Genomic DNA, 64,001 nt, shown 5'->3' with positions numbered 1-64,001 from the left:
CGAAAAAAACGCATTCGGACGCTTTTCGGACGTTCGTGGATTAGTAAATGTGCTCCTAAGTGTATTCTTAACGAGGAGAGTGCAGAAATTCTTAATTCTACTTGTTTAAAGGTAAACTATACCCCCAAACAATGTAGGTCTCTATAGAAATGTACTGCATAAACCAGCTTATATGTAAAACCCTGCTTCATCTAAACAAACCATTTTCATAAAAATATATACTTTTTTAGTAGTATGTGCTATTGGGTAATCCTAAATAGAAAATTGCCATTTTAAAAATTAAAGGCCATCCACTGGGATCATATGATTCACAAGGCACACAAACAAACCAAGGGCACATATACATGTTAGGTCACATCAGCCAATAAATGGACAATGTTTGGTCTTTTGCTCCAACACTTCTTCCTGTTTCAGTTAGAGCTGCATTATTTCCTGTCAGGTGCTCTCTGAGGGAGCACACAGCCCATCACTAAATGGTGGCTCCAGGGAAAAGATGTACTATTTACTGATATGTATATTCCACATGAAGTATATAATATGATATGTTGGCTAAGTATTACCCAGCAGATTATCTGGGCATGTATGTTAGCCCTCTGATGCTGACTGATTGACTGACTGATAAGACAAAATGACAGTGTCTGTTTCTTTTTTGCCTGCAGATAAAGAAATAAACAAGTACGTTGTAACCAAACTAATAAGTAAGACGAGAAAGATTGGAAAATAATTTACCTATATGGTCACACCACTAACAAAGTATAAAGTCAATCAGAAACTAAAAGTCAGGAGGGCTCATTTATGTCCATACGTGCAGTGAGCAAGGTGCAATTTTGAGCACATGTGCCATGTTTTTTTCCCACAATGCATAATTTCCCCCCAGAATTCCAGTGTCTTGGTGGACACAAAGGGGCGTTAAATCAAATACGTCGCACTGCAACCAATTTGGCAAAATTAACACCATCGCACATAGAATGTAGTTCAACATCATACTTTCCAAAGTCTGCCTCTATCCCTATATGTGTAGAACATCCAGTTGTTGGTGGGGATCATGACAATAGCATGATGGAGGTCATGGAACGCTAGTACCATTTAAATCCAGATACCTTTAAATCCAGATAATAGCTATACAGAACACATGGCAGCATATAAATTGCAACATCAACATCCTGAGAGATGACATCTCCAAATATGTGGAGACCAAGCAAAAACCCAAGCGTTCAATAGATAAAATATAAAATGAAACTGTAGTGAAATCACAATTTAATATGTTGTCTACAAATGTGCTACTAAATGCTCTCAGTCAGTGACAAGTAATACTAACAATTCTACCACAAGTTTACAGTTACAGCTGTTAATTAATATGAAAAATAGCTGATGAAATTCAGCTACCATAAATCTCTGGTTGTGCCTGTTCTTAGATTAAAATGCTACTATAACCACCCAGGTCAGTGTCTCAGTCTCCTTGTTCTCCTTGTTACAGTTATGATCAGTAAGGAAAATATGCTGGAATTCAAACCAGTGCTATCCTATATTCTAAGGAACCGGGTTACTTTCCTGCTTTACCCTGACAAAGATGCGCATTTTGAAGTAGCAGCCCCAGCTAATGAGCTCTCTGTGAGTGGCAAGGTCTTGTCAAAATTGTCAGTCACCCACTGAACAAAATCTCCCTTTCAGATCACTGATCTGAGCTTCCAAGAAAGCTTCAAACTTGTATTTGCCCAAGAGGTATAAAATCTGGAAGCGTTTCAAGTACGGGGATATGTGACAAGCTGTACTGAGTCACGCGTTCAGTATTGCAGTAATTTAGTTTTGTTCTCTAGAGTCTGCCAAGGGAGAAAAGTGAGCATTAACTTATCTGACAGCATTTGGATAGATCAGCAGCTTATGTTTAACCTGTTGTATTTGTTTGTGACTTGCACAATTCTGATGCTTTAGAAAAAAAAAAAGACAATAAACACCTGGCTGTACTTACCAAAATAGCATCTTTTACAGATTTATTTAATAACTTAAGGACGTTTACTCTATGATTTTGAACAAAAAGCCTTGGTATAAAACAACTGAAACACATTCACAATGCAGTAAGAAAAGGGTTATTTAGCCAATTGCCTAAGGTATACGCCATGCACATGTTAATTTCCCAAGCATCATGGAACATAATATTCACTTTGAGTAGCCATTTGAAGGGTTTTTATTTGAAGGATTTTATATTAAATATTATTATTTCTATTATATTATAAACTATATATATAAGACTAAGCAGTATTTGTCCATGACGCAGAGCTCCATTTCATCTTTGCTGACCTTGTGATTAACTAATGACAATATCTAATTTGTCATGTTTTAATGCATTCTACACTATTAGCAATAACACCTGGATGGTGACTATTATGGTAAATTGTTCAGAATTTCTTTCTCAAATACTAACCATATGTGGTCAATGTGTCAATATTTGTGAAATCTAGCCACCCAAATGGATGGTCAGGAGGCCAGTCATTGGGCTTGACCCATATCATTTCTAAATTATGATACATTCATTTGTTTGATGAGGCTGATGAATATTAGTCAACTGCACTAGAGATCAATCATTTGGGTTGTGATGCATGCAGAAAACAATCACACAGTTTGACAAAAAATATCTGTGCATGTCCAGCTAAAACCAAAACAAACCCAATGCACAGGATCCTATGCAACTAGAATACTATTCTAGCATTAAATGGGTGGTTCACCTTTATGTTAAATTGTAGTATGTTCTAGAATTCCCTATTCCTAGCAACTTTGCAATTGGTTTTCTTTATTTATTTTTTATAGTTTTTAAATTATTTGCCTTTCTCTTCTGCCTCTTTCTAGCATTCAAATGGGGGTCACTGAGCTTTAAACCATGCTTTAAACCATGATGAAAAGCACTCACATGGTAGAAAACCCTGTGGACAGAAGCATATATAGCCACAGCTGCCATCACTTCCTTCTAACAGGAGGAACTAAACTGACCTAACAACCATTTGCCTATTTAATTTAGATTAAGGATAAATTATGTGTAAACTATGTGAATCTTTATTGGATATGAGAAAGGAATACAGACTAGGGTGTTCATGCTCCCATTCTTTCTAATCGAAGCAGATACAAATACAATTCTGAGAGTTCCTGCTTAAGCAGGTTTAAGGGTTTTTTAGCCTTCACAACATTATTATTATTATTATACTTTATTATTATGCAAATAACCATTTTATTACATTTCCGTTGTTATCCTTATTTCAAAGAGTTAAGCATTTCACATTTCATAAATACCATAAACAAACTGGTAAAAGAGTGTAAATAATATGAAAACTATAATGTTGTAAAAATCAAACCACACTGAAATCCCTAGAGATCCCTAAAAAGATGTAGAAATATATGGAATATGGAAAGCATTGATTAATGATCATGCAGGAAGGTAGGCTACTGTTTTTAGGAGATAAGACAGAATAGGATAGAACTTTAGATAGTTATAGGAATACACAATGAGTAAAAAGAAAAAGTAGCAATCACATGAGTCCCTGTATTAATTTGTACTATGAGCTATCCAACCCCTTCTTGAAGCTATCTAATGTATCTGCTAGTACGACTGGTTCAGGGAAAGAATTCTACAACTTCACAGCTCTCACTGTAAAAACCCTTTCTGAATATTCAGACAGAAGCTCCTTTCTTGCAATCGGAATGGATAGCTTTGTGTCCACTAGAAGAAGCCACTGGTAAATAAAGCATTAGAGAGAATATTATATAATCCCTTTATATATTTATGCATAGTTATCATATCACCCCTTAACCCAAACCTGGCCAGTCTTTCTTCATAACTGAGACTTCCCATAGCCTTTACCAGCTTAGTTGTCCTTCTCTGGACCCCCTCTAATTCAAAATTGTCCTGTTTGGGCCGGATTTGAGAATGGGGCACCCCGAGGCTGCCTGTCCACCTCATCCTGGTTTTGAAGAGCAAAACTGCATGGCACATTCTAGATGGGGCCTTAAAAGTGCTCTGTAAAGTGGAAGAATAATTCCCTCCACCTGCAAATCTATGCCCCTTTTAATACAGTTTAAAACCATGTTTGCCCTTGCAGCTGCTGTCTGGCATTGCTTGCTACTCCCAAGTTTATCTACAAGGACTCCAAGGTCCTTTTTTCATTATAGATTTGTCCAATGCAGTCCAATTAAGGGTGTAAGTGGCTTGCATATGTACACGTCCCAGGTGCATGACCTTACATTTATTGACATTAAATCCCATCTGCCACTTAGCTGCCTTTTTTAAACCACACCCATGTTATCACAAGAACTTTTAAGACCATACCCACATAAATGGTGGTAGCACAGCAAAAACCCAAATAGTTGGTGCTCACTGCAGGGATATCACCCATCATATTTAAAAGAATTCCATTATGCCATCCTTATGTCACCCTTAAATCCATATGCCTCCTCCACCCTGTGAATAGTGCAGCAACCCCCAACATGTAATTACACACTTAAGGGACCATTTAAATGACTATTTCTGAGTGTCTCAAAATAAACCCCTGCCAGGTTCACCTCCCACAGGCAGCATAGGGCAGGCACAGTATGGCTCACACAGGCAGGGTAGGGCAGGCACAGTATGGCACACACAGGCAGTACTCTGCCTGCCCTATGCTACCTGTGTGTGACATACTCTGCCTGCCCTACCCTGCCTGTGTGTGCCATACTCTGCCTGCCCTACCCTGCCTGTGTGTGCCATACTCTGCCTGCCCTATGCTGCCTGTGTGTGCCATACTCTGCCTGCCCTATGCTGTCTGTGTGTGCCATACTCTGCCTGCCCTATGCTGCCTGTGTGTGCCATACTCTGCCTGGCCTATGCTGCCTGTGTGTGCCATACTCTGCCTGCCCTATGCTGCTTGTGTATGCAATACTCTGCCAGCCCTACCCTTGCCTGTGTGTGCCATACTCAGCCTGCCCTATGCTGCCTGCGTGTGCCATACTCTGTCTGCCCTACCCTGCCCTACTCAATAGAACTGTGTACATAAAATCAAAAACCTGAAATTTGTGAGTTTGCAAAAAAAAAAACTAAAAAACTTGAAATATGTAAAAATCTCAAAAAGAAAAAAAATGGCATACATTTTGCCAAGGATAACTCCCATTGACTTCTACATGAACTCGCAAGCTTATAGATGCCGAAGTTTTACTTTCACATTTTTTGTACCTAATAAATATCACACATTTCAGTGTCTGAACCATAATTAGAATATTGTCACTTTTAGAGCTAAAAATTTTGAATCCTGAAAAAAATTCCAATTTGAATACAAAGTAATTTGATTTTCTCTTGCATTACCCTACAAGGCAACATAAAAAATTAGTTTTCTCTCAAACTAGTTGCATCTGGTTATTGGAACAGGTTTCTTTCATGTTGATATTCTCCCCATAATGTTTAGAACTGTGGTTATAAACAGACAGCCCTGTTAGTATTACAGACATTAAACAAACGACAGAGGCGAGTCAACATGTGACGGACAATACTCGGCTTACAATTCACTTAGTAAGCCAGAAAATGTATGTTAACCTGATGGATAATAAGCAATCATGACTTTCAGTTCTTTTACAAAATTACACAGGAGAAAGTAGTACAAAAATACTTTTTATTTTTATTAAACAATTTTGTTTGCTACAAAACAGTCACATAGCCTTATGTATTACATGTGCTCACAAATTACATAAAGCAGTGAGAAAAACAGTTGAAGGGAATTCTGCTTTGATTCAGATCCTGAAATCAAGGGACACAGCCGATAACATAGCAACAGCTATCTGTTTCACTCTACTGTCTAATAGATAAAGTACAGCATGGTAACCTAAGCCTAAAGTTCATGCTGAGTTACAGCAGCTCTCATTAGATTTGGTCAGTAAATAGTGGATACACATTTCTTTAAAAACCTAAACAAATATTATAAATATTAAGAATAGAGCTAATTATCTCTGTATTTTCTAACCACACAATAGAACTCACACTGTGGGTAAGGGCAACCTTAGGAGCTTATAGGAGCTTTATCCAGTGTGTTATATGAAAAATATACATTCTAAAATAATCATGTTTCTTTTATAGTACAGTGTTTGGTTTGGTGGAAGCCATTTATTTTCTATGAAATAAATATATCTTTAAATTTTTAGATACATTTCATAAGAAAATGACTGCCCTACTCTTGTACACATTATCAATAATAAAAGAATATGTTTACCACTGGCTTTTGTTTGTTACTACAATCCTTAACAAAGCACAGCTGTTTGTACATTATAATCTTTATTAAAAAGCACATTTTGCTTTCATTTATTCGAATCATTATCACTATTAGTATTATTAATTACTGTAGAAATTGTATTTTTTCCACTTGGTACAGAATCAGAATGATCTTCTATGTTATTATTTTGTATCTGATAAAACATATGTGGCTGTTTATGGAAAGGCGTTTAATACAAAAATAAATAAAAAGACTAAAGGAAAGTAAATAATGGCTGTTGTGACTGTAGTAATTCCCCCCCCCCATCTTCCCCTATAAATGAAATCTTCCACAATAGTAACCTAATCAAACCTCATTTGTGCTTAGTTGCAATAAACTCAAAATAAAGCTTAAATATTATTCATAATATTGCATAAAATGTACATGGTTATTTGCAAAAAGAGACACAGATGAGTGAAGGAAGCAATTGTTTCCTAACATTTTTTCTAGATGCAGTTCCTCTATTTAGTACTCAGACAAAATGGGTTGATTAGACTTTCCCATCATAGGGTAATGTATAAGTCGCTGCAACTAATCTCATGCTGTTTTCAGACTAATCGCTACTTGTGTCTTTGCCCTTAATGGTCTGAAGAAGAGCATTACACATTCTGTATTTATGTATAAAATTTAAGTAATCAAACAGGTAATAAGGTACTGCAATATACTCCATATGTATCCTCAATTGTAGATCTCCCAGTGAGTGGAACTGGAAGTGGCGTGAAGGTAAATATAAAAGTCTTTAGGGGACCTATTTACCATAGTTTGTAATATGAACATTTCCTTTGTTTGCCTAAAAACCTAAAAAGTCACCATGTTTCTCTAATGTACTAATAAACATATTTGTCCTGTGCTTGGTAAAGCTTTTTATAAAATAACATTTTGTGCTGAAAAGAATTTTGTCCTCTTTTGTAAAAAATATTTCAAAACCTCTCTGTGCGAATAAAATGCACTTTTCTACTTTGACATTGAGGGGAAGATGGCAAGAGTAACAATGTGTTTGCGATTTTGGTAAATAGGCCTTAAACATTTAACATCATGTTACATAGGAGTCAAATATAAATGGTAAATTAACACAACATAAACTCCACAAATACTATATTACACATTCAGACAGTTTATGTCAAAGTCAGAAATAACACAAAATATCACATTCACCTCAAACACTCAAACTTAAAGATTTTGGACAATGATGGAAATGGAATGGGATTCTCCCCAATTCTCCAGATTTTATGCAAAACCCAAGCAAATTGCTGCATGTGAAATTTCCCTAAGGATGAATGAAATCTGACAGTGATAATCTTAATCTGATGGTTATAGAATCCATGTGAAATGCATGTCACCAGTGCTCCGATGCTGACTATTATGTGTTATTATCAAGTATTTCTTATTGCACACCATAGTTCTGAACAAACGTGAATTTAGCATTGTGTTCTGTTGTAGATCTTCAATGAAAGCGTTGGTTTGGTCAATCATCCATCTTGGTGCCCCTGCCAGAAAAAAACATGTATCATGAGTGATTGTCAGAAGTCATTGAGTGCCTACTTAATGCATTTCATGAAACATTATTCATGCCTTTACCATATATAGTGTAAAATATCCTAAACTAAGATGCTACCAAGTTTTATCAACAAAGCTTTTTTTGGAAATACTTACTAATTACTTTTTAAATTACTTCTGGCTGAAAAAAAACTTTAAAAAGTAAAAGAAGATTAAAGAAGAAGTGTTGCGTCCTTTCAAGTAATTCATTCAGATACTGATGAACTACAGTCTTGCTGTAATCAAACATAAAGCAGTAGTACTTAAAGCATAATGCACTATGTGAACAAAAGTATAAGGACACCCGGCTGTCAAAGATCTCATTCCGAAATGGTAGTAACATGAAGCTGGGCCTCTCTTTGCTGCAAAAGCAGCCTTTACTATTTAGGGAAGGCTTTCTACTAGATGTTGGGACATTGTTGGTGGGAATTGCTACCACTCAAGTATAAAATCTTGAGCTGATAGGGATCAGGCCTGGCACATACTGTCATTCTAATTCATCCCTAGAGGGTCAGGGCTATGCCCTGAAAGTGTTTACTGAGGGTAAAAAATCATGGGGCAGCTTTACCAAAATGTGAGGTTAGAGATGAACACAGAAAAAATCACCCACTTCTGTTCATTCCTTTCGGATTTGTAAAAGCATATTTATCAAACGGTGAGCTCTAACTTTCACCCAATACACTTCTAAAAATACCATAGGAATGAATAGAAAGTGGGTGAATTTTATTTATCTCCCATTAATTTCTGTGAATAGAATATCCTCTCTCTCTATATTTGTATTTGTACTTATTAATGGGAGCTACCATATTGTTTATGTTTAGATTACATGATCATTTGAAAAATCAGGGAATTAAATGCAATCAGGGCAGTTCAGATTTTTTATCATGGGGCAACTTTATGTGATGCTGGGAAGTATGTTTTTTGCATAACTACAGAACTGCTGCATGTATTTAGGTATACATTGTAAGTACCGAGTTTATGCTTATAAATTCTTAAATCTGATTCATTGTATTCACAGTGCACTGAACATAGGTCTGAACAAAGAGCAGTCCACTGCAATAATAAGGATGAATTCTTCTGTGTAAGTGACCAAACAATTGAAATATCATTCTATTAATGTTAGTGACATACTGGTGCAGTTTTACTAAGGGGGTGGTTCACCTTTAAGATAACTTTTAGTATGTTTTAGAAGGGTCCATTTTTAGCAACTTTTTCATTGGTCTTTATTTTTTATTTCTCATTTTTTTTAATTATTTGCTTTCTTCTTCCAAATTCAAGCAATCAAATTGGAGTCACTAACCGCTGCAGCCGAACAGTCAAAAAACGATTGCTTTGTAAGGTTATGATTTTATTGTTATTGTTACTTTTTGTTAATAATCTTTCTATTTATATTCCAGTGTCTCATTCAAACCACTGCCTGGTTGCTAGGATAATTGGACCCTAGCAACTAGATATATGCTGAAATTCAACACTAGAGAACTGCTGAACAAAAAGCTAAATAATTCAAAAACCACAAAAAATAAAAAAAAGTGTTCTCTACCTCATACAGGTATGGGACCTGTTACCCAGAATGCTCAAGACCAGGGGCTTCCCATAGATCTCTAATAAGGACTCATTATATCTTAGTTGGGATCCAGTAGAAGGTACTGCTTTATTATTACAGGGAAAAAGGAAATCATTTTTAAAAATTTGAATTATTTGATTAAAATGGAGTCTATGGGAGATAGCCATCTCATAACTTGTAGCTTTCTGGATAAGAGGTTTCCATATAATGGATCCCATACCTGTACTTAATTAATTAAAAGGTGAATAACCGCTTTAAACCAAAGTGCCATGTACTATAGGCCTAAAGGCCTAATCAAAGAAAAGCAAATATATCATATATGCTTACTTTACTGTGTATTTAAAGGGAAAATAATAATGATAAATGCTGCATATAAACAAGGTATATTCTGTGCATCATTTTTAAAAGCAGTATGACAGTTAGTAGGTACAGTGTGCTTTGAAGCTATTTTCAATATTGTGAGACATATGCTGCCCCTAATTTCACCTCAGGAAATATCCAAGCTGCATAAACAAATGTGACTTTACATGATTTACAATGCTGATTGGCAACAACAGGCGCACTTATGACAACTATTAACTAAATAGCTAACTGAGCTCATTTGGTAATTTGCCCGCAGGGTGCAGAAAGAGCTGTGGGGAAGCCCATAATTATACACTGCTTGAAGCAAACACTCCAGACTTGCAGAGGATTTTTGGCTGGAAATAAGAATTAAACACGAAGTATATAGCTCCACTCATGGAGGGTTACACACAGGCCTAACATTAAAACTCGAGCAGCAGGGACCTTTTTATAAGTAGTGCTGCGCTTGTTGCATGAAGCAAAGACAGGAAGAAGGCAAATCCCAGGAATCCATTATAAGCTAATAAAAATAACAAATGAAGAATCCATTATAAACTAATAAAGAATAAGAAATGATTTCCTCTACATCTTTAGAATAGCATACCTTTCTGTTGATTTAACAGGACTTGTATGTATTTAACTGTGTATCATAGACATTCTCTGAGCTGCTGGAATTGAGCTGTTGGCCATTCTGGGAATAGACTTCCTCCTTTTCTTGTGAATCCTAAAAATGCAGAAAATTTGTTATTGAGCAAAAGTCTTTGAAAAACGATATATATTAATACATGACTTTTAAAAAAAATCTAGCTGGAAAATAAAGGAAAGTATTAATATATATACTGTAGAATCTATAACCTGTTAAAGGCTCATTTCTTATCATCAGCTCACAACTCCAGTGCTCTCTTGTGTTTTTGGTTAAACATCCCCAGAGACATATGTGATTTACAATAATTTTGAGATATTGTTATAGTTTTGGTGAGTGTAGCAATAATTTTTGACATTACTGCACTGCTGAGTGGAATGTGAAGAAGTGAAAAATGTACACTCTCCCTATTCTGTATCCACTTCCATAAATCATTTTCAATGCACCCTTTCCCAGCAGTGTTATTGTTGGTATGATGCAAGGCATTCTTTTCAAACTTAGGAGTGATACACCCCTGGGCTGTTATAGAAGTAATATCTTTTAATGAAATGAAACCCTCATAATATTTTCCCTACTCATTCTAGCACCCACACTAGCCACACATGCAGCGATGCAACAATAAGGGTAAAGACACACGGTAGCAGCTACTTTTTCATGGCTACCAAACACCAGAAAATATCCTACCATAGAGAATACTGAAAATTGCCTCTGCTAAAACACACTTAGAGACAATTATCAGTAAATGATCAGCATTGTCTATTTTAGTAGACTGCTACTAGTTGCTCCATGTGTCTTCATCCTAAATGTTTAACCAAATTAGATGCACATTATTTTGTGTGTATGGAGCCCCCACACATTTGCAGTTTGGTTAAAATGATGAACCCCATCAGCACATGTATAAGCCAACCATGGGTCTTTTTTGGACAGACTACATTAAACAGCCTTGATTTTTTTCTTCAAGTCAGTATTTCCACGTTCATTAAAAATGAACCAGCAATAAAAACATCTTATTAGACTATTAAAGAAAGAGTCAAATTTAAAGAGAAGAAAAAGTACAATCACTGGGGGTGCCAAAATGTTAGGCACCCCCTATTGATTGTAATCAATCACCTTATACCCCAGGCTGGGGCTCATGTTAGCCAGGCCCGGATTTGCGGAGAGGCCGCAAAGGCCCGGGCCTAGGGCGGCACAAATTTAGGGGCGGCATGCCGCCCCGCCGCAACAAAATTTTGAAATTTTGCTCCGATACGGAGCAGTGGGGATTTCTCCCCACTGCTCCGTATGGGAGTTAAATGCCTGCGCATGCGCGCTTGCGTCGACGTGTCGCGGCATGGGGGGCTTGTTCACGCATGCGCAGGGGGCGCAAATGGGGGACGGCCTAGGGGCGGCTGCTTTTTAAATCCGGCGCTGATGTTAGCAGAAAACTGCACCCGCCTGGGGTATCTGCAAGGAGCAATCCTCTGCCTGCTTCTTTTGTCTTTGTGTGAGTATGCATGTGCAGTAAAGTGAAAAGCCGAACTGGCTGTGCATGAGTCAGCCTCGAGATTGCAAAGAAAGAAGATGGAAGATAGAGGATCCCTCTCTTGCAGGTACCCCAGGCTGGTGCAGTTTTTTTCCTTAAATATGAAACTTTTTCTTTAATGCAACAAGATGCTGGAAACAAAAGTATGGATTTCTAGCAGAAGGATAACTCCTATACTTGAAAAGTGCTTTTTTGCATGCTTTAAATTGCCAATATTCCTTTTAAGCTACATGCACTTTGGGCATAACAAGAACATGAAAATGGCAGACAATATATACAAAAACCTTGGCATGCAAAAAGCTCAAACAACTTACATTTAGCTGTAGAATTATGAGCATTGCAAAGTAAGGAAGAGATCAGACTGTTTATATAGTACAAAGGATTCTAGCAACACATTTTAACACAGAAAATGTACACATTATATAAAATAATTACCATCTTCACATTAAAGTCATAACAGTAAACCAAAAGAAAAGTTACGCAAAGGAAAATCTTTAGCATAATAGTCTGGAAGATGTTGAATAGTATTGTACATTTGTGCCCCTGACCCTGCAGGTGTATGCACTCCTCCAGCAAAACACCTTACCAAGCTTATATAAATAAAATAAAATGCAGATAATGAAACTGGGTTGCTACATTGGGGGGAACAGGGGGGCGTCTGCTCCTCTGGAGTTCATCCCACCATGCAAAGAAAAGTTTCCTGTTATTTTTAATGGCAACATTCGATTTAGCAGATTCAGCTGGATTTCTGCACTCTGAACGCTGCCTTAGAGCTAAGAGCTGGGGTGGAGCTAGGAGACATTAGGATGTCTAGTTATATTCATTGCTGCATTGTTGTTTTATACTTTAAATTACTTCTCAGGCAAATTCTGAGATTTCTGTGTTGTAACTGAACTGGTATTTATGAACAATTTTTTATAATATTTATTTGTCTTGGTGAGAAAACTCTGTGCTGGCTACATATATGCCTATATGTCTGGCCCTACACTGCAGTCATTTTCAACTGATTTGTATGAACAGTGTTAGGTATGTAATAACCCCGAAGAAGAATTTGGCAGACTGGGCAAAAAAGAAAAGTAGGCTAACAGCCTACATGCATGGAGTTGTTGTCTTACCCAGACTAGCACTGGGCCATATCTCTGAATAATGATATGACCATAAGACAGTTAGTCGGATCAGTCCAATTTAGCCATCTGTCTGTGGCCAATTTGCACAATATCTGACTTTGCCATTCCTGCAGAAAAATTTTCTGTGGATTTCCACAGGCACTTCGGTTTCTATGTGAACCAGACATTTGCATTAATCACAAGGTAGTTTAAAATGAAAATGCAAAACAATGCAGTAAAGTGAGTCCACTGTCTCCAGTTCACTTGGTGGAGCCTTTACAGCAATTTCAGTGGGCATTGGAATCTCAGACTATTAAGGATGCTTTTTCTGCAATGACAGCCTGTTTTATATTAACTAAACCTCCATAAGTCCATAAGTAGAGAATGCCAAAATGCGAAACAACTGTAAAATACAGTTTGAATCTCTTTGTACTGATAGATTCGGAGGTTTGACCCCATATAGAGTTATCTGGGTGCATCATTTGATTGCATAGTACAGGTATGGGACCCATTATCCAGAATGCTCAGGACCTGGGGTTTTCCAGATAAGGGATCTTTCCGTAATTTGGATCACCATACCTTAAGTGTACTAAGAAATTATTTAAACATTAAATAAACCCATTAGGATTGTTTTGCCTCCAATATGGATTAATTATATATTAGTTGGGATCAAGTACAAGGTACTGTTTTATTATTACAGAGAAAAAGGAAATCATTTCTTAAAAATAGAGTCTATGGAAGATGGCCTTACTGTAATTCGCAACTTTTTGGATAATAGGTTTCCAGATAAAGGATCCCATACCTGTATATGACTTGAAATCAATTCCCACAAGTAAAATACATAGGGGCACACAATTTTGTAGTATAAATGGGTGCAGGTAAACAAAATTCACTTTAAGAAAAATAAGTGAATTTCTACAAACAGCTAAGGTAATATTGTCACTGTTTTATAATTTATCTGTCCCTTATTTAAGGGGTGTTTTCCTAAAACATTGAAACGCAGCTTAATAAATAGTTCATACATTTTTCATTATAGCCTACTTAAAGCACATTTTTCTGTTTGCAGAAAAAGTCATTTTGACTAACCTTTTGCGCTGTTTTAGCTTGTTTAAACTTCTTCTCCTTATAATAGTTCCTTTTTGGAAGAACATGTAGCAACATCAGGTCACACACAACAGTTGCCTGAATAGGTTAAAAGAAAATATATAAGTTATTGTTACAAAGCTAGTGACAAGCAATCTATTTTACACTGAGCACTCTGCTGAAAATGGTAAATACCTACCCATAATCCCTAATTCCCAGACTAATTTTAAGATTAAAAACAGTTTATTTCATGGGTAAAGTCCTCTTATCTATTATCTCTCAGGCTAAGCAACATGAGGCTGGTGTGTGCAACTACCTGACATTTAATAAGCAAATTATCAGTTTAATCTACCTATTAAAACCGGTGGTGCACAGGCACACTAGGGCACAAGTTATATGGCCGTTATTCATGTGGTTTTGTTAATTGATCCTAGTTTAATGCCTGCGCAGTACAGGGCCCCCTTGTGGCCTGTGGCTGTTGCCACTCCATAACTTCTGCATCTGACTGATGTGCATGTCACACTTCAGTCCCAAATAAATACAATGGAGCACAGAAACCTGCAGCAATTCATTTAAGCTGGAAGGCATGGGTCAAATTGCGGATTGCACTCATTATTTTTGCACTTTTTACACTGCCTTATCAATTGTATATGACCCTTATAGTATTCAGATTTTTCTCTGTTGATTTTTACTAAGCAGAGGAGAGGGCATAAATCTCTACCCTGGGAGAACCTGGCAGCTTTTCTTCATGAAAGAGCGCTGGCAACTTCTAGATTGGCATTTTGGAATTCATTTAGTCATTGAGGAAAAATGTTTATGCCATATAATAAAGCATTCTGTCCATTTATAGAGATCTGTATTTCTTTGCTTTTTTTTATGAGAGTTGAGCAAATCTTAAGAATTTTTGTTCTGGATTCTAATTTTGTAGGCGTTTCTTCTGCTATATTTCAGCAACAACATGTATACAGAACTGACCTTAAGGACAATGCAACTGTTCTAAGCACAAACAAGAAAAATGCAATATACAGTACACATGTATAAGTACTGTACTTACCACTCCAAATATACCAATTCCCGAGCCTATGGTTGTCATTGTTGGAATTATATCAAACTTCCCCCCCTACAAATATAAAAAAGAAAAGAAATAAAGATACAGGAGTACCCAGACCAAATACAATATCGGTTATCTTGAATAGGATCTATTATCTGGAATGCATGGGACTTGCGTTTTTATGGGTATTTCTGTAATATGGATCATCATATTATACCATACTCAAACAAGTTTTGTCACCAGCATGAATTTATGCACTTTAGTTATCATCAAGTACAAGTAACTGTTTTATTATTACAGAGAAAAAGCTAGTGATTCTTACATACAACGCTATAAAAATATATTCATGGGTTTTGCTAAGTGGCAAAGCAACCAAAATGCTCCTTCTAAAATATTCTCAATACAACAACTTTACCTTAGAAACCCTGATTGAACTGAATCCTATTGCTCTAGGCTCCCAAAATGATTTATAACTGTGTTGTTTTTTCCTTTTGCCTTCATATTTTGTTGTTTGGAATTTATTACGGGCATTACTGATAAGGGGAAAAAATGTGGTTATTTTATTCAGCCTCATGTCGTAGGGCAGCTGTGTCACTTCCCAGCAGTGTAGTGACATTGCAAGGTCTCTGTGACAGGGACCTCATTCCTACTGTGTAATGTAATTTCTAGCATCTGTATCTAATTATCCATTTAATTCATTTTACCTGTGTCCTGACCTGAAAGGCACTGTGTACCCTTTGTCATGCTATATAAATAAATACATGCATAGAATTCACAAGATAAATACCCCACTTAGGTTCTGGGTGCCATCAGAGAGAACTGGTTCTCCTATTCTTTTAAGAATAGCAAGAGTTGTGCATGTGCATTAAGTACCCTGCACCCTTAGGTAATAAAATGCATATCAACTTTCAGAAGGAAGGTTGTGACAAACAACCCAAGTAGTATATTTAGCTGCACAATGTAGGTTTTATTTTACATAGCATAGGCACAGAAGCCCTAGCTCATAAAGGTAATTAAATTATTAAAGCCAAATTGTAACTCTATTTGCCCAGTAACTCGGACATTATAAGTGAACAATTATTCTGAAAAGCAAAGTTTTCCCTCAGCAATAAAAATAATCTGTCCAAATGAACAATAAACCACAATTATGTAACAGTTTTGCAGTTTCCTTATACATTGAACATCATGACAGCTAAGTCAGTGCTAACCCACATTTGGTGCTCACATGGGCTCTGCATTTACAGAGCCTGCACTGGACCACTGACATAGGTGATGACGTCAGCAAAAATTGACAGTGTTATATCACACATAACCTGGAGGAGGGGGAAGGGCTTCTTGTTATTGCTGTGTTGCAGGGCTACTGTACTTCCAGACTCACTGAGTAGCCCTACAGCACAGTATTAATTATGTATTTTGATGGCTTTAGTTGCCCTTTACTGTATTGGGAATTGGGTTTAGAAAGGAGCAGATGTGGAAAGCACATAAAAATTCAAACATAACTATAGCCAATTTACTGATAAAGTAGACCTAATCTCATGTAACTAATACTATTCTTACATACAATATGAAAGCCGAGTATTTCATGTAAGCCCTAGGTACCCATTAAAGGGGACCTGTCGTCCAGACATTAAAAGTAATTCCTTTGAATTTAAACATGAAACCCAAAATTTTTTTTTTTAATTAAACATCCATGCCTGTTATAAATGTATTAAAAAATCTGAGCTGTCAATCATATATTGTCTGCTCGGCCTCTATGCCTCAGGCATATGCCTAGATGTTATAATTGTGTATTTGAGCATGGACATCAGGTCCCCCATTAAAGATTTTAAATGATGCAAAGCTGGAATAACTGTGCCCACAAGATGGCACCTGCCTGCTTGCTGTGATTGTGAATTCCATGATTTAGAAAATGTTAAGAGTGTAAGTACAGTTTTTTTGCCTGACTAGCACAATAAAATATTTCTTAGGGTGACAGGTATATAGCAGCTATTACCATTTTTAGATAACTTAATAAAAGAGCTACAATTACAGAATTTTTAAACCAAAATAATTATATATATATATTGCTTTCCACAGACTGACATGTTTAAGTGGGAGCAGGCTTACTTTATACTGGTAACACCGGTAACAGCATTCTCAACAATTCCCTGCTGTACTCTGCTGGCCTGAGAGTTAGGGCCAGTACCATGGTATGCCAAAAACATGTAAGGATTCCATTTGCATGTTGCTTTCCTTAAACACTCCTGCCTCTCAAATAGATGTCTAGTTATATATGTGTTTATGTAAAGATCTATGTTACAAAAATTGTTTTCGTGTAAGAGAAGCTTGAATTTTATGTGTGAACATTCCTAATAAAAGCATCCTGTGTGCCTCCCCTATCCCGCCCCTCATACATACTGTACAACACTGTATTCTTGGAGGTAGCGCATGTCCTTTGATGACCATATCTGTAGTCTACATTTTAACATTAAATAAACCAGGATTGTTTTGCCACCAATATGTGGAAGTTTAGTTACTTTAGTAGTTTGGAAATCAGAATGTAATGAACAGGAGAGTGCCTAAAAACTTAGCAAAACAATAATACACATGAAGAGCAACAATAAAACCAAACCAACACATAGTTCTAGATTGCTGGGAAGGCACAAAGGCCAGGGCTCAGAATTCTAGGGGCAGCAGCACCGGATTTGTCCAATGGGTTACCAGAGGCCGCCCGATGTCAGCTGCTCCTCTCACTCCCTCTCCCCCTCCCTAGGATCAGGCAGAAGCACATCCACTTATCTTGCACACAGAACACTGGGGACAGGACGTGCAGAAATCGCCAGCACTCCAAGACCCCAGTGCTCCGAATGTTAGTGGATTTCAATTGCAGCTGGGCAGCATGCCGCCCCTAAATGTATGCTGCCCTAGGCCTGGGCCTTTGGGGCCTTGCCAGGAATCCAGGCCTGAGGGGCAGCACACTGCACAAGCCACTGCGGACTGGAGGGGAAATTCAAATAGCTGTCAAAATCTCATACCCATCCAGTCACCACTACTGCCACCAGTACCCACTAGCCAGTTGGGTGCAAAATGCAAGTGGTGTCAGTAGGTTGTGGGGTGCACACCAGGATGGATGTGGGGTGCAGACAGTGGAGTGGGGTTAGGTCAGTGGGCCTAGGGGCACCCCATAAAATCTGGCCCAGCCTAATAGGTTGTAGACAATATGAAGGTTAATAAACTTTATACAAAATAAAAAAGAAAACCAGTAGAAATGTTGCTTAGAAGAGGTCAATCTATAAAATACTAAATGTTAATTTAAAGGTGAACTTGCCCTTTAATGCCTTTAATGCTTTTTATGTCAAGAAACATACCTGTCCATTTACCAGGATGTCAAATCGAATACCAAACACCTTGAATAATGTTCTTTTACTTACTCCATCTTCCTTGTAGTATCTTGCATGCCTTTAGTAGAAAGTGAGGGAAAGCAATAAACAACAGATAATTACCAGCATCATGGCAGCAATGACTTGTTTATACAGAACAAATATGTTATTGTCTGATTACTCTTAGTTAAAGTCAATATTTTAAAAGGTCTTTTATGCTATAATTCATAATTATGTTTAACATCTCCTTCCCCTTGTGCTCTCAGTGAAAAGCAAATAATATAAACAACAGATGACTGATATACCAAAAGAGTATTTTATATTGCACACCAGTGGGAGTAAACACAATCCTATAACAGCAATTAAGGAAGATCACAAGTTACTCATGCTTTCTGTATACATTTCACATTTTTTTAATATAACTAATATACTGACAATCTCTCCAGGCAGGTCTACAAACAGGGAGAGGGATTTCATTATTTTAGTCATCAGCACAAATAAAGATAGTGCTATTTTGGTCAGTGTTAAAGAAAAGATCTGCCAGTGCTACTAAATAATACCCTTAAATTTAAAGCCAAACCTGAAGTTAAATCCTTGAGAGACTTTATTTTCATCTTGTAGTCCATGAAATTCGTAGGTAGGTTTACAGTACCTCACAGGCCAATCAAGATCGCACTGCCAGTCAATTACAATGCTAATTGTTCCACCCTGCAATGAAGAATGCAACAATATGGCAGCAAATGAGAAAATAACCATACATTCACAAACAGGTGCCTTAACCTGATCAATGTCTATTACTTAATCCAAATACACTAGTTGGGCTCATATACAATGGGAATATCTGCAGTAGTCCTGATAAATCAGCTCCATATAGAACAATAAATGTAATGCATCCTGTGGCTTCCTGCATTTAGCTTACGTTTGCTCATTGTTAACAAACACATTATTGAGTTTACATTTAAGCACAGTACAAATATTTCAGCACAGTATTTCATTCACACAGTTAGCATATTTTCAACCTGTGCTGCACAGACCTTTTGTCAACATCTAACATGCCGATCTAATACAGGCATCCTCTGAAAGTAGCATGTTTCTCTCACTGCAGAAAACACATATAAGATTAAGAGAAGCTCAGTTTTCCCTGGTTGTGATGAAACAGATATAAATATGGTAGGACATATGGATAGAGGCAATATTCACTGCAATCGCCCATTAAAATGTTTCAGATCGTCTTTAATCCACAATGTATATATTACAGTAAGTTTACTCAGTTGTGAATCAACATGTTTATTACTAATAATTATCCCCCACTTAATAATTTGGGAAATGTGAATTAAATTAACAAAGCCTAGTGAGCCATTTAGTCATTGTGTGCGGTCCTGTCTAACACAATCAGGAGGGATGCACTGGATTAAGTCAAACATCTTCCTTAGCAGCCATAGTATTTTGAATGCTCCAGTGAATGCTTTCCTACCACAAACCGTATCATAGCAACAATCGATATATCAATCTTGTAACAATTTTGTCCAAATATTATTGCACCCTGATCTTGGACTCAAGCTGCCCTTACATGGACTGAATTGTGTACAATGTTTCCATGCACCCTTTATCCTATCATTCTGTGCATATGGCAGATACGTGGATCACAAATGAAATGTGTAGCTACAGCTCCATACTGAGCGAGGACCTCACATGCTACTAACCATTGGAAGATTGCATGCTGAGCTCCCATCTAAACAGAATTCATTTGTTTAGAGTTATCTATTGAGGCCCTAAACTTGGAACAATACTTGACCAATCTGATTGCAGATTTTTATATTTGTTTACGGCTAGCTTTAAAGAAAAGATAATATAACACTTATTTAGAATACTACGGACAATCATCAAATTATTAGTTTGTCTTAATATGATGGGTAACAATCAGATCATAGTATGGGCCTATAAGGACCCATCAGGTGGGCAGTGCATCAATGTGCTAATGTGGTTTTTATCTGACTCAATTCTCAAACCTATGTCCTGCTCCTTAAGGGCTCTGGCACACGGGGAAATTAGTCGCCCGCGACAAAACTCCATGTTCGCGGGCGACTAATCTCCCCGAGTTGTCATGACCCGCCATCCCACCGGCGAACATGTAAGTCGCCGGCGGGATGGGACACGCGGCGGCGCGATTTCCCAAAAGACTTGCGTGTCTTTCTCAGCGATTTTGGGAAATTGCGCCGGCGACTTACATGTTCGACGGTGGGATGGCGGGTCATGGCAACTCGGGGAGATTAGTCGCCCATGACAAGGGAGATTTGTCGCAGGCGACTAATCTCCCCGTGTGCCAGAGCCCTAAGGGCTGTGACAGGCGGGGAGATTAGTCACTGCGCAACAAATCTCCCTTGTCGTGGGCGACTAATCTCCCCAATATGCCATCCCACCGGCTAGAATGTAAATCGCCAGTGGGATGGCATACGCGGCGCCGAAATCTCCCCGTCTGTAAAAGCCCTAAGACACATGTCAAACCCATAATTATATATCCTTCTATAGCCTGGTGTAGAAATGTAAACTGCAGTCCTCTGGTAGGACTGTCAGGTGGAAGTAAGAGATGCCGACCTGAGGATGGCTTTGTGGCCTTCTGAATGAAGCAGATGGCACAGTGCTGCATTATTAGTAATTTTGACAAGTTCCTTATCGTTATAGGGACATGCCAGTTACACTGTAAGGGAAGCTTTAATGGTGGCATTGAAGCACTGAAAACTGCAAATATAGTGTTGTATAAAACAGAGGGCACTGTACTAATATGTAAAGGTCTAGCAACCCATAGCATAAAGTGAGACACTATAGGTTGCTGGACCTGGTGCAAAAATTCTAACTTTATACTACCTGCTTTAGTGACAGCCCCTTCGTGCATTGACCAGAGGTTGCATACACTCTTTATTGCCAGAGGAATGGCATATTATTAATGAAGTGACTGTTTCCTTAAGTCAAAAAATTATGCAACCTTTATACTTGTATGCACCTCTGCCGTGGATGCGTAACAGAACTACAAAAACTCTATACAAGAAAAGGCAATAAAGCAGAAATTAACTGCTCAGCAATATTTATTGCCACACAATATGTTTCAAGCCTATAGGGCTCTTGGTCAAGTGTCAATGGCATAGACTACAGGGTACTATGATAACCAGTTCCATGCTCATTCAGTCAGGCAGCAGGTCTGACAGCTGCAGAGGATATATGCATCTTATCGTATTTTACATTGCAATTATTTTTATTTAGTTGGATTAGAACAGAATACTTGATGTATGGCAGAAAAAATGTCTTATTTCTAGTTTTTCTACTCCTGTATGTTTCTCTTGCACTGCATGAGCTAATACTAAACACAATATTACAATGGCAATTTTTTATTTCCATTCCTGGCTTATTGCTGTACTTCTGCAGGCATTATCTACATGACAAAATAATACAATGAAACAATACCTTGTAGGCCAGCTCACTGAAATTCCGACCAGATTGTTCCACAATATATCCCAATCGAAAGACAGGGCACAGCGGATCATTTTCTTTGTGATAAACGCACTTTTTTAGATAGTTGCTAGTTACTGACTCCACTAAATTCTGTCTGAAAAGCAAATTTATAAAATGGATTTAAAGTTTAGAAAAATGTTTTGCCATGTTATGCAAAAATATATATAAAAGACAAATACTTGGTTCTGAACCTCTGGTACTGGTACTACAGGTATGCAATTCTTATCATTCATTAACACTTTGTTTCCAGCAATGCTAATAGGAATCAATAGGAGTTGTAAGTACAAAAATTATGCTAATCCCTTTTTATAAACTTATTCTAATACAACAGAATCCTTATTTTACGTTTTTGCGGAATTGGTGCCTTTTTTCGCAGTCCCCTACTGGCATGGGATTTTTTTTCCCCCCTGATTTTACATTTTCTCAGAATTTTGACAACAACCCTGGGAAACATAAAATCAGGGGTTCCACTTGTATTTTTAACAGTATCTTTTCCGAGAACCAACTTTTACAAGTTAATTTATTGAGTACATTATATGGACATAAGATTAAACAAAATGTTTTTCATACAAACCTAGTAACTCCATGTCTAGGAAAACTGATGCTGTTTTTAATAAAGAGAGTGAAATTTTCAGCCTGCGATAGTAGCGGAGGCCTAAGAAAATAAAACAAAGTGTATAATTAAATACATGTATAACAAAATTTGAGCTAAGTTACATGGGCTGTTTTAGCTTTAAAGGACAAGGAAACGCAGATCCACCCCTGACTGACTCAAATCTTTAAGTGTTTGCACCAAGGGAAAAGGCTAATTCAACGAAGCACTGCCATTTTACTTACCTTTCCCAGGTATCCCTAGCACATATGTAACCTCACACATGTGCAACACAGTTAAATACCAAACTTTTATTCTACTTTGCGTGCAGGGCCGGATTTCACTTGACGGCACCCCGAGGCCGCCCCCGCGATCAATGCGCATGCGCATTCGCGCATTTAAACTCCCATACGGAGCAGTGGGGAGAGGTCCCGACTGCTCCGTATGGGAGACAAATTTAAAAATTCTGTTGCGGCGGGGCGGCATGCCGCCCCTAAACTTGTGCCGCCCTAGGCCCGGGCCTTTGTGGCCTCTCCACAAATCCGGGCCTGTTTGCGTGTGCAAATCTAAAGGTAGCCATACACGGGCAGATTGTAGATGCCGATATCGGTCCCTTAGACAGATTCGGCAGCTTATTGGCCTGTGTAGGGGCAACAATGACTGGCCTTCCCGACCGATATCTGGCCCGAAATCAGCCAGATATCGATTGGGCAGGTTAAAAAATTCAGTCAGGTCGGGGACCACATCAACGAACCGACTGCGCCCATTACAGTCATTATAATTCGATCAGGGCCAAATGACCAAATTAGCCTAAATTCCCCCGATATCACCCACCCGTAGGTGGAGATATCAGGAGAAGATCTCTGCATGTATGGTCACCTTAAGTCTGGACAGGTAAGTGAGATGAGAATAAAGGTGGCTATACACGCGAGGTCACCAAGCGAGCGGATCTTAACCCAATATCCCCACCTACGGGTGGGCAATATTGGGAAAATGTAGGCTAATTTGATCATTTGGTCCCAGGGCGGCAATGGGCGTAGTTGGTTCGCAGACCGCATCAACGAGCCAATGCGGTCCCAGATCCGACTAAATCTTTTAACCTCCCCGATCGATATCTGGCCAAGTTCAGGCCAGATATCGGTGGGGCATGTCCCTCGTTCCTGCCCCTACACGGGCTGATAAGCTGCCAAATCGGTCCAATGGACCGATATCGGCAGCTACAATTGGCCCGTGTATGGTCACGTTTCGGGTTACAGCAATACTTACTTGGGAACATTGAAATCATTTTCCACTGGACACCAGGCATAGATTTGACAGGTCTTGGTTTTATTATCATATGGTGTGCAATTTCCAGTCATGACACCTGCAAAATACACAGTGAAACCTTTAATATGTAAAGCGAAGAACTTTAGTCTCTATTAAATCTGTAGAGGCGACCTTCATTACTGCACATTATATATTATGTCATTTTCTAGACATTTAGTATATGTTCAAAGTGGCCAACTAGGTCACCATAGCAATGCACAGCAAATGACTGCAATGCTTGTTAGAAAATATGCTAAACTATGTGTTAAATATGTAATGGAGATGGTAGGTGCCCAATTAATAGGCATGAATTGGTGACAATTTTAATGACAGTGATGAACTGTAGGTATAGCTTTGGTTGGGGGTAGCATATTTCAGCAGAATTGGAAGTTAAAAGAATATGATAAAATGCACTCCACTTGAACCTAATTTAATTTAAATTGTGAATATTTCTGTGGGCCAGGTGATTTTAGACCTATGTCTAGGTCTAGGTCTTATAGCCAATAAGCTATAGCTTTCCCTAGTTGTGATTCTGGGTCTCACATTGTGGTATTCCTGATGTTGTCCCCCTGTACTTACCTATTTTGCACTGCATTGGGGGTAAGAGGGAGTGCTTTTTGCACTAGAAGAGAATTAAATTTTGGTTCTTAAATTTACCAGGTGTGGCTTTTTGCTTCCCTTGATAACCCACCTGATAACCTGCCACACTGTACACAAGACAGTGTTCAAATTTTAAATCAGCAAAATATATGTATCCATGACTTGTTTATTCACTGAAGAACCTAAGCATCTTGCTTCAGGAAAACAGTTTATGTTGTTTGTTACTGATTTAATAAAATAAGCAAAGCCTAATCAATAAAAAAAACAATAATTATGATTTCCCAGGCTAAAAAGGGGGACCTGTCACCCAGGCATAAAAAGCTTTAGAATAAAAAGCCGTTTTCAAATTAAACATAAAATCCAAACAAACTCATTTTTTATTAACACATCCATTATAAAAGCATTTACAAATTCTAGCTATCAATCATATATTGGCTGCCCTACCTCTATGCCTTAGGCATAGAGGTGGGGCAGACATTTACCTTCACTTTCAATTCAGAATTTCTTAGATATCACTGCACTCCTCACATTCCCCCTCCTTCCTCACCATCTAATTGTGTAACCAGTGCATGGACATGGGTATCAGGTCCCCCTATACTGGCACAGTATTGATTCACTAAATTGTAGCATTTGACAAATTATATCAGCAATAATGTTTGAAGCGATTATAAAAAAATCATTAGAACTCGGATTCATGCTTTGTGAAAGAAATGATATATAGACAAGAGTCAGTGGAAGGATATAAAAAGAGTAATAAAGCGAGAAGAATGTTATGTAGCTACAATATGTATTGCAGATTAAAACATAACATTTTTTGTCAGTGTACAATAAGGTTAGTGGACCAAAAGCATAGATTGGTTTAATAAATTAAATTCTATATTTTCTACATTAGTGAATCAAACCCTAAAAGATTCAGTATTGCCTACACCAACTTGCATTCTGCCCAAAACAGTTATTGGTTACTGTGCATGCCTTTTCTCTCTCTCCTGCTTTATATCTTTGATTCCATTGGCTGGCAAGATTCAACCAATCTGATCAAGGAAATGCAAATAAAGCAAGGGAGGGAAGGTATGAGCAGTAACCAGTTCAGTGTCAACTTACTGTTTGGGGAAGAATGCAAGTTGGTGTCGGCAATCCCTTTGGAACAGAAAGGAGAGAGTGCAAAGGAGAGAGACTTTTAGCAGCGCTGATCCTGGTCTGTAGTTTCTAAACTACACATCTTAAATAATAAATATGATTTTAAAAGGGTGTTTCCTCATGGGGCTGTTCAAATTCAGAATATTGTGTGAAGGTGAACATCCCATTCCCCATCCTCCAGAAGAGCAAGTATAATCACTAATTAAAATAGATAATAGGCATTTTAACCCCAGACGTGCCTGTAGAATTACTACAGAAAATGGACAACCTGCATATTGACTTGAGATGTGCCAATAAAAGTTCTGCAAAAAATGGATAATCAACATATTAACCCAAAATTTGCCAGTATAATTATTACAGATAATAGATAATCTACATATTAACCCCAGACAAGCTAGTATAATCTATAAATTAAAATTTTAATAGGCATATTAACCACAGATGTGTCAGTATAATTACAACAGGAAATGAATAACCAACATATTGACCACAGACATTAGAAAGATCACTAAAAATGGCCATTGAGCATTCCATTATCTCTAGACACAGAGGCTCTGGCTGCCAGTCTAGCGATGGCTAAGGCTGCTTCTCCCATGAATGACAGGGCTGTCTTTTTCTTGACCAATTCCACTCAAAGATGGTCTGCTGTCACTGGTGAGGAACATACCAGCTCTTGGCACCAATACTTGGCAGTGCTGAGCCCTTTATTCTCTCCATGGGGTCTTTTAGGGACCCCTGCATCCACCTCTGGGAGAGTAGTGTTTCAAGAGATTCTTACAATGGGAGGATCAATTTTTGGAATTCCTACAAAGCAGTCAGATTTTGGGCAGAAAGTCCATGACTTTGGGTACCCAGCTAAAGTGTGGATGTGTTCCCTCCTTCCCAACCTCTGATGATAATACTATTTTTCCCCTTACCTATTAGATCTGCCTCCTGAATGACATCCACAGGTCCCCAGGTGGGAAGGTAAGTTAACTTATTGTGAGTAGGGTTGGGTTGCAGGTTCAGCGGCTTCAAGTCAGGCATGGGTCATAACTGGACCCATGCAGGTCTCTACCTGCAGGTGCTACCCTACTTTGTCTAGGAAGAATACCATAGCATTCTCACATATTAGTTACATTAGTATTTGCAATTATTATTAACATTAGTAATATTTTGTATCATTATTCATAGCACTGCTATTGTGCAGCAGTTATTAAAAAGCAATGAGTACCTACTCCAAGTCCACAATCTAATATTTAAGCTTGTGCTATAATTTCACAAATAGTTAAAACATATGTCTGGGACAGATTTGGTGGCCTGAGGTGACATTTGGTGAAAGGGACTGATTCAATGCTAGATGCCCTGTGTCCCAGTAGACTAAGGATACTGTACGCCTTCTGATGCAGGTGTTGCATGAATTGTGTGGCCCCACTTAGCAGTGTCAGGGCTTTCAGCAATGGGAGAAGTACTTTAAAGAAGTTGGAGTCCAAGATCATGCCCAGAAAGTCCAAGGTCTGAGTTGGAATGATTGGAAAGTCTGTGTGCACACAGTCACAAACTGTTGTGCTGCCATCTGTGAGCTGGCTGAGATAAGGATATCATCTAGATATGCTGTTGCCTGGATGCCCTGCAATCTTAGTGTCACCAATAAGGCATTTAGTACTTCGGAGAATATCCTGGGTGCCAAAGTGAGCCCAAACGGAAGGGCCAGAAACTGAAAATGTTGGTTGCCCACTGCAAATATCAGGAAGCGGTGATGATTGTGGTGGATAGGTATATGCAGGTATGCATCTTTTATGTCTATCTTTGCCATGAAGGTATGTGAAGGGATTTTACATTGGAAGCCAGGAATTCCATTTTGAACCGTTTATACTTTACATACTTGTTCAGTGAGTGGAGATTTGGGACAGGTCGATAACTTTTGTCTTGTTTTTTGCAACCAGGAAGAGGTTTGAGGAGAACCCCTTGAAACAGTTGTGGTGGGACTGTGGCAATGACTCTTGATGACAAGAGATCTTGTATAATGCTTTGAAGAGCCTGCTGTTTTTGCAGTAGTACAGGTATTGGCAAAGGGACAAATCTGTTGATGGGAGGATGTTTCAGAAAGTGAATTTTGTAGCCCTGGCTGACAATGTTGAATACCCAGGGGTCAGTTACTGAGAGTTGCCAAGCTTGTGAAAAGTTGGTTGGTTGGCCTCCTATTTGAACCATGATCAATGATAGAGCCAGAGGGCTCTACAAGCTGCCACAGCAGACACAGAGGCTCTGGCTGCCAGTCTAGCGATGTCTAAGGCTGCTTCTCCCATGAATGACAGGGCTGTCTTTTTCTTGACCAATTCCACTCAAAGATGGTCTGCTGACACTGGTGAGGAACATACCAGCTCCTGGCACCAATACTTGACTTTTTGAGTGCTGAGCCCTTTATTCTCTCCATGGGGTCTTTTAGGGACCCCTGCATCCACCTTACAATGGGAGGATCAATTTTTGGAATCCTGTCTTAATTTTGTTTGAGGTCATCAGATACTGTGGTAAAACTTTGGTGGAATGTGAGTTTTTTGTATGGTTCTGTATTGATTACCTTACAGACCAATTTGCAAACAGGGAATGCTCTGGCCTTTTTAACAGTGGTGTCTAGCACCTTGTCTGCTTTGGAATGGGTGACCTACTCCTGTTTTATTTCTAGGGAAGAGAAGATGGAGTGCAGAAGATTTTTTATTTCTTCTGGTTGTTTGGAATCCTCCTGTGAGGACTCAGAATGTGAATCCAACTGCAAATGTTCATCTGAAGACATAGTAGAGTTACTGACCTCAGAAGGGGGTTCATCCAAGTTGTTTCTGACAAGGGAGGTGGTGATCTAGGTCTACTCTGTTTGGGAGATCTGGATGTGCAAGGATGTTGTCCCAAATGAGCAGATACAGCCCTGTCCAAGGTTGTCTGTAAGGTGGTCTGGAACCATGACAAAAACTGGCAAAAACCCTGTTGTGGCAACTGTTGGGGTTGGGGTGTTAGGTGCGGCTGCGACAATGATTCTATGTTGTAGCCTGGTAGATCGCCAGCACAGCCGGAATGTTTTGAATCCTGTGGTGCATGGATTTGGGCCTACATTGTGATCTGGTTGGTGGCTGATCTATGATGGCAATGTGCAGAGAGGGTGATATAGAATGGGCCTTGCTCTATGAAATAACTTTGGAAGCTTTTTTGACCTTGGTCTTAATTTTGCCATGTTTGTCTGTAAGATCTATGTCCTCAATGAGAGACATGAGGTCTTCATCTGCTGATGCCATTATGCAGGTACTTGAGAGTGCTAGCAGAAGTAGCCTCTTCGTGTGTGATATGTGCGGGTAATGGCTGCCCAAATCAGAAACCTGTCTGAGGGCAGATGTATTGATGTACAATTTTCACTTGATGTATCCCGCACTGGGGTGTGATGGCGTCTGATGTTCGAGCATGAGCCTTATGTAACAGGAGTTCCAAGATGGCCTCACAACTTCCGGTTTTATGCATTCTGTGCTGCGGCGCTATGGCATCATAATGTGTCACTCATAAGGGTTTTGCTCCGTACAAAGTTTTTTCGTTTGCAGACTGATTTGCCGTCGGCTGTGCGATTGAGCATACACTGCTGATCCGGTAAGTGCTCCCGTGATTCTAAATAACCATTCACCATAAGTACCCAGAGAACCAAGGGTATATGTGGAGCTCACCTCTGTCCCTGGAGTACTGAGTGATAGGAAAGAGCCCGCTAGCTTGTGGGGGTAATCAAGGGCTCAATCATGAGATACAGTAAGTCAGGGGAGCACGCTGAAGAGTAACTTGACCCCATTAGTCAGGTAGGATCGTATGGAGAAAGACAGTTACTGATCTATCCAAATTGTATAAACAATAGGATTTCAGTTACATAGCTCTATTTGTCCTTAGAAGTGAAATTTTTAGGGAATTTTTCAATTTTGGAGTTTTATTTAGAGAGGTTTCAAGGGGTAATTACTGTGTTTAACCGTTGGAGGGATTAGACACTTCTTGAATGTTCTTAAAGAGTGGACCAAGGAAGGATGTAAAAGGAGACAAGCTACATTGTTGTGTGAGTCATAGGAAGTAAGATTGGCAGCGGGAGCCAACTGAGAGGAGGACAACAGTCAGCATCCCAGGGGAGAGCGTTAGGCCCAATTTTCACAGGCATCCCTTTATAACAAGTGGTATGACCCAGGTAGACCAGTTAGAATGGGCAATGGTCACTGCAGTCAGTGGAATAAGCTTCTGGTTCATACCCTGCAGTTAGGGATAGTGTAACCAGGACAGGGTAGTGTTAGGTCCTGAGGGGCTTCAAGCAAGAAACATAAAAACCAAAAACAAACCAAAATACCCACTGAAAAGTGTCTGGCAAGGCTAGTATTCTGGATTCAGCCATGTAAAGGATAAAGTAGAGAGACGTAGGCCAAACATAAGAAAATGTTTAAAATAAATTCAAATTCTATTAAAATCATTGAATAGTGTCACTCTAATTATCTATCTAGGCCCCAGCCTATGTGGCTTCATATAAAATACATGTTGTTTTTATGGTTTGTTTGCATTACATTGCTAAAAGATTATCGGTACTTAATTTTTCTGTCTCTGGCTTGTTTATTGATTGCAATGTTAGACAGTGGCATGTCAACTCAATGCTAAAAAGGAGGGTAAACTGGACTTGGACTTCTCCTTAACAGGGGACTATTTTCTGTTACTAAATATATTACATTTTTTAAAGAATTAAGTATAGTTTAAACTGGGCAAGACTTGTTTTTTAATCACTTCAGTTTTAATCAGCAGCTCTCCCGTTTGGAGTTTCAGCAGCTATTTGATTGCTACGGTCCAAATTACCTTAGCAACCAGGCTGTAGTTTGAATGAAAGACTGTTATATGAATATAAGAGGACTTAAATAGAAAATTAATTAATAAAAAGTAACAATAACTATGAAAGTGTAGCTTCATAGAGCAATAGTTTTCTGGGGTCAGTGACCCCCCCATTTGAATGCTGGAAAGAGTTTGAACAGAAAAGCAAATAAATCAAAAACTATATAGAATTAAAAAAAAAAAAACAACTGAAAACTTGGTAAGAATGGGCCATTCTATTGCATACTAAAAATTAACCTAAAGTTTACCTTTAAATTAACTTTTAGTATGATGTAGACAGTGATGTTTTAAAACAATCTGCAATTTTTTTTTAATTTTATTATTTAGCTTTTTGTTTAACAGCTTGGAATTTTAAAGGTAAGCTAAGGTATCTGGTTGCTAGAATAATATTTACCCTAACAACCAGGCAGTGATTTGAATGAGAGGCTAAAATGATAATTGGGAGAGGACATTAATATAATCATTAATATATCAGCCAACTGCATTACTTTAGAGAAAGGAAAGGAATATATCTGGCATTTAAGCCATTGTACCTCATTTCTATACTGTAAGTAATTCGGTCAGTGCTGCTGCCTCCTCTCCATGTGGCGTGTTATTTGTTAATCACATTAAGAGAAACAGCCTTTCCTGGAGCCCGGCTGTGTGTTTAATTGCTTTGGGCTTTAGTGCTTTTAATATGCACAGTAACAGCCATTAATATTTCTGACAGTTGTCGGTCTAAGCACTCACAGGATATCTTGCGAGAAATATTTTCAGCAACTGAACAGGAATCTCTCACACATTATACTGTTAATGCAATATCACTGTGTCATTTAAAGTAAATTGTAACATCTGTAAACCCAACTGCATTTAGTGGGGCAGAGGGGCAGTCCACCTCAAACTCTCTGGGGTTTCTTCCTGTATCTGTAGCTTTTCCTTTCTCTATAGTACTTTCTCACATGCAATCTTCCCGACATCCTGGCCTCTCTATTACCACTTCTTTCTGTCATTTTTATATTCTTACCCAACATCCTGTTGTGGAGTATGTGGCTTTGAAATTGTTAGATTTCACTGTAATTGTCTGCAGTTAGACAGAAGGATGTCCTGCTGTTACTGGGCCACAAAGAGTCAAATAAATTTCTGGCAAAGGCAAACTTACAGAAACTAAGGGCTCATTTATGAACCTAAGTGCAAATGCCAATAGCAACCAATTAGCCTTTAAAAGCCTACTACAAGATAATGAATGGAAACAATAGTTTCATTGGTTGCTATGGGTAACTACACTGATGCAATTTAGAATTGTGTTTGTAAATCCACCTGTCTATCTTTTCTGTTTCCACTGTATCATATATTTGTGGCCCATAAAAGGGCTTTAGCCGAGAATAATGAGGATAATGAAAATGAAAATAACATATTTCCGTTCCGTAATTTCCCTTTTAATTCTAATATTCTAGTGAAAATGCAGCAAGCAGAGCTGTACTAAACTCTGTGCAACCTAGAATTAAGCCACCTTCATTAAGCACCCTCTTCAAAGGGCAATGCAGGAATGAAGGCACCTGTGGGACCAAAAAGATTTGAACACTGCACTTAACGGTGTATCTCCATAAGTGTCATGTATGTAAAAGGGAAATATTGAAGGAGATGTTAGGCAACATCTGCAAGCACAGCTAGAAGACCCTTTACAGAAATAAGAGAAAGCTTAACAGCAGCAATTTAATTATAATTAGATTTTCTTTATTTTCCCAATAGATCCTTATAAACGCAAAATTATTTTTAGTAAAAAGTCAAAAAGATTGACTTCAAACCACTCCAAAAGGAGGTAAATCCCACATTTTAGTAGCCTATATTTTGGGACTGTCCTACAAAAATAAGGAGGTATGGAAAAGTAATACCAGATCAAATTCTGCTTGAATGATTAGAGTACAATTGAAACCCTCCACCAAAATATGCAATTTTGGACAGCTGTTACCTGACAGTCCCATGGATGGATCATTGGTCTCTTCTGGAAATCATGATTTGTTGAACAAAAACAACGAAAAATATATTTTATCCACAAGCATAATGTTACCTTTCTTTGGCCTCTGACAGTTGCCCCAGCAAGGCATTGCAATAAATAATGACAATTTTATGTGATCGTTTTTATGGATAAAACATGTACCATTATGGAGAAGAATACACACCACAATGTACACACTCAACCTTTACACAAATATATACACACCAATCAGAATCCCACACAGAACCCATAAAGTCCAAGAAAATAATAATTTCATTTTTACCTCATAACAATACAAATACAGCATTATATAATTACTGGGATAGTATTATTATTAAATATTCGGCATGCAGCATTATGGATTCTTTTCCTATCTGTGTATAATGGGCAGTCACCCTAAAAAGATCTTTGAGATAATCAAGCATCACCCAGTTTTCAAATATCTTTTTGTTCAGCAGCTCTGAAGTGTGGAAATTCAGCAGCTACCTGGTCACTAGGGTTTAAATGAGACACTGGAATATGAATAGGAGAGAGACGGAACAGAAAGATAAGGAATTAAAAGTAATAACAATAAGTTTGTATTATTTGTAATATTTTTTTGGCTGCCTGTCAGTATCCCCAATCTAAAAGCTGGAAAAAGTAAAAGAGGAAGGAAAATAATTAAAAAACAATAAAAAATAAATGAGGAAGGTCTGTGGCAAATTTTCTAGAAATGGGTAATTCTATAACATACTTAAAGCTAACTTTAATATGAGCAATGTAGAAAATGCAGGTATCCTAAACCTTACAAATTAGATTATCAATACTTAATACTTAGGCCAATATGTTTGATGCAATGGAGGAGAATAAATCTACATAAAACTATTTTACTACCCCAGTTTCTGTATATTGGTATATAACTCACCAATCACAATCCCTAAATAAAACTTAATCAAACTACAGACAGCATTGACTCCTCTTTTATCTGTTCTAGAAAGACTATTAATAGATTTCCTATTTCTAATTGGTGGGCCCTGAATTAAAAAGGAGATCTGGAATATGTAGACCTATACATGAACTGCTTGGCCAGCCAACTTTACTCCATCCAGGGGTGGTTTATAAACAGGTGCAATCCACCATGTTTTTTTAACTCTGCCCTGCCATCAGCATCCACAGTTGCTAGTTGCAATGACCTGCACTTACTGGACAGATATAGCAAGCAGTTAGTTAGCAGTAGTTATTATATCTGCATCTACCCAAACCTATGAGTACATCATACCTTGACTCTGTCGAAAAGCTGTGATTGTGCAGTCATCATTTGTTTTACAAGGTGCTACATCTGGGAGCTGCAATATAGACACGGTATGGTGAGAGTTGTTTGGATTTATAACAGTAAAGGTCTTTCATTTGAGATTGTATTTGCATTCACTTTACATTGTAACAAAACTCTTTTTAGAACATTGTCTTATTTATAAAAGATATATATTATTTATGTGGTGTATTTATATTACATTATACCTGTATCAGTTCATCAGATCTTCATCAGAAGGGATGATTCTGTCATAATTTTTATGGTGTAGTCTTTATTACTATATTACACTGTGTACATTACAAATTCACAATCCATTCTACTATTTAAAATGTTATTCTTGAACCATAATTTTTTTTTATTGTAATATTGGTGTGTAGGCAGCCATCTCAGTGCATTGTGCCTGATTCTGAGCTTTCAGAAGGAGCCAATACTACACAATAGAACTGCTTTCAGATAAGCTATTGTTTCTCCTACTCAATGTAACTGTCATGAATTGTGTGAGCATGACTTGGATTTTTACTATTAAGTGCTGTTATCATATCTACCATTAGGTGGGGCAAGGAAGCATTTTTAGCAATACAAGGGTCAGAAAGATGCTACTTTCCCATTATTCTGCTGATTGGGTATTGTGGGGAAAGGGAAGGGGTGTGATATTACTCGAATTTGCAGCGCAGCAGTAAAGTGTGACTGAAGTTTATCAGAGGACATGACCTGGAAAAGTAACAACACGTCTAGCCCCATGTCAAATTTCAAAATTAAATATAAAAAGAATCTGTTTGCTCTTTTGAAAATGGATTTCAATGTAAGATTCTTCTGGGGGAGTGCTATTAACTGATGTGTAAAGAACATGTTTTGCTATGACAATTTATTTCAGTGCTGGATAATTTTATAAATGTTCATTAAAAAACCTAGCTGACTGTGAAAGCTGACTTTGAATATGTTCTATTTGATAAATAGCAAAATTGATTAAACAGCAGGGAATCCTTTTGTATTTCACACTTTAATAATCTGTAATAAATCTGCCCCTTTGTGTATCTGGTTGTATCCTTAAGGGCAGTGGTACACAGGGAGATAAGTCGTCCCGCAACAAATCTTTGTTTTTATTTGCGACTAATCTCCCCGGAAAGCCATCCCACTGGCTAGAATGTAGATGGCCAGTGGGATGGCATGCGCCTCGCTGCAATGTCCTGAAGTTTCCTCTAAAGACAACTTTGGGCATCTTGTATGCCATTCCACCGGCTATTTACATTCTAACCAGTGGGATGGCATTGCGGGGAGATTAGTCGCCCGTGACAATGAAGATTTCTTGCGGGGCGACTAATCTCTCAGTGTGCCACTGCCCTAAGGGAGAAGACACATGAAGCTACTAGTAGCAGCTACTTGTCGTGGCTACTAAAATAGACAATGCTGGTCATTTAGTGATAACACTCTCTACATGTGTTTTAGCAGAGGCAATTCTCAGTATGTCTATGGCAGGGTATTTTCTGGCGTTTGGTAGGTGTAAAAAAGTAGCTGCTACTAGTAGCTCCATGTGTCTTCACCCTAAAGGACTACAGTAAATGATTTCAATGCACGCTTAGGCATAGATATTATATATATATAGAATTACCTCATTACAGTATCCCATCTTTTGATCTGCGGTAGTAATGAAGTTAGTCATCACAACAAATGAGCTGTCACCCTGCAAATTGAAAAGGAAAGTAGAATATTTTAGAGGCCCATATTAGGTTAAGCAAAAAAACTGTATCAGCCTGATTTGGCCTACCAACTGTTGTAAATACAATCACCCAGGGGCTGTGTACCACAACTTAGGATCTGATGAAAGCAGCAATATCTAGAAACAGAAAAGGCCTAGCAGAGAAAAAGCTAGTTTGGGTATAATATTTTGACTGCCATGGAAGGATGTATCTCTGGGATTGTAAAGCATATTTATGGCATGCATACCACACTGTGGACAGAACTATCTGTAAGGCTTTAGTCCTCCCTTAAAGGAGAAGGAAAGGCAAAGTCACTTGGGGTGCCAAAATGTTAGGCACCCCCAAGTGACTTAAATCCCTACCTTTCACCCCGGACTGGTGCTCCTGTTCAGAGAGAACAGCTGCAGCACTTCCTCCTTCCTGTATCGCCGCCGCGTGCATGTGCAGTAGCGTGAAAAAGCCTAACATTAACAGAGAAGTCTGCTTTTCGCTCTACTGCTCATGCACCTGTCGTGGGGTCCCGGCAAAACGAAGCAGGAAGGAGGAAGCGCATCGCTCCAGGTACCCCGGGCTGGTGCTGTTTTCTCCTAACAGGGGCACCAGCCCGGGGTACAAGGTAAGTGATTAAAGTAGAATTTCCTTGTCCTTTAAAGAATTTTGCTTGTTGGTGCTAACTCTTCTCGGAGATAGCAAGGTTACTACTGATCTTCCCTGTCATAAAATGTAATTATAATTGTGTTTGGAATGAATCTGGTCATTTCATGGGTCTGATCTATACACTTAAAAGGACTTAATGTTTTAATATAGGCAATCTGGGCAATCTGCCTCCTCTGAATCAATAAATTACATACTTGTCTGAGCTGTACTAATGCAGCTGTTGATTGAGACTGCTTATTGCGGTTCTGGTAGCTGCTTTTGTATCTCAAGAGATTAGTTTGGCACACTGCGTATTCCATACAAATTATATATACACATACTCAAGACTCAATAATGAAGAGTATACTGCAAAACAGTGATTGGTTGCACAAGTTTCTATTCACAAGTGTCACAAACAAAACACTAAAACCACACATTAGATTTTTTTATTGCAATGCCCGTTCCCTTCGGGCTGAAAAAATATTTTTATTAATTCTTTGCAGTTAGATTTAGCTAAACAGTTTTCTAATGTACTTAGAAATGTTCTTAGAATGTACAGAGCCATGTACTTACCGCCTGTCCTATGGCAACTGGTAGGGACAGAGCTGCCTTGAGCCCCTTGTGTCCTGCACATAGAACTGAATTTCCAGTGCAGAGCACAGCAAGACAAAAAGTGTTTGGAATGTTTGACATTCTGATACTATGTATGACAAGCGAGCACAGGACACCCCTGTCTAAATTTTCAATTTAGAGTTGGTAATATCTAAAATAAAAAATATACATTGCAGAAGTACACAGCCCAAGCAATTATAGTTATATAGTTCCTATTTAAAGGGGACCTGTCACCCAGACATAAAAAGCTGCATAATTAAAGTCCTTTTCAAATTAAACATGAAACCCAAATTCTTTTTTTATATTAACACATCCAAATCAATTATAAAGGCATTTAAAAATCCCAGCTGTCAATCATATATTGCCTTCCCCGCCTCTATGCCTTAGGCAAAGAGGTGGGGCAGACAGTTACTCTTAACTTTCCATTAAGCACTCACTTTTTCTCCCTCCCTCCTCACCATCTAATTGTGTAACCATTGCATGAGCATGTGCATTAGGTCCCCTATTCTGGCGCATACACAAGATTTTTGGGTGATACAATGCTTGCCTTAATATCAGTGTCCACAAAATGGAACCTGTCTGCTTGCTGTGATTGTGTAATTCCAAGAGTGAAGGAAACAAGATTTATATAATTTATACAGTGTAAGTGAAGATTATTTTGCTTGACAAACACAATAGAAAAGAATTTGGAATTATTTCTTAGGGGTAACAGGTCCCCTTTAAAGGGACAGTATACACTACTTTTTGACATGAGCTGAATTAAAGGGGCTGGTTCTGGACATACTTTTTGACTATAGTTTTAATTATCTACCTAGATTTTTTGTTATTTCTGGCAGTAAACAAGAAGATTAAAGGTGGCCATACACGCACCGATATTATCGTACGAAACCTCGTTTCGTACGATAATCGGTGCGTGTATGGCATGTCAGCGAGCCGACCGATATCGCAGGAAGCTGCTGAAATCGGTCGGCTCGCCGATCGGCCAAGTTAGAAAATTTTGATCGGGCGCCATAGAAGGCGCCTGACCAAAATTCTCCCTTCAGAGCTGAATCGGCAGAAGGAGGTAGAAATCCTATTGTTTCTACCTCCTTACCTGCCGATTCAGCCCTGAATGGTGTGTGGCGGATCTGACGATGTTTCGTGCGACCGACGGTCGTACGAAACATCGTGAGATCGCCACGTGTATGGCCAGCTTAAGCCAGTTTCACTTTCACACTTCCTGTCACTTTCTGATTTTAAAGAGCCAGTAAGGAGCTGTTAAAACTAATGGCAATATTGACTAATAATGAGCTGCTTAAACGCTTAGAATAAGCTTTATTTGTTCAAAGGATAAGATAAATAGCTCATAACAAATTACCCTGTTTTATTGAAAGAAAAGCCAGAATGCATTTTCAACACAAGTACTATTTATGAGGCTTATATTTAGCAAAGGTGTCCCTTTTAATTGCTTTTGACAGTTTTCCACGTAGTCAAAGTTTGTAACAATATTGAGCTGAGTTTTCATTTTACCTTTTGCGCATGTGTGTGTCGCTGGTGTCAACCAGAATTCCCAGTTAATGAATGTTGTTAGCAAGCACACATATGGACTTATTTAACTTTCAAATTTGTGAATTCGAGTTGTTTGTTCTTAATAGAATAAACTCACATATCGAATGGTCGGTTATTTATTAATAAGGAAATTTTGAGAATATGGCTTGCCTTTGCCTATGACAACTCCCATTGACTTCTATAAAAACTAGCAAGATTTTAGATGGCAAATTTTTACATTCGAGTTTTACATTTTTTTACACTGAATAAATATCACACATTTGTGTTTTTGAACCATAACTCGAATTCAAGTTTTTTAAGAGCAAAAAAACTTGAATTGAGAAAGAAAAGCAAACACACCATTGCTAAATCACCCCCATAGTTTATTGCCTTACTTTTATTTAAATCCCTGGGATTTTTCATAAATAGAAGTGCATAAGGCTGAAGCCACACGGGGAGGATTCTTAACTTGTGGATAAAGCAGGCAGAGAATCCACCTCTACACTTCAAAAATCTTATTGTTGTGCCTTTACCTGGAGCGTTTGGCGAAATTGGGAACAAAACTGCTTGTGTATGCAATAATAAGATTTTTAAGCATAAAAACAGATTCTCAGCCTGTGTTTTTCCGCAGCCTGAGAATCCGTCCTGTGTGGCCTCAGCATACGGCTATGTTTTGATTTTATTAGGTCAGTGAAGAGTAGGGGTAGATATTGGATTTATGACAAGAAAATTTTATTTATTTTTTTTTTACCTGAGGTGGGAAAACGTAATCTACTGCATCCCAGATCTCTGTGCCAATACTCGGTAGGTCTGTAACAGCTAAGCCTTTTATTTTAACAGAGACAGAGCTGATGATGCCATCCACAGTCTGGTAGCCTTTCTCATAGACAAACACCCATCTAAACATAAAAAAATACATATATTTACTTCAAAGTACTGTAAAGTAATTTTAAAAAGAATTGTAATGAAACTAATAATCAACATAATTCTCAACATTTTATCACAAAGAGATTTTCTTGCAAAAAGAGACAGATCATCACGCAACCTGTGTAGGGAGCAACAAGCCTTAGTTTCTTCAGGGAATTTCCCAATCGGGCTTAAAAAAAAAAAGGAAATTCAGCAATCACTGGAGGGTTTTAAAAGTTAGGCTCCCTCTGTGATTGTGTTTACTTACCTGAACCCCCAGCCCCCCCGTTGCTCTGATCAGAAAACTGATCTGGCCTGGGGTTGTTTGTAGCAGGCACCACAGAGTTATAAGGCCCAGTTTTGCCAGCCGGGTACCCCAAGGCTAAATCCCCCTTGTATGGTGCACCTTCCCCTCACACTCCTGCTTGCTCCCTCCTGCTCCCCTTGTTCTTTAATGCATGTGTACTCTTCCATTCTGGGGACTGAAGAGGACACAGGAGACTGAAGCAGCAAAATTCTCCTGTGTGCCCAATTCTAAAAGCTTCAGGAAAAATGCAGAGGTGGCTGGGTGACATTGCATTCTTTTGCATTTTCTGGCTGTTAAGCCAAATCACCACAAGTAATGGTTTTACTTAAGCCGATCCAAAGGTTAGGCAATGAAAAAGCATTTTCAGGAGATTTGTCATCAGCAGTAGCACAGATTTAGATTCAACTTCATTGGCTGCCCCTAGCTACACAGCAGCATCTTTTTATAAACTGTATTTGAAGCAAACATACACATTATACCAGTGAAAGGTAACAGTACATTATATTGAAATGGTGAAATGGTCCTTTAACCTAAAGCTGGCCATATACATTAATAGAACAAATATTTCTGCCAACGGACATTTTTGGGAAAGAAAGTTTATTAGGCAGACAGGGAAAGATTTATGCATATATCAATCTCTAGTAGTTGTGAAAGTACAAACAAAAAAAAATCATATTAAATATACACCTATCAATATAACTGCTCACTGAAGCCTGCCTGCAGAAATTTTCAAACCTGTTTGACATCCATGGTACAAACATATCAGTAGGGACTGACCATGATACATGTACTAAAAATTGTATGAAAATTTGTGTATGGCAATCATGCATTTTATTTTACAGTGTTTTGAATACTGATGCATAGATGATAAATATACTTTAGCTGTATCCTGATAAAAATATAGGCAATCTGTTTAAAGATGTGAGTCATAAACTGATAACGAGTATTCTTTATTGTACAATGATACTAGCTATCTACAAAAGAATGCCCAGATGTTCTGGGTAAATATAAGTTCTGGTTGATAACAAACTACTATGCAATGTGAAACAAATTATCTATACTGGATCAGGAATCTCCCACCTCTTGCTTTGCAGATATAATTGAGGGCATACCATCAGTCAATCCTGGTTCTGCTTTTGATAATATGGATCTATATAGGAATTGCCATTGACGTCTCTTCTGGTCTTGTGAAAAATCACATAAAAGGAGGCAATAAGATATAAAAATAGAGAGGATACAAGAAGGAACATAATATGAGGGAGAAAAAAGAGAAAAGAAAAGGGGAAGCTAAGTAGGGAAATACGGGGGGGGGTAAGTGAAGGGCATACAAGGCTGATGGGCCTGCAGAGAATACAGGGGATGAGGAAAAGTTGTTGGTTTTTTTATACAACGTAAAATTGCTCATTTTTTGCAGCTGAACTAATACAGAGAACCTCCTTATAGGTTACTCAGAGTTCACAGATTTTTCCAGTAAGAAAGGGATTAATAAAGTGTATTTGTGGGAAGAGGATGTAGAAGTGTACAGTAGAAGGGTGATATTTTGCCTTGAAAAAATTGTGCGACTTTTTTGCATATTACTGGGTAGCACTAAAATTGATTGCAGCATTTAATTTTAATATGTACTGTACCCAGATCACAGAAATTTGCAGGTGTTCAGAGTATCTCTCTAATAGCAGCTGTTTGCCACACCTTTTAGGGCATACTACCGTATTTGTTTTTTCTGCTTTAGACTGAAGTAGACTGGTGATTTTTTTTCAAGTTATGTGAGCACTGTGTTCCATGTGGTCTATGTCAATATTTTATTGCGTTTTTTATATATAACTAAAAGAGGAAATTAATTATCAGTTATTAGACACTAATAACAACTTTACATTATGTAAAACATATGGTTTCATGATTTCAGGTATCATATTATAGTCGTACATGTAATATGCACATAGCCTACATCATATCATTTTATATTAATTCACTGTTGGAGGAAGTCTACAAGAAAAATAAGCAATGAACTGTATATGGGTATAAGGAAAAAAGTAAGATATTTGGAGAAATAAAAAAGAGGGTGGGGGTTTCCCATCTGAATGACTATGATTATATTACCGGTATGGTGAAACTGCCACAAGCATTGAAAGAAAGTACTGGAATTGGGCGTAAAGGACATATAAGGCTCTTTGCTTTGTCCTCTGTCAACATTACAGTAATGACAGGCATTTTTGGTGATTGCATTATGACCCTATTTAACTTAGTTAATCATTTCCTCACATCTGGACCAGCCTGACAGCTGGTCAGCATATTTACGAGTTGTATGCTTTAAAATAACTTTACTGCATATCTACTTTTACTGATGGGATATTACATACTTATAGAGGATTAGTGAGAGCATGGAAAAAAAGAAGTAGAAAGAATTAAGGCAGATTGCCAAAACAGTCAGACTATCTGCATATACAGTTACTAACCTCTCAACTACTGCATACCATCAGAACATGCATGTGCATTATTATATTGTCCTGACTGATAAGCATAGTCTCTATGTTTTAATCACTCATGTTATATATGCAATATAAAGAATATTGTTTGGATGGGATAAGTTGATCTTGTGTATGTAACTCCCAAAAACTGAGATCAAAAGAGAGATTTATTAACCTCTTCCTTGCCAATGCTCTCTGATCTTGCTGCTAGATACAGTTGTACAACTGAGTTGATGTGGCATAAGCCATATTAACCATTATAGCAGGCTGCTGATCTCTATGGGAAAGTCCTATATATGGCAGCATTTATTTTTGCATGTTTTAACACTACAAAAGTTGTTTATTTGGGGGGGGGGGGGGGTAATGGAAAAATACTTTGACCAAATGCAGGTAAATAGTCCCCTAGCTATTTAGAAATTTCCTCTCTAATGATGCAGTTGTCAGTTTGAAATGAATGATAACCATTAAATACAGTTCAAATAAATGGCTCCCAAAACTGCCAAAATGATACTGTTCATAAGTATACTGCAATCCTAAACAAAAATCCCAATTTACAACCCCCATCTGACAATGTTTTAATTCTGTGTGTTGTTTTACATAAAAGAGTGGGAGAATACTACTATGCAGTCAATACTTCTATGCAGTCAAACCACAATTTTGCATTCCCGGATTTTAAGTCTGCCTGGATTTTTTGATTCTTCTTTTCAGTCCCTTCCTGTTCTAATGCATTTCAATGGGAGCATTTCCCAGATCTTAATTCAGGTTTTGCCACATTATAAGCCATAACTTTAGCCCATTAAAAACACCTGTTTATTTTTTGCGAATTTTACTTATCATGAAACATGTTTATAGCTTTGCTCTAAACACAACTATGCCTGTTTATAGCCATGATGCATGCATAGGGGGCAGGTGAAGGGAGGCATTCAGAAGCCCCCTTTTTCACTAACTTATGCATTCATATGCCTTTGATCAGGTTGCCAGTGTGTCAGTGTCGGATTTAGCAAAATCAGAATGACCGAAATGGCGCGCGCAGTGTGGCGAAAGATTTTTGACCACGCCCATTTTGCGACCGCACTCTCTAAATACCACTCCCATTTGGCTAAATTTGGCAGGTTTTTTAAAGTTTGAACACATTTCTGGGGGTTTCGGGGTCTTGATTTATGTGTTATTACAGTTTTGTTAAAAAAGCTGCCCTTAAGCTGCAAGTCTCGGTTACTCCAAGAAACCTGTTCAGCTTATTAGTTACAATTGTATCTTAGTTTAGGTGTGGCTTGTTAACTTTCTGTACTCTCTGCTTTAATTCAGAAAGGTTGTGCAATCATATATCTGCACACTGCCTCACATTTCAGGTTTCTATATACAGAACACAGCTCTGGGTCTTTGAGCCATGCTTACTTGTATTCTAAAGTTTCTTTCCCAGAACAAGGAAACAAGCAGGGCGTACTAAGTTAGTACCATATTTTAAAATATGAACTTTCTTTAAGTGAGCTTTTATACCTGAAATTATTCTATATATTTTACGTATTATCTATGTTATCTATATTATTACTGTAATTATGAGCAGGGCCCTCTTTACCCTTACAGTTTCAGTCACTATTTGTATATAATCTGTATCTTTAACCTGTACATCTACAGTATAGTGCTATGGAATATGTTGAAATAAATATTTTAATAAATAATAATTATAACATTATAATCACTTTTTTGTGTTCATGCATGGACATGAATTATGTATTTCTGTCAAAAACACAATAGTCCTATCTTGCTTTATTACAAGAATTTATAGACACACACTAAATCAAAAGACTTTTCTCGCAAAACAAAAAAAGATTCCCTTTTTTCATATTTTGTACCGTATTTTTCGCCGTATAAGACGCACTTTTTCTTCCCCAAAACTGGGGGGGGGAAAGTTGGTACGTCTTATACGACAAATACGACAAATATTGACTCACATATAGGTGCCCTGTTCCCCGTGCTCCTCATATTCCCCAGAGCGAAGCCGTGTGCACGCGCGCCCATGCACCCGCCGGCATGTGCACAGGTGCGCATGCGCACGGCTTCGTGCCGTGCGCACAAAGAATCTTTTTTTTCTAGATTTTCCTCCTTTAAAATTGGGTGCGTCTTATATTCCGGAGCGTCTTATATGGCGAAAAATACGGTATATTTACTGCACTTGCCTGTAGAGGTCTTGATATTGACTTGAGTGCTGAAGACAAGCACAAGAATGCATAGTTGAGGCAGGAAAAAAAAAAACAACAACAACAAACGCTGAACATATTGAATATGGAACCTGAACCTTACAACTGACAGAAAATAAAACAGCTATTATGTCTATTGTTAAAAAGTTTTATTATATTTGATAAAGGGCATATGTGTTATGTAATGACAGCATCTCTTTAAAAAGATATTGTTACCAGAATTCAAATAGTTTACATTGATCTGAAAACAATGTGAAACGTTGTGTAAACATTGTGTAATGTCATACAGTGCATTTTCAGACAGAAAATGCAAACAAAAACGTTTTCTCACTAAAATGTGGCCTGACCACTTTGTATATGGGATATACTGTATGTGGTACGGATCAGCTAATCAATACCAGTATGGGAAAACAGACTGTTAGTCACTACCCTTAAGTACTATAGTTAAAAAAAAAAAGTATTTTACTTTACTGCTTTAACAGTTATTTCCCCCTTTTTTTGCACTTGAATAGAAACTTTTTCTTGATATACAGGTAGATAACTATATTTTCTTTCTGGCAAACAACAAAAGCTTATCTTACTTTATTACAGCATTTTTTAGATCAGAGTCTATACCCCATGGGACAAACAGGATCTAATAATCTTTACCAATATTTGAAATACCTGTGGCAATGGGGAGGCTTACCAGAGGCAATGTAAATAGATACATTGTAATAATTTTACTTAACTATATAAACACAAGAAATCTGAACCTCTAGTATAACAACAAATAAGAGAACAGCATTAGCACACACAATAAACTGTCTATAAAAGGGAACAATTTTGTGATGATAGTATCCCTTAAATTCATATCCATTATCATTATTTTACCATTGTAATCTTTGCTGTTGTTCATTTCTCTTTACAGTTTTCCAGTTTCCCTTTGTCTCTTCTTTTCAATTGTTCTCTGCCTTTTGGCTGCTCTCTGATCTGCTTTGTGTCCTGTTTTCCACTAATGGCTTTAACTATCCTTTTTCTCTTGTGTTTTCAAATTCTTTAGTTCTCTTAATTTTTCAGCCTGAGAGATCTTCACTTGAGGCTGCTGTGGATTTTCTTTTTGGTTTCTGAGTAAATTGGGAGGCGTTTTCATTTGTATTGTCTGCGTAACGTGTCAAACATCTTATAACATAGGTATTATGAACCTACTTATGCAATGACTGAGTGCTTGCACTAGATCTGTGAATATTCTAATGCAGGGGGCTCAAACTCAATTTACCTGGGGGCCGCAGGAGGCAAAGTCAGGATGAGGCTGGGCCGCATAAGGGATTTCACAAAAAATTGGCTTTCAAGGGATAATGCAAGGCACGGCGGGCGGGAGCTGCTGATTGCGGAAATGACGTTATGCCATCATAACAGTTATTATGGGAAGACGTTCTGTGTGCACAATTAGCTCCTTAGCAGCTAATTGTGCACACAGAACGTCTTCCCATAATAACTGTTATGATGGCATAACGTCATTTCCCCAATCAGCAGCTCCTGCCGTGCCTTGCATTATCCCTTGAATCGCAATAAAAATCGCGATCCATTCATTGCTTTTGAGAAGGCGTTGGTGCGGGCCACAAAATACTGTACCGAGGGCCGCAAATGGCCCGCGGGCCGCGAGTTTGAGACCCCTGTTCTAATGCTTTCACTGGATAGAGATTTGTTTTAGTCTCCAATTTGTTTTGGACAGCATCTATAAAGATAATTCTTTAATAGAAGACAGAATACTAGTGGCTTTAATATAATAGGGTTCACTTATGCCCACAATGGACAAACTCCATTTTTCCCCACAGACAGTTGCACCCAAAACCATTTTCATTAAATTTACTTGAATCAAAATGTGCTCTTCACACTTCTATATAGTTCTATATGGTGCTGCTCAGTCCTTCTTTTGTGCCTATTGAAACAGTAGCTCCAGGGTTCCCTCGGCGCCTTGCATCAATAGATGCAACACACTTGCACTGAAAAAATAGGGCACACATGTCCCCTGCATGCCGAACACCTGAAAAGATGGCAGACAGACTTAGAAAATATTCGGCACGACTGCAACTGATTTGTGATAATTTGCATGTGCAGTTGCAGCCATTTTGGCAAATCAGATGAAACTACAGCAGGTAAGCGCAACAGCATCAAGAGAAGTGCCCATTTGCACCTCCAATGACACCAGAATTCTGGGGAAAAACAGAGCATTGTGGGAAAAATACATGGTGATTGGACTCAAAATTTCACTTTGCGCATTGTGTCTAGCTAAGAGAATGCTATCTATTGTCACACTTGGAAGAAAGTGCTAATAACAGCTAATACCACCCCAATTATACAGTCAGTGGCATCAATGGCTTCTACTTGTCACTGCACACATGGGGTGAATTTTAGCTCAAACATGCACACATGAGTGTTTTTGGACTGAAATTTGCCCTGTATGCAGCTGCCAACATAGACAGGCTGTACTGGGGTATTGGTAACTGTGTGTGAGATTACAGAGAACACTAAAAAGAAAAGTACGTGCACTTAACATATGTAATCCAATGTATAAATGTTTTTCATAAAGTGCATCTTGTATGTTACCCTTCACTAGCCACTATAAATACAAATAGAAGCTATAAAGCAGATAAATACATTGTATATAACAACCAATTCATCTGAACAGTTCATCACTTTAGCCTAACCCTGAAAATTAATATTTACACAGTAGACACACACTTTATAAATGCTTAAATAAATAATATTATAGTCACTTTTTGTGTTCATATGAGGAAATGAATTATCCGAACCGTAACGATTTCTACTGCATGTGCTATTTGGTGATATCTTTATTACATAGTAACATAGTAAGTTGGGTTGAAAAAAAGACATACATCCATCACGTTCAACCATAAAGCCTATATATAACCTGCCTAACTACTAGTTGATCCAGAGGAAGGCAAAAAAACCCATCTGAAGCCTCTCTAATTTGCCGCAGAGGGGAAAAAATTCCTTCCTGACTCCAAGATGGCAATCGGACCAGTCCCTGGATCAACTTGTACTAAGAGTTATCTCCCATAACCCTGTATTCCCTCACTTGGTAAGAATCCATCCAGCCCCTTCTTAAAGTTATATAATGTATCAGCCAGCACAAATGATTTAGGGAGGGAATTCCACAACTTCACAGCTCTCACAGTAAAAAATTCTTTTGGAATATTTAAATGGAACCTCCCTTCTTCTAAACAGAGTGGGTGCCCTCGTGTCCGTTGGAAGGACCTACTGGTAAATAAAACATTAGAAAGGTTATTATATGATCCCCTTATATATTTATACATAGTTATCATGTCACCTCTTAAGCACCTCTTCTCCAGTGTTAACAGACCCAACTTGGCCAGTCTTTCTTCATAACTGAGACTTTCCATAACCTTTACCAGCTTAGTTGCCCTTCTCTGGACCCTCTCTTATTCAATAATGTCCCGTTTGAGCACTGGAGACCAAAACTGAACAGCATATTCTAGATGGGGCCTTACCAGTGCTCTATAAAGAGGAAGAATAACACCCTCCTCCCGTAAATCTATACCACTTTTAATACAGCTCAAAACCCTGTTTGCCCTTGCAGCTGTTGCCTGGCATTGCTTGCTACAGCCAAGTTTATTATCTACAAGGACTCCAAGGTCCTTCTCCATTATGGATTTGCCTAGTGCAGTCCCATTAAGGGTGGCTTGCATATTTTTACATCCCAGGTGCATGACCTTACATTTATCCACATTAAATCTCATCTGCCACTTAGCCGCCCAGATTGCCAGTTGGTCAAGATCCTGCTGAAAGGATGTCACATCCTGGATAGAATTGACTGGTCTGCAGAGTTTTGTGTCATCTGCAAACACTGAAACATTACTCATAATACCCTCCCCCAAGTCATTTATTGAACAAGTTAAACAAAAGTGGACCCAGTACAGAACCCTGAGGGACCCCACTGAGAACCTCTTTCCAAGTAGAAAATGTACCATTAACAACCACCCTCTGTACCCGATCCTGTAGCCAGTTTTCTATCCATGAGCAAACGACTTCACTAAGACCAATAGACCTTAGTTTAGAAAGCAGTCGTTTGTGGGGAACGGTATCAAATGCTTTGGCAAAATCCAAATAGATTATATCTACTGCATCCCCACTGTCCAGCTTCTTACTCACCTCATCATAAAAAGCAATTTAATTGGTCTGATATGATCTGTCCTTCATAAAGCCATGATGATTACTGCTCATAATGGCATTCCCCAGTACATCATTTTGTATGTGATCCCTTAACAAGCCTTCAAATAACTTGCCCACCACGGATGTCAAACTTACAGGCCTATAATTGACAGGCTGAGTTCTTAAGCTGGCCATACACGTGGCGATCTCACGATGTTTCGTACGACCGTCGGTCGCACGAAACATCGTCAGATCCGCCACACACCATTCAGGGCTGAATCGGCAGGTAAGGAGGTAGAAACAATAGGATTTCTACCTCCTTCTGCCGATTCAGCTCTGAAGGGAGAATTTTGGTCAGGCGCCTTCTATGGCGCCCGATCAAAATTTTCTAACTTGGCCGATCGGCGAGCCGACCGATTTCAGCAGCTTCCTGCGATATCGGTCGGCTCGCTGACATGCCATACACGCACCGATTATCGTACGAAACGAGGTTTCGTACGATAATATCGGTGCGTGTATGGCCACCTTTACTCCCTTTTTAAATATAGGAATGACATTCGCCTTCTTCCAATCCCTAGGTACCATACCTGATGAAAGCGAGTCTGAGAATATTAGAAACAAAGGCCACTGTAAATCTGACCCTAGCTCTCTCAGTCGCCGAGGGTGTATTCCATCTGGCCCAGGTGCCTTATTTACATTTTGTGTAACCCTTTAAGCACCATATCCTGTGTCAACCACTGCATATTTGGAGCTGAGGCAACAGTGCAGCTATTGGGTGGGACTTGGCCCACTGGCTCCTCTACTGTATACACAGAAGAAAAGAACTGGTTTAGCACATCTGCCTTTTCTGTATCCGCTGTAACCATATTGTTACTATAACTCAATGGGGCCACACCCTCAACCTGCATCTTTTACTATTAATATACTTAAAAAACATTTTGGGGTAAGTTTTGGCATCTGGCATCCTCATTTTCCATCTTTGCCTTCCGGATTGCTGTTTTACAACACTTGTTATAGTGTTTATATTCATTAAACACAGCTACTGTCCCCTCTGACTTATATTTCTTAAAAGCTTTCCTTTTTTTCCCTATTAACTTCTTTACCTCAGTGTTAAGCCACATAGGGTGATTTCTACTTTTTCTTATTAATGGAATAAATTGAGAACAGTAATGATTTAATATCATTTTAAATGACAAGCATTTCTGCGCTGTGTTTTTATTAGAAAACCTACTGCCCCAATCTATGCCCTGAAGCACTGCCCTTAAGGAGCTAAAATTTGCTTTTCTAAAATTCAGTGTCATTGGTGCCCCAGTGTAATTTGTTTCCTGCACCAAACATCAAATGAAATAACATTATGGTCACTATTACCCAGGGGTTCAACCACTTGCACATTTGTTATACGTTCTGGGTCTTTAGAGATCACTAGATCCAATATAGCATGGTTCCTGGTTGGCTCCTCAACAACCTGTTACATAAAGTTGTCATGCAGCAAGTTTATAAACTTGTTCCCATTTACTGTCCTGGCAGTACTATGGCTCCAGTCAATATCAGGGTAATTAAAATCCCCCATTATTAACACTTGACCCAAACTAGCAGCCTTCTCTATTTGCAACAGGAGCTGAGCCTCCTCCTCCTGTTAACTTACATTAGGGGGTCTATAGCATACCCCTACAAATAATTTGGTAGACTCTTTACTATCTGTGAGAAGCTCAACCCATAAGGATTCAGCTCCCTCTGTTACCCCCATCACTTCCTCTTTCATATTTGCTTTTAATTCCTGCTTAATAAACAGACACACTCCTCCTCCTTTTCTATTGCCCCTGTCCCTCCGAAACAATGTATAACCCCCAACATTAACTGCCCAGTCATGCGACTCATTCAACCAAGTTTCAGCAATGCCAATCACGTCATATTTCCGCTCCAATGCCAGAACCTCCAGCTCTTCCATTTTACCAATCAGACTCCTTGCATTGGTAAACATACATTTAATACCGGTACCGGCGTGAGAATGATGTGTAAACAACTTATGGGCCTCCCTGCCATTATTAGTATCCCGAAGCAAGTCTCCTCCCCCATTTTCCCTTACTATGCCCACTACCTCATCTATCTGTATCAGAACATTTGCTTTGCAGAAAAGACAAAGAGAAGTTATATTTGCATTTATTTGAAAGGCAAGAGTTATATATACTACACTTATCTGGAGAAGTCTAGGCATGAGATCTGAAGACATAAGAATGCATAGCTGAGAAAGACAAATAAAACCAATAAACGTATATATATATGAAACCTAATTGTCAAAACGGACAGAAAATAAAAGAGCTATTATGTTTAGTTTAAAATATACTGTATGTATTGTAGGGACCCAGAGAGATAATGTGCCCCTATGGCTTTAAACCCTACCTTTCCTTTTCTCCTTGTCACTAGGCAAGGATGAATTTATCTAGTTCACATTACCATATACCTTATTATTGGCCCAGGGCTAGACCACACCCTACCACACTTTAATATAGTGTTAGGAAAGGGGTGGATCTTTCTTCTTGGCCTGCAGCATTTGATCTGTGTGGATGCCCCTTGAAGCCTGGGATTCCCACTGGCCCAGAAGGTTAGGCCCTAAGGGGACAAGTACCTTTAGTGATGTCGGGGATCACGGACCCCGTGAATGAGATGAAGCTAAAACAAGTTAAATAACATCAGAGCACTTTCAAAGAAAGTGAGTCAGTTGTATCTAGAAAGAGCAGCTTTCTTGCTGCACCCAGAAGAGGAGAGTCAATGAGCAGTCTCCTAACAGGCTTATTTGCCTTAGATTAGGGACACAGAAATGCCAGGGACTAGGCCAGTCTTAATCCTGCCCAACCTCTTTATGATAAGGGATAAACCAGTGGATACAATACTTTGTTGCTTAATCTACTTTAACATCAATAGTATTGCTGAATCCTGTTACCTCATCTGAGAGTGAGTACTGATTTGCCCTGCATTATCATCATTTGTCTTGGACAAATAAACAGTTATTGTTTGTAAGAGCTCCTGGCGTCCACCTATTTAACTACAGCACTTTTCACATACACGTTGTAGTGGGAGGTGTAGTTCCATATGGCGAAGGCCCATCCTGCTGAAATCGAGTCACATGTACCCCATGCTCTATTACTAGCTGGACAAATTGACTTCATCAGCCAAAACGGGTTACAGTATATTTTAAAAGGGAGTTATGTAACGACAGTATACCTTCACCTGTCTAATACATCAACATCACTGTCCAGGATTTTTGCTATATCACAACATTGTTACTGACTAATAGGTACTCACACCTTCAAAAACATAACATTGGCTTTATAACTTTCCACTTTTGAATTCAGAGGGAATTGTCAGCATCATCATGCAAGGCTGTGTATACAGTTCATCCCAGGTAAGTATTGAATCTGTTTTATTGTAGTTTATGGAAGGGGTTAACTGGTGGTGATACTTTGGACCACGATCATTTGGAACTAAATCGAGATGTATTGTATGGTATTTCCACTTTGACTTCCAATTTTACTTACGTACTAGAAAATCCTATAATCAATATATTCTGATAATGGTTCTCAGAAATTAAGGGCCAGTATTTCCATTGTTAATATTAACATAACTCTAAGAAAAGAGAGGCACTAATCAATTAAGGCTGTAAAAGAAGTATGCTGACAGTGCGCAAATAAAACCCAAAACTAGAAATAGTTACACACTTGTTTATGGACTGTCTGTCCTGTCTGATTTAAGTACTGTCTATGTTTATTCTTAGAGCAGTACCATGAAGAAGAACATGGACAAGAACACTAAGCCACTGCTGTTCAGATCTTTAAGATACATGCACACCTAACTTCTGTTCTGGTGCCCTTATCCTACACTTACACAAGCATTTCCCTAACAGGTATTTCTGTAAGGGTTTGGAGAAGTGGCAGAGGGGGTTCAGCCTAAAGGCAAATAACTAAGGAGAATGGCCATTTGCACTTCAAGATACAGTGGCTTGCAAAAGTATTCGGCCCCCTTGAACTTTTCCACATTTTGTCACATTACAGCCACAAACATGAATCAATTTTATTGGAATTCCACATGAAAGACCAATACAAAGTGGTGTACACGTGAGAAGTGGAACGAAAATCATACATGATTCCAAACATTTTTTACAAATAAATAACTGCAAAGTGGGGTGTGCGTAATTATTCAGCCCCCTTTGGTCTGAGTGCAGTCAGTTGCCCATAGACATTGCCTGATGAGTGCTAATGACTAAATAGAGTGCACCTGTGTGTAATCTAATGTCAGTACAAATACAGCTGCTCTGTGACGGCATCAGAGGTTGTCTAAGAGAATATTGGGAGCAACAACACCATGAAGTCCAAAGAACAAACCAGACAGGTCAGGGATAAAGTTATTGAGAAATTTAAAGCAGGCTTAGGCTACAAAAAGATTTCCAAAGCCTTGAACATCCCACGGAGCACTGTTCAAGCGATCATTCAGAAATGGAAGGAGTATGGCACAACTGTAAACCTACCAAGACAAGGCCGTCCACCTAAACTCACAGGCCGAAAAAGGAGAGCGCTGATCAGAAATGCAGCCAAGAGGCCCATGGTGACTCTGGACGAGCTGCAGAGATCTACAGCTCAGGTGGGGGAATCTGTCCATAGGACAACTATTAGTCGTGCACTGCACAAAGTTGGCCTTTATGGAAGAGTGGCAAGAAGAAAGCCATTGTTGACAGAAAACCATAAGATGTCCCGTTTGCAGTTTGCCACAAGCCATGTGGGGGACACAGCAAACATGTGGAAGAAGGTGCACTGGTCAGATGAGACCAAAATGGAACTTTTTGGCCAAAATGCAAAACGCTATGTGTGGCGGAAAACTAACACTGCACATCACTCTGAACACACCATCCCCACTGTCAAATATGGTGGTGGCAGCATCATGCTCTGGGGGTGCTTCTCTTCAGCAGGGACAGGGAAGCTGGTCAGAGTTGATGGGAAGATGGATGGAGCCAAATACAGGGCAATCTTGGAAGAAAACCTCTTGGAGTCTGCAAAAGACTTGAGACTGGGGCGGAGGTTCACCTTCCAGCAGGACAACGACCCTAAACATAAAGCCAGGGCAACAATGGAATGGTTTAAAACAAAACATATCCATGTGTTAGAATGGCCCAGTCAAAGTCCAGATCTAAATCCAATCGAGAATCTGTGGCAAGATCTGACAACTGCTGTTCACAAACGCTCACCATCTAATCTGACTGAGCTGGAGCTGTTTTGCAAAGAAGAATGGGCAAGAATTTCAGTCTCTAGATGTGCAAAGCTGGCAGAGACATACCCTAAAAGACTGGCAGCTGTAATTGCAGCAAAAGGTGCTTCTACAAAGTATTGACTCAGGGGGCTGAATAATTATGCACACCCCACTTTGCAGTTATTTATTTGTAAAAAATGTTTGGAATCATGTATGATTTTTGTTCCACTTCTCACGTGTACACCACTTTGTATTGGTCTTTCACTTGGAATTCCAATAAAACTGATTCATGTTTGTGGCTGTAAGGGCTCTGGCACACGGGGGAGATTAGTCGCCCGCGATTAACTCCCTGTTCGCGGGCGACTAATCTCCCCGAGTTGCCTACCCCTGCCATCCCACCGGCGAACATGTAAGTCACCGGCGGGATGGCAGACGCGACGGGGCAATTTCAGACTCGCGAGTCTTTTTCGGCGATTTGCGCAAAATCGCGCCGCCGCGTCTGCCATCCCGCCGGCGACTTACATGTTCGCCGGTGGGATGGCAGGGGTAGGCAACTCGGGGAGATTAGTCGCCTGCGAACAGGGAGTTAATCGCGGGCGACTAATCTCCCCCGTGTGCCAGAGCCCTAATGTGACAAAATGTGGAAAAGTTCAAGGGGGCTGAATACTTTTGCAAGCCACTGTACACCTAAAAGCCCAGCCTGAAGGTTTAAAGTGAGATCCAGGATGAATATGTATTTGCTTTTCTTGAAACACTCTGACATTCTTGGAATTCTGGTTTTATGACTGATACACTTAGGTTTTTTTGCTAAATCTATACCAATTGCATGAGCTAGGGGGGACTTAATTAAAGGTTGGCTCTTGAACTGGGGCAAACTGAAAAAGTTTGAAAACCACTAATTTAGAATTTGCCTGTATGTGTCTTTGTATTAACTTACAGCATTACAAGGCCCCACATGCTTCTGAAATAAGAAACAGAATATTTGTAATTGCTTTGCAAAAAAGAAGTGGCGATGCCTATTATCTGTAAAAAGATTTTGTCAAGTGGGGTTAGTCTTTGTGTAAGTATACACACAGAATAATGAATTGTGAGTAAATGGTTGTAGAATTCATGTGGAAACAAAGCAAGATATATATTTGAATTTGTGGGTTTGCTATAATGCTCAACTAACATTGCAACTGGCATTGCTCAACTGGACCCATTATCCAGAATGCTTGGGACCAAGGGTATTCTGGATAATGAGTCTTTCCGTAATTTGGATCTCCATATCTAAAGTCTACTAAAAAATCAATAAAACATAAATTAAACCCAACAGAATGCTTTTGCGCCCAATAACGATTAATTATATCCTAGTTGGGATCCATTACAAGGTACTGTTTTATTATTACAGAAAAAGAAAATCAATTTTAAAATTCTGAATTATTTGATTCAAATGGAGTTGGGCTTTCCGTAATTCGGAGCTTTCTGGATAACGGGTTTCCGGATAACAGATCCCATACCTGTATTTCCAAATATCACTTTTAATAAAGGTGCCTCAAGGTGTAACTAGCTCAATAAAGGCATGTTGCTGTTTATTAATTATTTGTTCCTGTGCAGGCTCAGGACATTAATGACAGTAATAAATATGTTTTAAACATATTTGTTGTTTAATGGCTTACATGTCTTTCGGTTAACAAAGGCAACATGAGATGGATCGTTACTTAAATTACACATTTTTAACCAGTGGCTGTTAGTTAATTCTTTGTTCCTGTGCAGGCTCAGGACATTAATGACAGTAATAAATATGTTTTAAACATATTTGTTGTTTAATGGCTTACGTGTCTTTCAGTTCACAAAGGCAATATGAGATGGATCGGTTCTTAAATTACACATTTTTAACCAGTGATGCTATTGCAATTATTGTGTTTTAGAGAGAGAGATTCGGCAGGTTCTGCAAACCAAAGGTTCTTGCAAACTTACATACATGACATTTTAGACTGTGTGATTACTATAAAAAGAAGAGGTGCAATGAGTGTGTGTTTTTTTTTTAAAACATAAGGAAATCTAAAATGATTTTCCATATATTGCAATTTATTTAAGCTAGCTATAAACTAACTATAAATGTGTTAAATGACAGAAGGAGCAGGACTAGCCAGACCAGACACGACTTTAATATGGCTGACCATCTCAAATGTAGTGCAATTTATGGACAAAAAAGCCCTATTAAAATGAAAAGGTCATTTGTATTATGTTCTTGCATAAAATGACTTAAGGTGGCCATACATGGTAAGATTCACTTGTTGGGCGAGGTCCTAGGGCCAAATGATAGCATTACAATGAAGGGGATACAAGGAGCCAGAGCGAGGACCACATCACTGGCTGATTTTTGGCCAGATATCGGTCAGGGAGGCCTGTCTGAGGGCCCCATACACACGCAGATAAGCTGTTGAACCATTCTGGAGGACCCGAATTGGCATCTTAAATCTGTGTATGGCCACCTGTCCTGGTTAACTGGCATTCAAGTCCTTGGTAAAACACTTAACAGACCTTTTTTAAATGTGACATAATATAAAGTGCGTCATTTGCCCTGAAAAAAAATCAATCTATATTTTCCATATGCAAATAGCATGATATGTGTGGGAATTTCCTCCACGTAAGTAAATAGCAATATACCCTGTCTAGCCTCTAGGGTATACACTGTAAAATTCATTAGAGGTTCCCGCACTGAAAAGATTACCTCTGCTTTTCCCTTGTGAAAAGAAATACCCTGGCCATTAGGTTAAGTTATAGATTTACTGTAACCCATTGCAGTAATTCCTATCACAGTCCAGCAGTGCAACTCTTTATCACTCATGGATCATACCACAACTGGATCAGATATATTCACAAATCGTATTCTGAAAAGAGTAATGTTGAAAGGATTACACAAGTCGAGCAGCATAGATTTCAGAACATCTTATGAGGTCTCATATAGCTGCTTATGTTTATAAATAAAAAGCCCCCAGATGTTGCTCACATGACCTCTGTGCCAAAATATACACTTTACAGGTTTTTTTTTTTTACCAGCACTGTGTTCCTCTGGATGGCAGAGGGGCACAAAACTGCCACTGCCACACCCAAACAGACTGATTATTTGAAGCAACCACAGATAATAAAAAACCAAGGGTCTCTTGTCTACTCATATGTTCACATTCAGTTCATGTCCATTATTTCTACTACATGTGCATCTTAGTTGTATACAAAACTGAAAAATCTCCCCTACTATCAGCTGCATCTAATTTTGGTCACTGGTACATGTGACTAGTGTAAAGAAACGCTTATTATTAATAATAATAATAACAATAATAATGACCACTGGCCTATGGCAATTACTTTAGGTTAAACCAATCAGTTTGGCAACCATCAGGGACATGAACATAAATTAAATTAAGGTCCCTATGGAGCACGCCTGTCACTACACTACTACAGAATCAATTATGCATGGAAAACCAACCTGTGGCTCTCCAGCTGTTATTAAACTGACACCCAAATAAGATATTTGGTTTGCACCCACTAATATCTGTTAAAGATGGATACAGCATAGTATAACTGTATCCATCTGTAGTATCCAACTGTAGTATAAGTCAGGAATCCCACTCTCAGAAACTGCATCTGATGTCAATAGGGTGACTTCATTGGGTGCCCTTGTGGCAGCTAAATTTAATTTTTAACATTACCATTGACTCTGACTAAGCTCACATAAAAATTGTAGGCCTTTGGGAACTTGGAAGAAGCATTCAAACGATGCAGGTATACAAAGAGTTTTGCTAATGAACAAAATGTACACCCCCATATGTAATAAAAGGCACTAAGTTTGTCTAGGAGCAGTAACCCATAGCAACCAACAAGATGTTTGCTTTTAAACAGGTGACCAGTAAATTCTACCTGCTGATTGGTTGCGGTGGGTGACTTCTCCTGGGCAAACTTAGTTCCTTTTCTTACATAACCCCAAAGGGGTTTTGATTACAATCTCCAACAAGCTTTCTGGCACGCTGAGTGTTAAAGAAACGTGTGCAAATGAGTGCACAGTACTAAACTCTTCATGCATTGTCTACTATGCATGGGGTGAATTTTGGAGATAAACACTGATAGTCACCAAATTCATCCAACTTGCGTCTAATTTAATAGGAGCAATGTCAAAGCACAAATGCCACTTTGGACAAACTGAAGCACTTTTCTGTTTGTAGTCACACTTCTTTCATAATTTCATTTCTGTTGTGCATGTATGAAGGAGATCTGTACTCAGCCTATTCTCTGTACTCCTGTCTCTGACTTTTGAAAAAATGTGGCAACCCAGCTGATAAAGAGTGAAGTCACGCAGAGCTGCTAGTAACAGCTACTTGTCATAGCTACTAAAATAGAAAATGCTGACCATTTACTGATAATTGTCTCAAGGTGTTTTAGCAGAGGCAATTCTCAGTATTGTCTATGGCAAGGTATTTTCTGGAGTTTGGTAGCCATGAAAAAAATAGCAGCTACTAGTAGCTCAGTGTGTCTTCACCCTAAAGCTGGGACAGCCCTAGAGAGAAATTAACTCCTTGTTAAATTGTTTTAACAGACCAAGAGAACAGAAAGGTACAAGCACTGCAATTCAATTTACAAATAACTTGGAAAGCACTGAAACCTTAAATTAATGTATATTGGAAAGTTGTTTAGAGTTTTAGAAAGTTCTTTCTAGGAACACAAAAGCACTCCCTGCAGCATTGCTGCAAAAAACAGGGGTGGGTTGCATGTGTTTTCTGTCAAATGCCCCTTGATTGCACATCATCACAAAAAATAATAACTGCCTCATTTGGCTGTAGCAGATCAATACCTATTTACAAATACAATTTGGCACACTGTGTATTTATGTTTTATTTCTTTCTATAAAGCACTAAGATAAACATTCTGCATCTGATAATGCCTTTATCGTAGCCATAGTGGAGTGTTTTTAAAACTGTGAGTGAGCAATTGCAGTTAATTATAAGAGAACCACAGTGCTGTCTCATATAGGATGTTCATTGTGGATACTGGATACTGCTCGATACTTTTACGGGATTTGTTGCACTTAATAGGAACAGTGGTGTACTGTCCTATAAACCGCTTCCTGTATAAAGAATTGTACATAGTAATTACAAGCACACTCCTTGACAGCACATTCATTTACTGTCATGGAAGTTTGATCCAGGTTACATAATATCTACGGCAGTGGTTGGAATCGCATAAGTACCAGTTTACAGGGCTCAAATTAAAGATGAAGGGGCCTTAGAAAATGCAGAAAAGCTGAAAACACAAACCAAAAAAAAAAAATAACAAACCAACAAGCCATAACTCTTGGCCTTTCAAATCTTAGTTGCCCCAATAGCCTTAAGCTGGGCTGCTGTAAGTTGCAAGTAAGACATACAGTTTCTCCTTGTCTGTCATAACCCTTGGAAATGGAACATTTTGATTTATATACCCCATAAAACTCCACTGGAACCATCAATATTGACAAAGACAGACTTACTCTGCAATATACAGTGTTTCTCATTAGTTAGTTTAAATTAAACTATATGTATGCATGTAAAAGGGTATACGTGGCAAAATTGGCTTTTCTGAACTAACTCTTCTATACTATAAAAATATGAAAAGACTGACATTCCAAATATATTGCTAAAATAGCCAATACATTTGTGCTCTGTCCTCTCCCCTAGTTTAAATGACCCCTGGGGTCCCAGCCAAAAAAAAAACCCCTGCTCTGTTTTAAAGAAAGCAATAATGAATAGTGCGCCACAAATCTAAGCATAAGGTACAACACTTCTGGTTCTATTTGTTCTATACTAGTTGTCATTTAGCCTCATGAAACGTGCACACATTTGCCCTATACATTTACAATATAAAGGTTCAGAAAGTAATACAAATAAAAGCACAATGATACATATTTTCTAAAAAGTTATAATTTAACCCTTTGAGCATCACTGTACATGGGCTGGTGCAGTTCTTGTGGTCACATGGTGGTATTGCTGTATAGGACACCCCAGTACCACCACCTGTACCCCCTTTATTACAGCAGGGACACAGTAGTTCAACTGCAACTCACCCTATAATGTAAGCCAGCACTCCCAGTTGGATCATCCTGAATGTCAGCCCCACTTTCTTGTCCCGGACAAGCACCATCCTAGGGGTGTCATATTCGAACAGGAAGCTGGAAACTTTTTCCTTCATTTTCTGCCCCATTCTCCTTCTTCTATCAGTTCCAATGAGACCTAGCTGCAGCAACTTGTCCCTGCTTATAGGGGCGGGCGGGGCTCTTAGTATCTATCAAGTCCTTATTGGCGCAGGAGGCGCAATATCCCTTGGGAAAGCCGGGCTGCGCCCTTTAGTTGTGCTAATTTGCCGTGCCAGGAGGTCGCTCAGTGCTCCCAGCTGCTAAATGCTAGCTGCACAGCGGCGGGATGGTAAGGCTATATGGGTGGCTCTGTAAGGGGCGTGTAATCGGCAAAGCATCATTTACAGGCTTTTAACCAGCCCACGCCACTTACTGACACAATAACTAAATTAGCAGCACAGAGTGCGCAGGAATTTTGAGGAATAAATGGAGACATTAGGAGGGGACAGAGGGGCATGTCATTAGCTGTTAATGAAAGAGGAAGTGCTGGACTGATTCCATGCGGCAGCCCGGGGGGAGCACATGCATTAGCTATATACGCACTTACTGATGGGACCGGGCTGCCCGACTGGAACGGACAACTTGTGATAGGGTTGCAGTGTGGCTGTGTGTGTTAGGTTGTGCTGCGCTTTCAAAATGTTCCATAATCAGCAGTGAGAACCATGTCTATTTTAGGCATTTCTCTGTTTAAACACTTTAGTGGCACCATTAATATAATGGTTTGTCCCACGTTCCTGGCAGCCGCTTCCACATGGTGATCACTTTTGTGGTGACAAAAGCCAAGGAATTGCCCCTCAGCAACGCCTGGGGAAATACACTATCCTTATTCACCCAAATGGTGAAAAAGTCCCTAAAAGTCTTAATTACCACTTATTATATTAATGTTGCTTTATTGGAATCCAAGACACAGATATTTACATTCACATTCTCACTAAAACACAGAGCCTTACAGAGAACATTGCATTACATAGGGAATAGTTTACAATGGGAATTCTAACTCATTATGCCTGGACAGCAACATAAGTCTGTTAAGTCCTGATAAATAGACTGTAATTTTTGGTTACTTTTCATAGATTGTGCCCCCTCTTCCTGCCCCACCTCCAGCTAGGCAGCAAACAACATATACAGAAATAGGATAAAGGGGCTATTTAAACAGTAGCATGCTTTTAGATTTCCAGCAATGAGACTTTTCTATAGCACTAACACTGTTACTATTGATATATTCCTAAGTGTCAAGCCCTCAAGTTAGTACATTCAATTTGAAAATTATTTTCCTTGCCTTAACCTCTCAGTAACATTTTACAATTATAGAGAATTCTTATCTTCCTGACTCTTCACTTGTTTGAGATGTCTGATCTATTTTGGTTTCTTATCTCATAGAATCTTTCTTCCTGATTTCTGCTTTTCAGTTTCTCCTCCTCTTTTTCATTCAGTTTGTAGGAAGCCAACATATATAACCTTAAGGAAAGCAGGATGTGGCTCCCATAACAAAACTTTTATTTTCTATTAGGCTGGCAAAGCAAGGAAATACTGTCTAAATATGCACTAAACCATCTTTTTTAAGCAACATGCAAAAAGCTGAAAATGCAATAGCAAAAATCATAAACTCTCTGTTCCTAATACCAGGTTCGCTATACAGAATATCACAGACACAATGGGCTCAGATGCTTCAAGAGTAGTCAGAAAATACTGAAAATTAGCCCTTTGAGACAATAGCCAGATTAGGCCTTCATCAAAAAGGACTAATTTCAAGAATCTACAAATTACTCCTCATACCCCCAGCCGATGCACCACCCATACATCCATATATGATTAAATGGGACGTATTTCTGTTTCACCCCCTATCAGACAAAGAATGGATCTCTATATGAGAAAATGCAAGAAAAATGGTATGCTGTACCAAACAGAAAGAGCAACTATATAAAGTCCTAATGTTTTGGTACCATACTCCAGTTAAGTTGCATACGCCTTTTCCTAATTGCTCTCCATTATGTTGGAGAGGCTGTGCTCACAGGGGTACTCTACCCCATATATTTTGGTTCTGCCATATAATTCAGCCTCTATGGGATGAGATTCCAGCTCTCAGGAGCAAATTAATTTATAAGACAATACAAAAAGATATCTCAACTTTTTTATTGGTCAAACCAATCTGTAGCATCCATAAATGCTCTCAAGCACTTAAATCAAATCTTCACAGCCACTCACCTAGCTATAGCGGCAAATTGGAAGTCAACACTTCCACCCTCTATGGAAGAAATAAGAGGCGGGTAAATCACAATTAAGATTTTGGATCACGTATAGGTACTTTGCAGAATAAGATAACCTATTTCTTAGAAGTATGGTCTGTTTGGGAGCTGCAATCTCAAGAATAAAGGCTTAATTGGGATGACATTAACTCCTTAATTTTTTGACATACGAGACATATTGCTACACATTTAAATTCCTCTCGATTTTACTACCACTTTTATGTTTTTTTTGTTTCATTTTTTCCCGTCTTATTCCTATCTTTAGTTATTTATTACATATCATGTACCTATAATTGAACTGCTACATATGACTGTCATTTTCTATGTTTATTCTTAAATTTTATGAAAAAATGTAAGTTACAAAAAAAAAGAAGATACTGAAAATGATATTCACAGCAGCCAAAAAACTAATTTTTGCATTTCAGGTTTGAGCCCCGTTACAATGGGAATAAATAATCTATGTATCTTTCATCTATATCTATCTATCTCTCTTTACTATTGTACTGTAATATATATGTATCTTGAAAGAGGTCATCTGTGTAGGACTGAAACATCAACTTACACCATTACATTTTTAATGTGCTCTGTGTTCTACATGCAGAACATATTTTATATATATATATATATATATATATATATATATATATATATATATATATATATATATATATATATAAAATATGTTCTATTATGACAGCACACAATGGGGATTCTCCATATGAAGCAGTGCAGTGATATATACATATATCCCTAAATCATCCCTACAAGGCTTTGTTTAGACATTTATGCATCCTGAAAAGATTGAAAAGAACTTCTACACCTTCACCAGTGCTTCTCCGTATATTCCGTTTTAAAACAAAGTTGTCTATACTAGAGATACACTGAATACCAAACAAAATTTGAATCTGCATATGGAATTAGCCTAATTCAGGGGAAAAATGCATGTGCAAAGTGCACAGAAAAATATACATTTATCCCAGGGGAATTTTGGCCTCTAGCATCCCCTGTGGTGGCCTATGGAATGCTGCCTCCTCCCCTCGTCCTCCACACATAGGTTTTAATGTCAATGGGGGGCTGCATCACTAGTGCAGAGTGCACAATAGCACTGTCTGCACCAGAAGAGCCGAAATTCTGATTTACAAATCAAAATGTGGCTCATGAAGTTACCAGAAGCTGCTTTTTGCTGCCCCTAGTAGTACAGGGGGCGCTGCTTTCTCATACCACATGATCTAAAGTTCAGCAAGGCCCTTGAATTCAGCTGAAGCAAATCCAGGATTCAGTGCATCCCTAGTATATATAGATTACAAACTGCAACTGAAAACCTTTTGGATTACTTTAGGTTTTCATACAAAACTATCTATATGAAAATTAACTGTACAACATTAAGGGCTCTGGCACACGGGGAGATTAGTCACCCGCGGCAAAACTCCCTGTTCGCAGGCGACTAATCTCCCCGAGTTGCCTTCCCCTGCCATCCCATCGGCGACAATGTAAGTCGCCGGTGGGATGGCAGACGCGGTGGATTTGCGCGAGATCGCGCCGCCGCGTCTGCCATACCGCCGGCGACTTATTTTGAGATCTGTCTAGTCTAGCATGTACTGTTCTAGTTTTTCATGAGCTCTTTTTAATGTTTTCCTATGTCTGATTTCATTTTTTTTGTAGTTATATTGTTTCTTATCTCTTTCCTCTAAATGTGATGTTACAGCAACACAGGAGATGACCTGGTATTTACATGTGTCTATATATAGTGTGTGTGGGCACTATATTGTGCTAATTTGTTTTTTTTTATCAGAAACTTTTATACACTTTTAAGTGTATTTTTTCTTTTGCCTCATTCCTATCTAGTCCATCTGAAAAACATGGAATATGTAGGTGTTTGTTCTTTCAACATGAAGAACGGTTGGGTGCAAACATTTTCATTCCTAAAATGTGTTCTTTTTAACCAAAAGCAGCTTTGACAGATAGAAGGATGTATAGCACCCAAGACTCCATCATGCCTGCTGGGCCATTCAATTACTGTATTACAGTAGCAGCTGCTTGCACATACATAGGTTCCCTAGGGGCAGACTGAACCTATTTAATACAGGCTAGATCTGCCATCAGAGTTTAAAT

The 64,001-nt window shown here is 38.6% G+C and overlaps 1 protein-coding gene across 2 annotated transcripts; it reads right to left on the bottom strand.

Annotated features, from left to right (window-relative positions):
• Window positions 1-5,613: 5,613 nt before the first annotated feature.
• p2rx1 (purinergic receptor P2X, ligand gated ion channel, 1) lies at window positions 5,614-60,061 on the bottom strand. Of its 2 annotated transcripts, XM_031896983.1 has the most exons (14): window positions 59,575-60,061; window positions 38,963-39,110; window positions 35,349-35,420; window positions 33,707-33,773; window positions 32,422-32,454; window positions 23,832-23,928; window positions 22,548-22,628; window positions 21,926-22,067; window positions 19,047-19,174; window positions 18,455-18,545; window positions 15,111-15,176; window positions 14,060-14,155; window positions 10,307-10,426; window positions 5,614-7,747 (listed from the first exon to the last, which is right to left on the bottom strand). In XM_031896983.1, exons 1-13 carry the CDS (start codon window positions 59,709-59,711, stop codon window positions 10,319-10,321), a joined length of 1,266 nt encoding a protein of 421 aa, XP_031752843.1. In that variant the 5' UTR covers window positions 59,712-60,061; the 3' UTR covers window positions 5,614-7,747; window positions 10,307-10,318. The 2 variants fall into 2 exon arrangements, with proteins under 2 accessions (XP_031752843.1, XP_002932325.3); XM_002932279.5 differs by lacking the exon at window positions 32,422-32,454 and having other exon boundaries at window positions 59,575-60,052.
• Between the last annotated feature and the right edge of the window lie 3,940 nt (window positions 60,062-64,001).

The sequence above is a fragment of the Xenopus tropicalis genome, chromosome 2, assembly GCF_000004195.4.
Source record: "Xenopus tropicalis strain Nigerian chromosome 2, UCB_Xtro_10.0, whole genome shotgun sequence".
Taxonomy (NCBI): domain Eukaryota; kingdom Metazoa; phylum Chordata; class Amphibia; order Anura; family Pipidae; genus Xenopus; species Xenopus tropicalis.
This window is presented reverse-complemented; position numbering and strand designations above follow the sequence as displayed.

Excerpts from the sequence above, each read along its gene's own strand:
- p2rx1 (XM_031896983.1), bottom strand. The coding sequence starts at position 59,711 with ATGGGGCAGAAAATGAAGGAAAAAGTTTCCAGCTTCCTGTTCGAATAT. Across the intron at positions 22,068-22,547 it reads CCTAGACATGGAGTTACTAG|ACAGAATTTAGTGGAGTCAG; the intron begins GTTTGTATGAAA and ends TTTGCTTTTCAG. Across the intron at positions 18,546-19,046 it reads TCTCAAGGATTTAACTTCAG|GCATGCAAGATACTACAAGG; the intron begins GTTTGGCTTTAA and ends TTTCTACTAAAG.